The sequence below is a fragment of the Gobius niger genome (assembly GCF_951799975.1).
Source record: "Gobius niger genome assembly, chromosome: 10".
NCBI classification, from domain to species: domain Eukaryota; kingdom Metazoa; phylum Chordata; class Actinopteri; order Gobiiformes; family Gobiidae; genus Gobius; species Gobius niger.
Genome location: NC_136861.1, coordinates 24097141 through 24169229, shown reverse-complemented (window position 1 = coordinate 24169229; position 72089 = coordinate 24097141). Strand labels below are relative to the sequence as shown.

At 43.0% G+C, this 72089-nt stretch overlaps 3 protein-coding genes and 1 long non-coding RNA gene across 7 annotated transcripts in view; 3 read left to right on the top strand and 1 right to left on the bottom strand.

Moving 5' to 3' along the window:
- The window catches only part of LOC306969575 (voltage-dependent T-type calcium channel subunit alpha-1I-like), a gene marked incomplete at both ends in the record, with an annotated part of 17922 nt that extends 14030 nt beyond the window's left edge, over nt 1-3892 (top strand). Inside the window, 4 exons of the mRNA XM_079565238.1 lie at nt 848-1003; nt 1257-1277; nt 2895-2972; nt 3839-3892. Coding sequence (XP_079421364.1) covers nt 848-1003; nt 1257-1277; nt 2895-2972; nt 3839-3892 — 309 coding nt within the window. The remainder of the gene's footprint in view (nt 1-847; nt 1004-1256; nt 1278-2894; nt 2973-3838) is intronic.
- Nucleotides 3893-4721: 829 nt separating this feature from the next.
- Nucleotides 4722-7878, top strand: LOC306969416. Its single transcript, XR_013793321.1, has 4 exons — nt 4722-4764; nt 6788-6911; nt 6993-7061; nt 7742-7878. It is a non-coding gene; the product is annotated as an uncharacterized lncRNA (long non-coding RNA).
- A 92-nt stretch (nt 7879-7970) lies between these two features.
- LOC306969574 (voltage-dependent T-type calcium channel subunit alpha-1I-like) lies at nt 7971-10330 on the top strand (the record flags this gene model as incomplete). The annotated part of the gene is made up of 6 exons (XM_079565237.1): nt 7971-7974; nt 8306-8327; nt 8387-8513; nt 9519-9653; nt 9947-10036; nt 10118-10330. The coding sequence occupies 6 exons, from the start codon at nt 7971-7973 to the stop codon at nt 10328-10330; spliced, it is 591 nt and encodes a 196-aa protein (XP_079421363.1).
- A 13822-nt stretch (nt 10331-24152) lies between these two features.
- Nucleotides 24153-65501, bottom strand: LOC306968691 (trinucleotide repeat-containing gene 6C protein-like). 4 transcript variants are annotated; one of them, XM_079564162.1, is made up of 20 exons: nt 65135-65501; nt 60531-60607; nt 59901-59922; nt 37158-39545; nt 35706-35897; nt 35385-35551; nt 35231-35308; nt 34910-35128; nt 34699-34827; nt 34499-34618; nt 34336-34419; nt 33616-33853; nt 33374-33538; nt 32830-33006; nt 32605-32754; nt 32188-32292; nt 31685-31903; nt 30498-30571; nt 30262-30401; nt 24153-30176 (listed from the first exon to the last, which is right to left on the bottom strand). In XM_079564162.1, the coding sequence occupies exons 1-20, from the start codon at nt 65385-65387 to the stop codon at nt 29801-29803; spliced, it is 5373 nt and encodes a 1790-aa protein (XP_079420288.1). In that variant the 5' UTR covers nt 65388-65501; the 3' UTR covers nt 24153-29800. The 4 variants fall into 4 exon arrangements, with proteins under 4 accessions (XP_079420288.1, XP_079420287.1, XP_079420289.1 ...); XM_079564161.1 differs by having other exon boundaries at nt 34699-34833; nt 65135-65500; XM_079564163.1 differs by lacking the exon at nt 32188-32292 and having other exon boundaries at nt 34699-34833; nt 65135-65492.
- Nucleotides 65502-72089: the final 6588 nt, after the last annotated feature.

Genomic DNA, 72089 nt, shown 5'->3' with positions numbered 1-72089 from the left:
CACAAATGTAACAAAAAATTGATGAAAAAATGACAAAAAATTGATTTAAAAAAATGACAAAAATGTGACGAAAAAATGGATTAAAAATGTGACAAAAAAAATTACAAAAATGTGATAAAAAAAATGACAAAACAGTTACAAAAATTTGTTGAATACCCAACAAAAAAATGTTGGGAAAAAAAATCTGATGACGTGAGGAAAAAGATCCTCTCGGTTCAGGCGGGAGTTAAGAGGTTAACCATTTCCCTGGCCCTAACCTTAATTTGTGTCATGATATCTCACGTTTTCACAGCAGACTGTCCCTCCGGAGCATACGATCTAGCACTAACCAACCTACAGGTGCTATATATATTTTAAATTATGTTACATCCATTTAGAATGTACAAATATCAATATTGTTGCATTGTAGGAATAGAAAATATAATTACGCCATATAGTTATTCTCTTTCATACTTTTTAAATGGATGAAAAAAAAGACAGCATTCATGTCTGGTCATTCTGGTCAAAATACGTTTTGAATCGATGTTGTCCTTATTTATACTTTATTATGCTGGTCAAAAACTTTCCAAACTCCAACTCGCACGGGACTAGAATTACCTTGGGAACTCGGAGTTTGTCAGTAATATTTCATCATTCTAATCCTGTGCGAATAGGGCACAAAATGCTAGTAGTAGATTAAGGATAGTTTTTGAGTATCCGCAGTATTCTTCTTAATGAATGCTGTCTGGTAAACATTTTTAATCGTCTGTTTGGATAGTTACAATGATCTTTCATTGTGCCGGGAAACTATGGCAGAATTCTACCAGTGCACAAAGTAAACAGTATGTGTGATCTTATGCCTGCGCAGATCCAGACCCTGAGCGACTGGAACCTTGTGATGTACACGGGCATGGAGGCCACCAACGCCTGGGCAGCACTGTTCTTCATCACGGTCATCGTGCTCTGCAAATACCTGCTGCTCAACGTGTTGGTCAGCATCGTCGTGGAGACGTTCCACGAGCAGGTACGTGTGCACTTTCACACCAGAGAAGTGAACGCTCCTGTAGATCACACTGAAATATTGCACTGCACTGTCTGGAGCACCGTTCCCTGGAGCGAACAGAGGCCTGGGCTTTGATTTGACAAATTCTCAAATATCCGCAGAGATCTTCACATTTTCGGATTAAACTGAGCCGTTAGAGAAATAAAAGTATTTATGAGCTATTTATCCATGTGCATTTCACTGATACGGATATATGTCCCTGTTTTTCTTGCAGATGGAACCGGACGGCGACGAGGTGAGTTTATTTACACTATTTTGCCTTCAAAGCACATGACTCAAACATTAATTAGACCCTGTAAGGTAACACTTTAGTGTAAGTGTGTAAGTGCAGGTAAATACACATTAAAGTGTAAGGTTAAATAACTGTGTGTACGTGTAACAAAGGCCTACAAGGTGTAACAAAGGTGGACATAGCGTCTCACTTTAGACTACAGCCCGCGGGGCATTAAAAAGCATTAAAAGTGATTAAATTGTGCCAAAATCAAGGCCTTAAATGTCATCAAGAATTCAATTGGATTCAAACTGGCATTAGATCAAACTTTATCTGAAAATGCTGATGTTACTCAACACTTTTTGCAGTATAAGTTCATCGAAAATACGAAAACTATGGACTAAAACATATTCAGCTGCAGTTTGGACTGAAATTGACTTTTGTTGTTCAAAAGTTTCTCGTTTTGTCCAATTCTCTTTCCTCTGTTTGATTAAAAGTTTGCAAATCTTAAGAAATTTGAAAGCTACAAACTGATATTAATGGTTCTTTTTCCTTGCATTGTTGCCATGTTGTCGTCACTTTGCACTCGGTTAAAGTGGGGGTTAAGAGGTTAAGAATGACATTACAAAGCTGTGTACACCTTTGTTACACCATGTTTACAATTAATAATGCATTGGTTTTACATAGCGCTTTTCTGGACACTCAAAGACGCTTTACATTGCATTATTCATTCACTCCATACTCGGTGGTGGTAAGCTTCTATTGTAGCCACAGCTGCCCTGGGGTAGACTGACGGAAGAGAGGCAACCAGTCTGCACCCCTCCGACCACCACCAACCACTCACTACATTCGCTAGGCTTCCTGGTGGTAACCAAACGGTCTCCCATCCAAGTACCGACCAGGCCCTTCCCTGCTTAGCTTCCAAGGTCTGACAGGATTGGGCAGAGCAAAGGCGGTGTGGCCAATTGTGACACTTTGAACTCATGGGCTGTCATCTGAAGTGTTGCTAATTGGAATGCTTAAAGCCACAGTGTGGAGCATTCCTGAGCAACATATTGCTGGGAATGTGGGGGTTGTATCATCACGCAATGGCTCTACATTCAAGTTGGAATTCTTTTAAAAGGCTGCCATGTATTGTTAGTTGTTACTTGCCGAATTTTGTCAGTTCAAGCCATTTCTCGCTTCCCTTAATGCTCGGCTTGCTAGTTTCTTTTTTTACCAGGCTATGCAATTTCTGCGGTGTAAATGCTCAAAATATTTCATCTTCTTTCCCCTAGGACGTTGCCAACAGCGCGGCAGCTTGTCAGCCAGAGGCAGCGGTGAGTTTGTTTTCGTGCATGTTTTCCAGTAATCCTGCTGCATATTCAGTCCCTATCTCCCTCTTCCACACCCCACACTCCCATATACGTCACACAGAGTCCTCCGTGGAGTTTTAACATCCGGGAAACCTTCACCAAACTTGTTCTGTTCGTGTCCGAATGGTCAAACTCCTGGTTAGCCTGTTTGCGCGTCGCTTTCGTGGAGGATGATTTAGGGCACATTCACAACCCCGTCTTGATCCGAATAGAATAATATCGTACTTTCAGAGTGGAAAGTCAGATCCGAGAGTCTCAAGAATGAAACGTTTCCTTTATCCCGTAGAACCTCGAGGTGGCCAACCCAGACAACATCGTTTTGGACCCAGAGAACCCCGCGGCAGCTCGGCCTCCAGCGGCAGCGGTGAGTTTGCCGTGTCACGGGACTTATGCTCCGTCCACACCAAACTCGATTTGGGCGTCAAAAACGCGCGTCACGCCCGTTGTTGGACGCCTGTGCTCATTCAAGTCAGACGCTCGTAACCAAGCGTCAAGACGCTCTCGACGCGCGTCAAGAGCGTCGTCGTGGAGCGCGTTGGGAGCCGTTGTCAGTTATCAGTTATCAACATGGATGACATAGAGAGAGTGGCTTGGCTTTTATTGCTTCATAAAGCCAGATAACGTCGTCTACGGGCTCGTCGGCGCCGTGTCTGGATTCATGAGATCGTCCGAAGGCGTTCTCAGTTTTGCGAGTTTCACCATTTGCTCCAGGAGCTGCGCTCGGACGAGAGTCGCTTTCAACGGTACTTCCGCCGCTTTTAATCCTGGTGTTTAGATAAAGAAGCACTGATGTGTCTTTCTAAAAAAAAAAAAGTCCCAGAGCGGCTGTAGCTCCGGTTCACAAAGAAGCTACGTCCGTGACTTGCGACTTGTTGACATCTGTGGGGCTGGCGTAGAATCTGCCCCGGTGGCTTAGCTACAACGTACGTCACTATGGGGAGAAAGCTCCTGATTGGTCGACGCTCGCGAATTTCGCCAAAAAGTTCAACATTTCCCAACTCGAGCGTCGGCCGCGCTCGACGCCCTGGAGGCGCGTCAAACGCTCACCAAGCGCGAAAAACCTCAAAACGCGCCGCGGAGGAGGCGCGTGACGCGCTGCGGGACATCTTGACGCCCCCCGGAGGCGCGTCCTCCATGTATTTTAAATGTAAACCTGACGCTTTGGAGGCGCCAAAACGAGTTTGGTGTGGACGGAGCATTATTTATGCATTGACTTTTCCATGTTTGCAGACTCTGTTCGTAGGATCTGATTGGCTGAGCGGCGTTGAGGCAGACGTTCTTTAAGCTTTCAGTCATTTTTTCATGTTTCGTGCACTTGACAAACAGGAAGCAGCTGTGACTTGTGCACCTGCAGGGCCAGACAAACTCTCCTCTCGTCCGGCAGCAGATTCACTGTCCGAAATAAAATAAAAAATTCCCTGTAGGACCCTGTGAGCGGCAAACCTGATGATATTGTTCCTTGCCCTGATGACAGCGCGTTTTTCCATGTCATGTGACTTTTTCCATTGTTTTTGCAGATCCTGTTCATAGACCAGTTCAGTTTTATTTACAATTTTCCCACTTAAGTTCAATTTCTGCCTTGTTTTGGTGAATATAATGTGTTGAAATAATAAGTATAATATTGTTATTGCAATATTACAGGACAGTTATTGATTGTACCAAATATTTCTCATATAATGCATAATTCTAATTCTTGAAAAAGCTACACTTACACTGAATTGATCACAGACCTGTACCATACTTGTATCACCTTGAAACTTCTCAGCTTTTCCCCTCAAACAGTGTTTTTGAAAAAAATGCTGTTATCACTGGGAGATTTTTTCAACCACATTCAAACGATCCTCTAACAGTTGAAGACTTGAAAATTATGCTGACTCTCATTTTAGTTGACAATGTAGAAAATCAGAGAAAAATGTCATTTGCATAATAATTTGGAACATGGTCTAAAGGTAAATAAACAGAAAGAGACAAAAGACTTCTGACGCCTTCCTCATGCTACTGTTCTCTGTTCTGTGTGTTTAGGTGGCGACTGAGGAGGAGCCCGGCTATAGAGGTGTGGCTTTGCGCTACATCAAGTCAGTCGGCAGAAAATACGCCCCTTCCTGGTGGAAGAAGCGAAAGCACTGGTCCTTATTCCTCCTGTCTCCGAACAACAGGTAGGCCTATCTTATAGGTGCAGATGCAGACATTTATCAGTCTCACATGCGCTCAGGGGTAAAGGGCCTCATTCACGGCACAATAAAGCCATTTTGGCAGGTGGTAGGTCGTACAGTGAGACAGGGACAACATAGAAACTGAAACTGCTAAGATAACACTTTGGTCGTAGCTATGGTTGTCTCTTTGAAGCATCGCACAGTGGAGGCGAGTGCAGCTTACGATTTTACAATCCCCATGTCGTGCGCTGTGACATCTAAAAATCACAGTTTACAGCCTTTACGCACAAAAATACATTCTTTGCTGAAAAAGTTCTTCCGGGAGAACAAATTCAATGGATCCCTATGCACAAATAAAATGTTCAGACAACAGCTAGAAGGTCATGATGCTCCAGTTTCCCCTACCACTAAAAACATGTGCAATTCTTCATCTCAGTGGGACTTTCCTGGTTAAAGAAGTACTAAGTAACTTGTTTACCTTAATAAATCCTTTCTGTAGTCCGTCCGGGGACCGTATTTTCAGGACTCTAAGTCGCTCCGGAGTATAAGACACACCAGCCAAAATACGCGTAATGAAGACGAAAAAAACATATATCCCCTTGACGCCTGAATGTATTTACAATTTTAGAAAAAAAAAATATTATCAGTATTTTTGCTTTCATGCTTGTGCTAAATTAAGTGGAGACCTGCAGGAAGTGGTATGTCGTGAATTAGCGACACATGGCGTTAAGTCGCTCCAGTCCGGAGTATAAGACACACTAGCCAAAATATGCCTCATGAAGAAAAAACAACAGGCTGGATAGGCGTACGGTATGCTAACGCAACACATCGATGGTTAGCTACATGAAGCATAAACAGCAGCTGAAATAGGTCTGTCTGGTATGTTAACATCACATGAACAGTTCAGATAACTGTAGCATAAAGAACATACCAAACTCTCCATCTCACTCCAAATCACTAAATCCATTGAAATCTTCTTCCTCTGTGTCACTCCTGACAATCACCTTGGCAACTACCAGGGCACGGAGGCATAACTGCACCGTTGACAAGCCTCTCCCGGTAACATGTTTTTCAAGCTCTCATTTGCAAACTAGCTCCTCTGGCTGTTACTCCAAACTTTTTTTCTGCTGCTCGATTAGCCTGCAGTGTCCTCTAGTGGCATGTGAAATTATATATTTCAATTAAAAAAAAAAAGATCACATTAGTCACTCCGGTGTAAAAAAAACTATGAAAAAAAGTGCGACTTATAGTCCGGAAAATAGGGTACAAGTGTTAATGGGATGATTGGGGGGGGGTCTTTCATCTCCCCCTGGTGTCTCTGTCCAGAAAACCACAATTGCAACTTTGCTGCCACCATGTCTGAGGCACAATACACACTAATGGAATCACTTAGAAGAAGCTAACAGACTAACGGGCAAAGCTAGCTTCAGACTAGCGGCACTTAAAGCCAAGTTTGAGCGAAAAAAATGATCTCCATTGTGTATTTTGATGTACAATGTCCCTCTGTCCCTTTGTCTTTTCTGTCAGCGTAGTGTTTACTCTCACAGACAATTAAGGAGGGGACATGAGTTACTTAGCACTGCTTTAAACAAAGGTTAAATATAAAACAAAGTCTAAAAAAAAAAATACCCTGGACTGATCTATTCAATTTTCAATGGTTTCCAATTGAAAACAGAAAACCATACAAAAAAAAGGTCAAACTTTAAAATGGCGTCACCTCTGGAATAATCATCAAATCTGCTTGACTCGACCTGCAGCTGAAAGCAGAGGAACATGTGATATGAGGAATAAGAGCTCACACAAGATTAAATAGTTTATGCACTGCTCTGCTAACATAAGGCTTTCTGTGCAATACAAATGTGTTACATCAAAAATGTGCTAAATTTGACAATGTAGGTTCAGACCATTAAGACCACCTAAGCTCCTAAACCCCACCTTAACCAAGCACATTTTCTCCAGACGTCCAAAAGTCTGGTGCGTGTCGAGCTGGAATCGAGATATAACCCGTGCCTTCTTGTGTGCCCAGATTCCGTCAGCTTCTTCAGAAGATAACGTCCCAACGGAGCTTTGACATCATCATCCTCGTCTTCATCTTGGCGAGCTGCGTCTCCGTGGCCGTGGAAAACCCCAACATCGCCAGGGGCACCACAGTAAGATAACACAGCCCTCCGTCGGGGAAGTGCGCAGATATGTGAACGCTGCTTTGTAACTAATCGCGGACCGTCTTCTAGATGCGGTTCGTCTTGGACGTCTTGGACTACACGTTTTCGGCGATCTTCATGTTGGAGATGACCCTCAAGGTGAGAAACACACAGGAGGGTCATGTGTTCGAACCCCTCTGCTCATTCCCCTGTTACTACGCTGAAGATTCACTCAGAGAATGTTCAAATGGAAAGGATTCTTTTGTCTTTCATGCATTGTCATTGAATGAATTGTGCCACCATTAAGGCCTTATAATGTTACTAAATTGGATTCAAACTGGCATTAAATTTAGATTAAATAATGATATTGCTCAACTATTTATCGTATAGTAAATTCTGATCGTGATCCCACTCCGCTGCCGCTCTGAATGAGATCAGACACCATTTTACGCTCAACAGTCGCTTGTCGTCTCCAGTTTTATTTCGAATATTAGAACTACCCCTCTCTGTTTGATTGAGTGTTTACAAAACCTTAACCTTTTTTCATTCGCAGCATTGAAAATGTCGTATTTGGGCTTTAAAGCCACACTACATTTTAATCAATAGGATTATCTTATTTTATCTTATAAATAGAAACAAATAAGAACATTTATCTATTACAGATATTTCTATTACCCATTGTGCAATTGTGTTTAATTTAGTTATTTGTTTATTTTACTTTCTTCTAAAACATTCAGGGCTTTTTTCCTATAAATAGTGTCAAAACAAATCTTACAAATGGACTAAATCAGAGCGAAATCAGGAAAGCCACATTATCAGGTTATCGTGCTTATTTGCAGGTGCTGGCTAACGGCTTGGTTTTCGGGAAAGGCGCATACCTCCGCAATGCGTGGAACGCCCTGGACGCTGCGCTCGTGCTGATCAGCGGCATCAACATCACCGTGGCCCTGGCCAGCTCTGGCAAAAGCAGACTCCTGGGGCTGCTCAAAGTGCTGCGGCTGCTCCGGACTCTCCGCCCGCTCCGGTACGTCGCCATAGATACTCGACGGTGTTGTATTTGCTGTAAGGATGGGTGATACCGCTGATTTTCTGATTGATCTGGGCTTACGATCCAATATCGATTCCATTGAGGGAGTTGCTCACCTTTAAAATGATCTTACAAATAGTTGGAAAGGCAGTTCTTGTACTATCATCGGTATCAAGATCTTGGTGTTCTAATCTAACAACATGCTTTCCCATAATTGACGCCGTGCATAAGTTCAAATCATAACAACGTTGCTCCTGTTTCGATTCAGCACACCAAAATAAAAGCACCATCTTATTCATTAGTTCACTTTCTTTCTGCAGACAAAACACTTCAAATGTGTGTATTTATTATATCTATCTATTGACCGTCTTCAAAGTGAGTCAGTGTTTGGTTTCATGGTATAGAATTATTGGCTGTTTCTTTTTTGGCTTCTGAACCCTGCTGCTTTGTGCGACAGGGTACTGAAGCGGGCCCGCCGACTGAAGCTGGCCGTGCGGGCGGTGATCGCGTCCCTGAAACCGCTGCTGAACGTGTTCCTGCTAAGCTGCGTGTTTTTCATCTTTTACGGCCTTCTGGGTGTGCAGGTGAGATCACACCCAGTCAGAGACAACGTTAAGGCCAGGGCACTCCAGAGCGCAGTGCTCTCCTAGAAAATAACATAACCCTTACTGTGGGCTCAGAAAGCTTGTATAACTCTGCAACAGATAGTAGTTATTTCTATTTTATTACATATTTTATGGAAGGTTTCTGTGGTGCAGAGTCATTTCAGTAATCGCGCCCACATTTAAAGCACTGAATTGGATTCCAACTGGCATTGAATACATTTCTTGAAAAATAATGACATTGCTTGATTATTTTTTACTGTGTATGTTTGTTGAAAATACAAAACAATGATGGGTGAAATTGTACACACTATTTAGCTTTTTTTAAATTAAATTTAGCTCTTTTGAATTAAGTATTTCCCTTCCCCTACATGTTCCAGCCATGTCCTAATGCGTAGAATGAGCTCAGACCTATTCACCACAACTGCCTCTAAAATCTTGCACCGTCCCTCAAAATGGTGTTAACTCGGGTCCAAAGAACTGTCATGCACGAGCTTAAAGAGACTAGATGCAAATTGGTAATTTTATGCTCACTACTGATATCCCAGGTCTTACGTGTAACTGTAGCTTCTATATTAAGCTTGTGCATGACGGCACCTCGGGCCCGAAGTAACACCTTTTTGAGTGACAGTGCAGGATTTTAGAGGCAGTTGTAACAGGTTTGGGCTACACATTAGGACATTATTGGAACATGTAGGGGGAGGAAAATACTTACTTTTAACATTTTTAAACCCCGTATAGTCCCTTTAATATAGAAGCTGCAGTTACACACAAGACCTGAGGTGGCAGTAGTGAGCATAAAATGACCAACTTGCATCTAGTCCCTTTAAGCATTGCTACTCATTCAAATATGTGGCAAAACTATGGTCAAACTCAAAGACTTTTTGGGTCTTATATAAACACTAGAAGCACATTTGGTATTGCAGGTATTTTGTTTCTCAGTTGCAGTTTGTTTTCATGAAATCAAAATATCCCGTTTTCTTTCAGCTGTTCCGAGGGAAGTTCTACAACTGCAAGGACAAATACATGAAGGATTACAGGAACGTCACCACCAAAGCCGAGTGCCTGGCGCTCAACTACACCTGGACACGCCGCCAGTTCAACTTTGACAACCTGCCTCAGGTTTAGTTGATTCAGATGAACTTTTCGTTTGGAGTAAAAGTTTTCAAGCTGTCATCTGTCCTGGGATATTTAGCGCTGAAAGCAGTTTGTTTCTCACTTCAAGAGGTTTCGACAGTATGTTCCAAAAAGCTGCTCTGTTTTGTCACAGTGTTGTTGTGTTGTGCATCCGCCATTTCGTTGCTATATGGACGCTGTTTTTTCAAGAAGCTTTTAGATTTGGGTAATGCCAAACTGGAGAGAGAATGTGCTCTATTGGTGACCCCCCCCCCCCCCCCGTGTTTGTCTGTGTCCAGGCGCTCATGTCCCTGTTCATCATGTACTCCCAGGACGGCTGGACCAACATCATGTACGACGGCATAGACGCGGTGGCGGTGGACGTGCAGGTAACGCAGTCGAGGCGCGGGTGTAACGCTCCAGCTGTGTGTGTGAAGAACCTTAACCGCGCTCTCGTCTTGTCTCGTCAGCCGGTCGTCAACTACAACAGGGGCATGATTCTCTATTTCGTGTCCTTCATGGTGATGAGTTTCTTCCTGCTGGACATGTTCATCAGCACCATGGTGCAGACGTATCACGAGGAGCAGAAGAAACAGCGGCAGACGGGAGAAGACCCACTGGAACCGGACGAGAGTGAGTTCCTGTCTTTCCTAACATATTTGCAGCATCCAAATTCTTCATAGGGACTGTGTTTTTTCCACAAATGTCTGAATTTACAATAATACTAAAGGAGGAGGTTAGAAGCTGCAAAATATTTAATTAAAGCCGGAACTTTCCAGGTTATTACAGTATTACTCAAATAAATAAACATAAAAGCCCCCAAACAAAGCCAGTTAAAGATTATGTTTTTTAAAGCAGTACAAAGGAACTCATGCCCCTAGAGGCCATAAGCGCCACTGCAGGTGTCAGAGCATCTAACTTTTTTTTTACTCATTAAAGGGACTATACAAAATATATAAAATGTTAAAATTAAGTATTGTCCTCCCCCTACGTGTTCCAACAATGTTCTAATTTGTAGAATGAGCCCAGACTTATTCACCACAAATGCCTCTAAAATCCTGCACTGTCACTAAAAACGGTGTTGCTTCGGCCCGAAGTGCCGTCATGCACGGGCTTAATATAGAAGGTGCAGTTACACATATGACCTGAGGTGGCAGTAGTGAGTGTAAAATGGCTAACTTGTGTCTAGCCCCTTTAATTGTCCGTGAGAGCAAATACTACGCTGACATAAAAGACAAAAGGAGAGAGGGATATTGTACATCCAATTACACAATTCACCTTATTCCGGAGGCTCGCGTGGGCGCCGCCATGAATTGTGCCCGCCCCTTTTCTCCTATGTGTTAACATGGGACCGGAGAAGTCCAGATAAAATCAGTCACTACACGAAAACAAAGCCGTTTTCAGGCCGCACAGAGAAACGGTGCAGTGTTGACGTGTTGGTGCAAATGAACATTGGACATTTTAAACAAATCAATCAACTAAACAACAGATTTGAGCGGAGAATATTTTCCCTCGTTCTCCGTTAAAATGAACGGGCTTCGCGCTCGACCGGAAGTGTCAGGACAACGCAAAAAGTGGCAAAAGTGGGCGGGGCGGAATAAGGTGAATAGAAACTCACTCAAACTTGGCTGTAAATACTGTTTAAGTGGCGCTAGCCCGCAGTTAGCTTTGCCCATTAGCCTGTTAGCTTCTTCATGATTCCCTTAGTGTGTATTGGTGACTCCGACCCGGTGCACTGAAGATGCAATTGTGTGTTTTTTTGGCCAGGGGGAGATGAAAGACCCCCCAAGCATCCCTTTAACACTTGTATTACCCCCAGAGGGACTACGAAAAGGGTTTGTTATGGTAAACAAGTTACATAGTGCTGCTTTAAATTTAGTGGATGAAATCGTAGGACCACTTCATGAAGTTTCTCCTGTTCCATTGACACTGAATTTAAATGATCGGTAGTTATTTCACCTTTAATTAACATTTTATTGGTTGAAAAAAGATGTCTGGATTTTTTTCTTTTCAATTCCACGTTTTAGAAACTATTTTCAATTCAGTTTCAGTCAACAAAATATGACTTTGACAAAATATGGATGGATTTTGCTCCATTTAATCCTCTAGCAAGGCGATTCTGACCATTAGCCTGGCTGGACATGTGGAGAGGGGTCTCCGAGTGCAAAGTATTTCAGTGGAGTTTTGCTTTGTCCCATTTCAGCGCCTGTGGACGACAGCTTCCACCTGCTGTACTCTTCGTGGCGGCGCACGGTCTACCAAATCAGCGTCCATCGGTTCACAGACCTCTTCATGACCGTCATCATCATCCTCAGCGTAGTCGTGATGACGTTTGAATATTACAACATGCCAGGGGTAAAAACTCCCTCATCTTCCAGATTCAATCGCGATCAATCAATATGCCCACATTTTAGTTTTCACTCTTTCATACTTTTTAAACTCATTTTAATTTGTGTGTTTGTCCGTCAGTGGCTGGAGGAGCTCATCGAGTACTCCTTCTACGTGTTCACCGCCATCTTGGTTGGAGAAATCCTCATGAAGCTGGTGGCCTTTGGACTGAAGAGATTCTTCGCAAGCAGGTGAGAGTTTTGTCATGTTGGAAGACTAGGTTATGTTCACAAGACCAGAGCCTCCTGCGGCACGTTATACCTCAACAGTAGATTGGTTTTAAATGCGCTTCTCCCTTAACATCGTAGGTGTTTCCTCAGAGTATTAAAAAAAACATGCATTCATTCACAAATATTGACATGTTTTATATCCACAAAGAACTCGAGATGACGCTAAAATCCAAATATGGTCATTTCCTTTCGAGGAGACACCCGCTACAAGCGGAGAAATATGCGCCCATGTTACAAAACTTATACTCAGTATAAGTACAATGTGAATTGATGTAATTAGAAATAAACTTAAAAGCGTCTCCTGTTGTTTCATATGAAGAAAACTGCTCAGAGTCCAGCCCATTTATACTGTATTTAGATTAATTACACAATTGTTTAAAATGGTCTTAAATATGCCTCATCTGCTCTTAAAGGTAAAACAAAAGCCATGCAGTTTTCAAAGGCGTCCTTTTATCTTCCTCATGCCTCCAGCTCTGCCGTCTCTATGGAGACCCACAGAAAGGGGAAAGGGGGTGGAGTTAAGCATAATGCTGTAGTTGATCTCTGTTTTCTTCAACTAAAACTTTGTTTGGCGGAAGAAAACACCGTCTCCTAAAACACAGCACGCGGCCTTTCTAAAGCAGCAGAGATCGTCAGTCGCTGGATTCTCCTCTGGTGTTATCTTTGCTACGGAGCGTCTGAAATGTGTCCTCTGAGCGAAATGCTAACGCATATTGAAATATTGAAATTGTCGGCACATGAGAAGGACGTGGAGTGACAAACCTTTTACGATTTACGATTCAGCCATTTCCCACATTGTCTGTCTGTCAGAAGCATAAATTAAAGCAGTACTAAATAACTCATGCCCCTAGAGGCCATAAGTGCCACTGCAGATGTCGTAGCATGTTGCGTTTTTTTACTCATTAATTGCTGTGAGAGTAAATACTACTGTTATTAGGCCCAAAACTAAAACAACGACTTTAAATGTAAATGATGGCTACACGACAGCTCTGGCCTGCTCTCTCTGGTTTACCTGTTTCCAGAGCATAATTTCTTGGCAAATGTCATTTGTGGGATTAAAAATATAGGGCCAGATCTTGTGGCGGCGCAGGCTCTTGGCGAATTATTAGTGGCGGCGCTATATGTGCCATTCGCCTCCGCCACCTGTGAGGGGGCGTCACAAGAGGAGGTGACTGCACTGATGGAAACACGGCTGACATTCACTTCCTCGTTTACATTGCGCTGTCTTGTGTTCTTTCTTAAGCCTTAGGCTCTCACAGGTCAAACTAAAAACTTTATTTACTCCATCGTGAGCTAAACCATGTTCACGTCTCGACAGAAAAAGAGCTACAGCGTCCGCTCTGGCGCGGATCGGCCGCGCTTGGCGTGAACGCGAAGCAAAACAAAAGCACATGTTCACCCCACACAACCACACAACCACTCTCCTGGACGCGGAGTCGATCTGGTTGGAGGAAAATGTGTGTCTCCACCCACCTAAATGCACTAAGTCTGGAGTGGCAAGATCATAAAGTGCTCCTACTGAGCGCAAAATGTCACGCTATCGTCTGCGTTTTGAGACACAAGGTCGGGCCCACAGTCTTCAGGCGTTATCTTTTGAAATGACCATCCGTCTGCGTTGTCGACATCATATCCTATAGGACCTTGTGAACGCAGCCTATTTCCTGTATGTGTGCACGTGTGTCTAACCCCCCCCTGCATGCCGTTTTAGATGGAACATTCTGGATTTAGTGGTGGTCTTGGTGTCGCTGATAAGCATCTTGTTCAGTGAGCTGAAGGTCACATACGAAATCCCCATCAACCCCAGCATTCTCCGGGTGCTCCGGGCGCTCAGGCTCGCCCACGGTACAAACGCACACACACACGCACACGCCTCTGCTCAGTATGTGCACTGTGACACGTGGAGCGGCCTTTACTTATGTGCGTTTGCTGTTGCTACAGTACTCAAGACCAAGAAACTTCGAGTCCTGGTGATGACGGTGGTGAAGACGCTCCTGCAGGTGAAATTTACACTCACGTCTCCAACATCATGCTTTTACATCAGTGGTTCCCAAAGTGGGGGGTCACGGGACACTGAACAATACCAGTATGGTATCGGAAAAAATGTTTACCGCCTATTTTTAAAAAGTCAAAAATTGCCTAATGTTTGCCACGTTTTTTTCAATTTTCTTCTTATTTTTGCCTCAAGTTGTTCTCGTTTTCCCAATTTTTCCCCTCATTTTTGCTCATTTTTTAAAGCAAAGTTGACTAAATCAGAGAAGAAATGCACTATATCTTGACGAAAACATCTTGACATTTGCGTCATTAGATGTGTGAACGCTTTAATTGATTTTTTTTTCCTTATAGGTGGGAAATTTGATCTGGCTTTTTGCGTTCTTCTTCTACATCTACGCTATTTTGGGTGTGGAGCTGCTCGGACACATCGGTGAGTGCATTACTTTCCTCTCTACAAACGTCCAAATGTATCAGGTTTACTTCACTGCAGTGTCTCGCGTCACAGGATTCCTTCTGAAAGCCTGTTTTCATTTTGCCTAGAATGCACCCGGCTGCACCCGTGCATTGGGATCCATCGCCACTCCAACTTTGAAAACTTCGGCCAGGCCCTGATGTCCCTCTACAAGATCTGCACGGGCGACAACTGGAACGGGATGCTAAGGGTAAAGCTAAGACCTACAACACTCATCTTAACTTTTTCATTGCCTTGTCGCTGCATTTTTTTGTTGTTGCTTTTTTGTTATTTTTATCGTTATTTTTGTTGCTTTTTTGTCACATTTTTTGTCATGTTTCTTCCCTTTTTTGTCATGTCCTTGCTTTTTTTTGCCGCGTTTCTGTCACTTTTATGACTTGTTGTTTTTAGTCACGGTTTCTGTTCAGAGCCTACAGGCCTCATTTGAAAGCTAAGACCTTCCACTTTCTGAAAATATGTGTAAGATCTAGGGATGTCACGGTAACCGGTGTAGCGGTAAACCCCGGTAAAAATTTTGACGGTGAAAATTACCGTCTTGTTTTGTGTTTTTATTATTATCTCGGTGAATAACCGCACCCGCGGTGTAGGCACGGTGAGCCTCACCAGCCACCGTCTCATCTGCTGCAGTTTCCGCGGCTATTGTCAAATATAAAGCTACAGGCATCACAAAACTTAGATCAGTTTGGTGCTCAGTAAAAGTTCACTTGTCGTAATATATAGCGGTATAACTTTCACCTCAGCGTCAGCGCGATGTCTCATGTGGTTCATCGCCCTCAGTGGTGCGTCTGTTAGAGCGGGGTTAGTTTAATATAATAGATCCATGGGTTAGCGAGTAGACGAGCCTACAGTCAGCCGGCGGATGCGGGCGGCTGTAGCGCTGCTCAGGTGAAGTGAGGGGGCGAGAGGGCGAGCGTGGGGCAGCGGGGCTCACTCAGCCTGGAGCTGGAGGCTCCTACGGCTGAAGCCACGGGGAAATGGCATAATTGTATGTTATAGCAAGTAAGTTAGCGTTTTAGCTGAAATGCTGATGTGGGACTTTGGGTTGAAGGAGAATGTAACGAGTCGCCTCATAGTGCGGCTGCAGCGCCACCGCCAGTACATAAACATGTCGCGGACACCTCCGCACGATGGCACAATGCGTTACGGGGCTCCCGGTGGCAGATTGCAATAGATTCACTCTCGCCGCAGTTTTATGAATTTAATAATGATGGTATTTTCCCAAATCTGCAAAGCGAAAGCTCACTGGAAGGACAACAACAATTTTCCTGATATAGACGGTTTATCTTCGTTTCTGACGCTATAAATAGTACATGTAATACCCTCGAAACATCAACAACACATCGTTTTAGTTCCTTTGCTTTGATGTGAAAAGGCTTTGTCTGTATTTTTTTATGTAACAAGCACTGTTAAACTTTTTTGAAACAATTTCAGTTTGTGTAGGACTATCAATGCTTTCTGAACATATTAACACACATTTAAAAAAAATACCGCGATAATACCGAAAACCGTGATAATTTTGGTCACAATAACCGTGAGGTAAAATTTTCATACCGTGACAGCCCTAGATCTGTGTGAGTAAAACACAATTTACAGGTGGTTGAACAGCAGGAGACTGGTTAACCAGGGAGCCCCCCCTGAGATAAATCACTTTTCCTCTTTATGTTGAAATGAATGCAATACCAGATAGCGATCAGATGACAAATACGAGGAATATATATTTATATATAATACATATTTGGGAACCATCCTTGACTTGTGCCTAATCTTAACATGTGTGACTGAGTGATCCGTTTTCTCGCTGCGTGCAGGACATGCTCCGGGAGTGTCGCCCCGACGACCACAGCTGCGTGGGCTACCTCTCCTGGGTGGCTCCGCTGGTCATCATCACCTTCGTCGTCATGGCGCAGTTTATGCTGGTGAACCTGGTGGTAGCTTCCATCATGCAGGCCCTGGAGGACAGCTCGGAGGTACGGCCCATGTCCCGGTTGAGGATTTTTTTTTAGACGATGTCCCGTTTCCTTGTAATATAATCTAAAAACATTTTTGTCACATTTTCATTGTTTTTTTGTGTCACATTTTCATTGCATTTTTTAGTGGCGTTATTGACGTACTTTTTGTCCGGTTTTCAATTATTATTTTTCTCGCATTTTCCTCCCACGTATTTTTTGTGTAATTAACTGTGATCAAGACACAAAAATGTGACCAAAACCTGTCAAAAAAGCAACAAAAAACATGAAAATGAAAAACGGTACCCAGCCCTAGTCGGAAGTCCAGAATCATCTGCATCGTCATAATCACATCAATGCAGCCCAACCTTTATAGGAATCAGTTAGGAGCAGAGGACCTTGGCTGTCTTTGCAAAGAGTTTGTCACTTTCCCATCAAGGCTAAACCAGATAAGCTCCGTGGCTCCATTGACTTTCAAAGATAGTAAACAACCGCACACACATAAGGAGCATTGAGTTGCCTTGTGTACCAAACGTGCTGTATGAATAAACATGCCTTGCCTTACCTTACCAAGTCCAATTGGAAATCATCTTAGGAAACTAACTGAACTTTTGTTGATTTTCGCAGAGAGCCGACCATGAGGCTCAGGAGCTCTTGTTCACTCCAGCAACTCCACCAACTTCACCAAACCCCCAGCCGGACTCTCCTGAATACGCTCCTGAATACTCTCCTGAATACTCTCCTGAATGCTCTCCTCCACCAGAATATCCGCCGGATTTTTCACCGTGTACCACTCCTGGGGACACGCCTCCAGAATACCCACCGGGATTCCCCTCGGACATTGGCGATTCTCCGAACACCGTGCACGACTCTTCCCCACCAGAATTCCCACCAGAATACTCACCGTGCAGCAGTCCTGGAGACTCGCCTCCATATTATCCACCCGGATACAGACCGGGCAGAAGTCCTGGAATCACGCCTCCCGATTTCCCACCAGGATTCTCATCGTGCAGCAGTCCTGAAGCCACGCCTCCAGATTTCCCACCAGGATTCTCACCGTGCAGCAGGCCTGGAGCCACGCCCCCAGATTTCCCACCAGGATTCTCACCGTGCAGCAGGCCTGGAGCCCCGCCCCCAGATTTCCCACCAGGATTCTCACCGTGCAGCAGGCCTGGAGCCCCGCCCCCAGATTTCCCACCAGGATTCTCACCGTGCAGCAGGCCTGGAGCCACGCCCCCAGATTTCCCACCAGGATTCTCACCGTGCAGCAGGCCTGGAGCCACGCCCCCAGATTTCCCACCAGGATTCTCACCGTGCAGCAGGCCTGGAGCCCCGCCCCCAGATTTCCCACCAGGATTCTCACCGTGCAGCAGGCCTGGAGCCCCGCCCCCAGATTTCCCACCAGGATTCTCACCGTGCAGCAGGCCTGGAGCCACGCCCCCAGATTTCCCACCGGACATTGACGATTATTTATGATTGAGCAACCAGTGACATTGAGCGGCATAATGATTGAGCCTTTAAATATTTGCCAAAAATTTCATCAATGAAAAACGAACGTCTTGATAGTGATTGTTTATTTAAATCAAGAGATCTTTTTCACGTGCATATTTTGTGTTCTTCTTGTTTTGAGCGGCATAATGATTGAGCCTTTAAATGTTTGCCAAAAATTTCATCAATGAAAAACGAACGTCTTGATAGTGATTGTTTATTTAAATCAAGAGATCTTTTTCATGTGCATATTTTGTGTTTTTGTGTTCTTCTTGTTTTGAGCGGCATAATGATTGAGCCTTTAAATGTTTGCCAAAAATTTCATCAATGAAAAACGAACGTCTTGATAGTGATTGTTTATTTAAATCAAGAGATCTTTTTCATGTGCATATTTTGTGTTCTTCTTGTTTTGAGCGGCATAATGATTGAGCCTTTAAATGTTTGCCAAAAATGTCATCAATGAAAAACAAACGTCTTGATAGTGATTGTTTATTTAAATCAAGAGATCCTTTTCATGTGCGTATTTTGTGTGTTCTTGTTCTTACTCTACAAAAACAAAAATTGAGATATCCCAGCTTTAATTTACAGTTTGCACAGTTTGACAAACCAGACCAAACAAACCAAAGTGAAGAAGGTCGTACAAACTGTTCAATTTGCTTTGTATATTTTGTGTGCACGGAAATAAACATTTTATTCATTCATTGTTTTGTGTTTGGTTTTAACTTGGCTCCTTCTGCATGTAACGGCACATTTTTATTCCCCCTTAATGTACCCACACTTTTCACAGGCAACTTCACAAAGGGCCCTTTTCTTTTCTCGATGAATTGACACTTAGCTCCATGGCTGTCTCCCATTTGCCAGGATCCTCGGCGTCTCGTCCACTTCAGACGGAACGTCGTCACAGCGCCGCCAAGTGGTGTTCCAATTCACCTGGACCACTCACAGCTCGACTCCTCCGTTTGGCTCATTTACGAAGGATGCATCTGTGGATCCTCCGCTGCCTCGGAGAGCTGATATTACCCATAATGCACCGCTATCTTATTTTTCTATTCCTTTTTCTCCTAAACCTTTTTGTCTGTACTTACTATAAAAAGTTTTGTTCCATGTTTGTGCTAAAAAGAAAAAGGGAATAATAAAATCATTAGTTTAAGTGTTGATGTAAAAATGAGGTTTATATAAAGTAATAAGCTGCGCACAAAGCAATGAAATTTAAGGTTAAAGGCACTATATGTGTCATAATGAGCAGTAGTAAGGGGCCTTTTAGTTAATGTGTTAGCAGTGAATTGGCTTGCTAACCAATGTAGACCCTTACATTGTTGTAATGCCACACATGATTGGTGGGCAGAGGGAACCCAAGAATTAACTTATCCCTACACATTTAAGTCACACAGGTTTGTTTGTGGAAAGGGACAGGGACATAAAAAATAACTAGAAATTTTTGCAATTGCTGCGCAATTGCGATTGACTGCGGAATAGTGTTGCTGCAAAAGTTAGGTGAAAAATCCTTGAAAACTCCTGAAACCTTGAAACACCCGAAACCGTGAAACTGTTAAAATTGTTGAAAGTCCTGAAACCTTGAAACACCCGAAACGTTGAAACTCTTAAAATCCTTCAAACCCCTTCAAACTCCTGAAACCTTGAAACACCAGAAACATTTGTCCTAAAAGTTCTAAAATCATTGGAATTTCTGACACCTTGATACTCCTTAAATCCTTGAAATTCCTGAAATCCTTGAAACTCTAGAAATCATTTGAACTGGTTAAATTCTTGAAACAGTTGAAATCCTTGAAACGCCTGAAATTTAAATTGTCCTTGAACCTGTTGAAATTCCCCACACCGCTGAAATTATCTGGTTCTGGTAAATAGGGCAACCTGGTCTAGACTTGGCCCGTTTCTGTGGTTTGCCTGGATCTGATTTTGGTTCTGGTTACTATGGCAACCTGGTCTGGACTTGGCCTGGTTTCTGTGGTTTACCTGGGTGTGTTTTTAATTCCGGTAACTGGTTGTTTAGTCCGGACTTGGCCTGGTTTCTGCAGTTTACCTGGTTGTGGTTTTTATTCCGGTAACTATGGTAACTTGGTCTGGACTTGGCCTGGTTTCAATGGATTTCCTGGTTATGGTTTTAATTCCGGTAACTATGGCAACCTGGTCTGGACTTGCCCTGGTTTCAATGGATTTCCTGGTTATGGTTTTAATTCCGGTAACTATGGCAACCTGGTCTGGACTTGGCCTTACTTCTGTGGTTTACCTGGTTATGGATTGAATTCAGGTTACTATGGTAACTTGGTCTGGACTTGCCCTGGTTTCAATGGATTTCCTGGTTATGGTTTTAATTCAGGTTACTATGGTGACTTGGTCTGGACTTGGCCTGGCTTCTGTGGTTTACCTGGTTATGGTTTTAATTCTGGTAACTATGGCAACCTGGTCTGGACTTGCCCTGGCTTCTGTGGTTTTCCTGGTTATGGTTTTAATTCCGGTAACTATGGTAACCTGGTCTGGACTTGCCCTGGTTTCAATGGATTTCCTGGTTATGGTTTTAATTCCGGTATCTATGGCAACCTGGTCTGGACTTGGCATTACTTCTGTGGTTTACCTGGTTATGGTTTTAATTCAGGTTACTATGGTAACTTGGTCTGGACTTGGCCTGGCTTCTGTGGTTTACCTGGTTATGGATTGAATTCTGGTAACTATGGCAACCTGGTCTGGACTTGGTCTTGGTCCAGGTCTTGGGTCGGATCTATGTCTGGGTCTTGGTTTGGGTCTTGGTTTGAATCTTGGTCTGGGTTTTGGTTCGGGTCTGGGTCTGGGTCTGGCTTTTGGCTCCAGTCTTGGTCTTGGTTCGGGTCTTGGTCTGGGTCTTGGTCTGGGTCTTGGTTCGAGTCTTTGTTCTGGTCTTGGTTCGGGTCTTGGTTCGGGTCTTGGTCTGGGTCTTGGGTCCGCAGCCCCTGCCTCCTTTTTTCTCATCACCAAGATCTACTTAAATCTGCAGAAATGCTTCATATTTGACAGAAAGTGCCAGTGTGTTCAACATATGGCCTACATTTTAAATATTCATACGTTTATTATTCTAATCCTAAACTGTAAGAGGAGAGTCTGTTTTTTTTGCTGTAGTGATGGGTCTGTCTGGTGAGTGGGAGAAGCAGAAATGTGTTCACAAACTTTTGCAATAGTTTTATTCCCAAACTCTTTCTAACAAACGCGAGACGCTGCGTGACCTGAGGCTCCTCCTCTGTTCTCGGGGCTGAGATGTGTCTGACTTGATTAGAGGCGCCTTTCTCCGCCCTCTGACGCCACCGCCTGGTCTCGTCTGGAATCGAGGCGAGGCGCATTTCATCTAGTAAGCGCTGTCATAGCTTTTGCGCTCACTTCCACATTTTCACCGCTCACTTTAGTGCACGCGCCCTCGATGCGCGCGTTGATGTTGTATTTGCGCCCTCCACTTAAAGGAGCTATACCTGATTTTACTTCTAGAAATGGAATGACATTTATTTTGTCCTCAAACTTTGTGGGGAAAACATGCATCAAATTATAAAACATTTGTATCAATTTAATTAACTTTCAGGCCATTTTTCCAGCATTTTTGTGAAAGTGACCCTGGAAAGTGACCCTGCAAGTTGTGAAATGTGCCTATAAACTTGTCCCTGGACCACAAATAGCATTTTAATTTAGTGGCTTCCCCTTTCATTGTTTGCAATTAAAAAAAATCAGGTATGGGGCCTTTAAAGATAGTTATCTGACGCCATAGAAAAACTGCAATACAACAGCAGAACACACTGAATAGCGTATGGTAATACAGTGCCTCTCGAAAGTATTCATACACCTTGAGCTTATGCACATTTTGTCATGTTTACAACCCTAAACATAAAGTTTTTATTTAGATTTTTTAACTGAACGTTCACACACAAGCAACAGACAACTGTGAAGTGAAAGCAAAATGATACATGATTCTGTTATTTTTCAAAAAATAGAAAAGTGAAAAGTGGGGCGTGCATAAGTATTCATACAGTATTTTCTGAGTGCATTAAATTGCCTTTATAACATTCCTAATGACTCCAGAATGTTCACTCCTTGGCCTAACGGTTAAATAGAGGCCACCTGTGTGTAATCTACTCTCAGTATAATTACAGCTGTTCTTTCAGGCCCTCAGAGCTGTGGTCGGAGTGTATTGGTCACTAAATAACATCATGAGGGCCAAGGACCTCCCCAGAGAGGTCAGGGATAAAGTTATGGAGAAATTTAAAGGAGCATTAAGTTACACAAGATTTAAACATTTCCCGGAGCACTGTTCAATCCATCATTCAGGAATGGAAAGTGTAAAGCACCACTGCCAACTTACCAAGACACGGTCGCCCATCTAAAATATAAGATCAAACAAGGAGGACACTGGTAAGATATACAACCAAGTGCCCCAAGATAACTCTGGAGGAACTGTGAAGTCCTGCCGCTGAGCTGGGGGAATCTGTACATGGGACAACTATAAGTCGTATCTACACAAATCTGGCCTTCATGGACGAGTGGAAGAAGAAAGCCATTATTGAAAGGAGGCCTTAAGAAATCCCGTTTGAAGTTTGCTAGAAGTCATATGGAGGACACAGCTCCATGTGGACGAAGGAGCTTTGGTCAGATACAAAAAATGTAACTTTTTGGCCAAAATGCAAAACGTTATGTATGGAGCAAACCTAACACTGCTCATTGTCCTGAGTGCACCATCCCCAGGGTCAAATATGGTGGGGGGAGCATTATGCTGTGGGGCTGCTTTTCCTCAGTGGGGACTGGGAAGATTGTGAGAATAGTTGGGAACATAGATGGAGCCAAATACAGAGACATTTTGGAGGAAAACCTGCTGGAGTCAGCAAGAGAACTGAGGCTGGGGCGGAGTTTCACCTTCAGCAGGACAATGACCCTAAACACAAAGATAAATCTACGATGGAATAAAAACATATTAATGTGTAATAGAATGGCCCAGTCAAAGTCCTGACCTAAATCCTATTGAAAATCTGTGGAATAATCTGAAAACTGCTGTTCACAAACGTTCTCCTTCTTATTTGACTGAGCTTGGATTGTTTTGTAAAGAGGAATGGGCTAAAATGTCAGTCTCTACATGTGCAAATCTTGTAGAGTCAGAACCCAAGACTTGCTGCTGTTATTGCAGCAAAAGGGGGTTCCACAAAGTATTCATTCATGTTGTATGAATACATATGCAAGCCCCACTTTTCACTTTTCTATTTTTTGAAAAATAACAGAATCATGTATCATTTTGCTTTCACTTCACAGTTGTCGGTTACTTGTGTGTGAACGTTCAGTAAAAAAATAAAAATAAAAACTTTATGTTTAGGGTTGTAAACATGACAAAATGTGCAAAAGTTCAAGGTGTATGAATACTTTCGAGAGGCACTGTACATTTGTCGGCAATGTCTACTCAATATGTCATTAATAACTTTCATAAGTTTAATACTAATAATAGATAATTATTAAATTCATTGTGTGCATGTGTGTGTGTGTGTGTGTGTGTGTGTGTGCGTGCGTGGCGGGTCCTTAGACTGAACGTAGCATTCATTTATAATCTTAAAGTCTATTTATTTAAATGTAATTAAAAATATATGTATAATATTTCCCCTCCTGGAACCGCTACCATAACGTGGTGGAGGGGTTTGAGCGCCCAAATGATCCTGGGAGCTCTGTTGTCGGGGGCTTCGTGCCCCTGGTAGGGTCTCCCATGGCAAACAGGTCCTAAGTGGCGGGTCAGACAAAGAGCGGTTCAGAAGCCCCTCATGAGAGACCAACAGGCCTGGTTAGAACCATGAGGCCGTCCTTCCGTGGACCCACCACCTGCAGGAGGAGCCATAAGGGGCTGGTGCAATGTGATTTCCCATGACCCGGCAACGGACAAGTGGAAGAAGATGGATGGATGTATAATATTTATTGTTTTAATATTGAATTTACTGCACACAGGGCATTATCTGTTGAAAAGTAAGACTCAACAAAGTAATAGCCAAGAAAATGCTATTTTATTAATATTTGAAAGAAGCTCCATAGTTCATGAAAACATTTGTTTCGGTGCATGTCGTAACAATCACATTCTATGAGGAGAAAGATATACAGAGAAAAATAAAACATTACAAGCCACTGACTTTTCATTAAATCTCAGTACAGACATTTTACTTATTTCAAAAACAAAAAGGCAAAAAGCAGCCCTAGTCCCATACAGCCCACCCTCTAATACCCCACAAAAACAACTGAGAAAGTTACCCTTGAGGGCGACAGGCTAGAATCCCACAGTGCTAGAGTGAGATGCTCATTGGTTTAGGAATACACAGCATGGTGATGTAGCGCTAGGTCAATCTGGATCAGAGAGAGGAGTCCCCCCTCCCCCATCCCTCAGCCTTTCATAGAAAACCCTTACCCCTGCAAAAGGTGACCACCTGAAGGCAGCCCCAAAGTAATTCCCCTGACCTGTCCCCTACACTTGTGCATAGTTCATGATCCTTTACAACCAGCTCAGTGTGAACAATGTCCCACTAAATGTCCGCTTCATTCATTCTGAAGTTGTTATAATACACGCTGTGGAAGAGAAAGAGGAAAGAGAGAGTAATGCACAATACTCCTGATTCAGTCAGGACGGGACCTCAGTAAAACACAAGAAAGGTTCAAACAGCATTTTCCATGTTATTCACGTCTTTTTTTCACAATCAAAATTATTTACTTTTAAACCTAAAGCAGTTTTTAATATATATAGATTTATATATAAAGCACATTTTTATTCAGAGTCCAGTATTTGGTTATTACTTAACTGCTACGGATTTAGAAACAAAAAAAAAGTTTGCTCTTCTTCAGAAATCCATAACTTTCAGTGCTTAAATTTAAAATCATCCTTTTTAAAACTAATCATAAAAATGTACATTAAAATGGCGTGGAGTTGGTACTCTGGAACCCTGGCCTTCCTGAGACAAGATCCACTTTTTGTGTGTGCAAGGTAGTGAGCTTTTTTTTTTTTCTTTTCTTTTTTGTCTTCTTTTTTTTTGTTTGTTTTCTTAATAGTATAATGGAAAATATATTTATAATCAACATAAAACATACAGGCTTTCAGAAATCAATCAACACAGAACAAAGTTGTAACAGAACAAGACAACACTGTTCAATCCCAGAGTTTTGAAGAGTAACACGACGAGCTTCATTTTGTTACACTTTTTTTTCTTCTTTTTTTTTTTATGGAAGCATTTGTCCTTTTTACTTTTACAACAATCCCACTGTTCGACTTTGTTTTGTGTTTCATTTCCAGGAAAAAAAAAAAAAAACAATAAAAAAAAATAATAATAATGTAAACGGTCAGTGGCCTTTCAGCAAAAACAAAGGACATGAGTCAAAAGTGACAGAACAAAAGCTATAACAAACCTAACGGTAGGCACCTATGAAACAGCCCAGGCTCAGTCTCGTGTCGGGCCTCTCTCTCCGCTGCTCAGATTTGGGAGAGATGAAGTCCTTCTATCTTTACTATGGCCACAGGTCTGCAAAACACTTTTTTTTTCTTCTTTTTTTTTGCTGCATTTTTACATAGTACGTGTTTTTTTTTTTTTTTTTTTTTCTCGTTTTGTTTTTACTCTGAAAATGGTGCAGTACTCAAATATGATCCACACTTTCTTGGATTATTCCACAATGAAAGCCACTGAGGCAGATAAATGTACATTTGTAAAACACACTTATTTTAGTCCTTGAGTAAACAAATACACACGAACTGTCCCCCCACCTCCCCCCCCAAAGTACTAGTATCATGTTGTTCGTTTAGCCAAATAAGGGGCAAGGCTGACACTCAGTGCAACGCTAGAGGCTAGTAACATGTAACATTAGAATATACATTTGACAAGCAAGAAGTAAAACAAAACACAAAAAATATACTGTATTGAAACTAAACGCGCGGCGGAAACACCCTCCGCAGTTACGCACACACAGATCATTGACATTCATTCGACATACAGTACAGTCTTGTGCAAACACTCATGAAAAATTGACTTTTTCGATCTTTGTTGTTTTTTTTTAGTAACACTCGCATTTCAAATTGGATTCACGCTTAACTGATGCTAACAAAAATCTCAGAAGTTTATGAGACAAAAACTACTACAAAAGTGTTCACATTACATTATTGGCGCTTCTTTTGATTCAAGTATTTCTCTCATTATTTTGTATTACTCTGATATGTTCATGAAGTACTTTCTGGGGAATATAATATTGGGAGAAACAGTTTGAGAACTGCGGGGGGCTGGCATAGGCTAAGTGGAAACAGAGCCATACGCAGACATCCATCACATGCTGTGGCGGTACACTGCGTATGAACTTATATGTGCATATTCAGCCTAGGCCTTTATTTTTAAAGACATTTGCATTTCTATTCTTTCTGGCCTGACCCTTTTCCGATCAGTGATTGATAAGTTTTGCTTGAGTTCCAGACCTTTGAGTCCCAGAGATGTATAAAATAAGAGCAATTAATTTCCAATACTCAAGTCCAGAGTCCTCACACTCTCCATTAACACAATAATGGTTAATTCAATTCAAGTCCAGTGTGGAGTAAATGCAAATGTCATGGACAGACGCACACAACAGGCAATAGTGATTGTTTAGTTGAGTCTGACGACTCTGGAAGAGGGACAGTCCCCAAAGGTTTAAGACTTGGTATCAAACTTGGTGAGTCCTTGATTCTGCTGATACATTGCTTAGGTCTGACCCCAAAGCCAGATGTGTTGAAATGATTCAGTGATGACCTTCCAATCACAGGCCTCAATTCCCTCCAAAGAGCATGCTTTAAGCCCCGAGGTGGAGAGCTTAGAGGAAACACTTCAGCTTTAAGTGCACAGAAAAATTATTTAATTTTTTTCAGTTTTTGCACATTTTGATGATAAAGAAAAATCATGTTTTTGGTTTTTAGAAAGATGTACCCGATGTGATCACTAAACAGTGCACAGACACATAGAGGGACCAGCTGTCCCCAACTTCTGCAGTTTGTATCTCCACTTAAGTGTCTATCCCCTGACGGTGTGTAACCAGCACCATTGTTGTCCTGCATTACTACGGGAGCTGTGCATGCTCCTGCAGAAGCCTAACACCTCCTCTTTACCAGAACGCTGCCAGGTGAAGTACAGAGAAAAAACCAGTTGGCACAAGATACCGAAGCAACAGCTTGCCAACGAGCAGCGCCACCAGCAGGTCATTAGTGTTGTCTAGTTGCTGTGTCCCCCATATTTGATTCAGGGGCCTTTATGGAAGCTGCCTGGTAGTAAAGGATAAAGTGGACCGTGGTGGATGGGGAACATGGCTGTGAAATTTGGATGGCTATGATTTAACCCCTGGTTTTTGCATAGAACTGGAAGGCTGCCATTAAAGAGAAATGGAGCTCTCCCAGAGTTAAAACAAAGCCTCAGTGAAACATCCACTAAGTGTGGCAGTGGACCATCCATGGTTTAGATGGCATGTGCACACTGTCGCAGAGGCAATTTGTCCTGCACTGCACAATAGTTAAGATACATTTTCTTATTTCTTTTCATAAACAGTGTCTGAATAAGTTGAACATCTTGGTGTGCAGATGAGCTGTACCTCTAAACCACACACTGCTTATGCAGGAAACGCTGACAGGGGCCAAAGAAGCTAAATAATCATATCGAAACAGCATTCATCTGTAAAACTATACCAGACAACGACAATGTTATCAGCCAACTGTATAACAAAACTGTACACAGATAAATGAAATAAGTAATTTAACACATCAAGTGCCTCAGTCTTAGGCTAAAGTGATCAATGCAGAAATGAGAGAGTGGAAGCAGAGAGAGGCGCAGTAGTAGAAAGCTGCTCTTGGCCTAGAGGTCCAGGGAGAAGCCAGTCATTTGACAGAGGCCTGCAGGGAGGGATGAGGGCCGCAGCGGAGCTGTGCACTCTGCAGCAGACAGGCACTCAGTGACCACAAGATTTGCCTCTTTTCAGAACGAAAACAAAAAGGACAAGAAAGAACACCTCCCTGCAGGATCAAGAAGAAAGTTTCCAGACACAAAGGCTAAAGAGTTTGATTAGAGAAAAATGTAACAGTGATATTACTTTGACAAAGAGGATGGCACTCCTTGTCAGATGAGATAGTTCATCCTTTGCATTTCCCTTCACTTTGCTACCATGTTTAACATCCTTCAAGAAGGACTGAAAATCCTTACATCCATGTTGAGTAAAAAAGTATACGGAGAAGCCACTGTGTAGATTGCATTTTAGTCTTTTGTTGCTTCTCCTTTCTTCAATATGTTGGCATTAGGGCGTAATTAGCAGTGATGCTCTTGCTAAGTGCTATGATTGACCACATATTCACAAACCAGTATCTTTGATTACACAGTCAGTCACTGATGCAAATTTGGACAAAAGAAAAAGGTAATCTGGTCTTTAGGTAAATTTGGTTTGACGCCATTTCACACAAACACACACAAAGACACATACCCACAAACACATGTACCCATTCTTCTCCCCAAATCTAGTCACTGGCATGTGAGGCTGGAGAGGAGGCTGGTCCAACAAGTGCTTTGTTTTACCTGTGTTTTAGGCAGAATATGTTTTAAGACCAGCTACTCTCTGAAGCCCACTCACTCATAAGGGCAGAGGGAAGGTGGTAGTGGCAGTTTTAAGGTGGGGTCAGAAACAGTTTGCAGTTTATCATTCCTAGTCTCTCCTCTTTTCGGAGGAGGTCATGAAGCGTTGCATGGACGGTAGTCTGTGGCTTATATTGCACATCACTTGAAATGGTGTTTTTTTGTTGGTGGAGTGAAAAACTACGCACCGTCTTGAGGTTATCCACAATATCAGTGAGAGGGTCATAGACTGAGACCAAACTGCAGGAGTCCTGCAGTGGATTGAGGTGCATCAAGTGTCTTTACAGTTCACTTGTAATAGCAGTGGTTCATTCTGTTGTCCATAATATCCACATCAGGATATTGTATGATGCCACCAAGTAAGATTGAAACACACACACACATTTCTTTCATTGTTTAAGCTTTGTTTGCAATGTTTCCAAAGGAAAGAAATTCTACAAAAAAATAAATGGCTTGAACAAGGCGAACAAAGTTGCATCATTCCCTTTGAGCATCATGTGAGAAATGTGGTGTTTTGGAGTTGGCGTCAGCAGCATTTACTCTCCACTCAGGTTTCACTGGCTCAGAAATAAAAGGGTGTGCACCAGTCTGTGTTTCCTCACCAAGTACAGAGTGAACGAGAACAGGGCAGGAAAAGGTTAAGGCTAATATTAGTGCTGAGAAATTCACATGCTGAGTCCAAACTGCTCTGATTGAAGGGAATGATGCCTTATATGGATCTCTGAGGTGCGGTGACTGCCTCAAAAGGCAGTGAATATGCAAGTTTAGATATTTCTAACGTTGCACTTGCAAAATTCACTTTCTTTGTTTCTCCAAAAATAAAATCCTCAACACTGAATAAAATCTCTCAATGAGAAATGAGGATAAAAAAAACAAACAAACTGCGATATATCAATCCAAACAAACCAGAGGTGCAGAAGCAGAGAAGGTGAGCAGCATGAGCGCAGTGCCTCTCCTCGTCCCTCTGTAACCGTAGACCACTGATTATCTTCACACTGATTTTAAGCTTCCGTTTTGTGTGTGACGGCTATATCGATTCTCCACTGAGCAGGTCCCCAGGAAGCAGTGTATTGATTTGTGTGGGGCTCCCCATCACACGACCCTCCTCTCCACTAGGGGGACCCCACAGGCTGGAATACTGCTGCACACCGCCCCAGAGCAGCTCTCCTCCTGTCTTTGCTCCTCCATTTCCTGCGCCGCTGCTGTTGTTGTTGTTCCAGTGGGGAGAGTGACCAATGGGATGAGTAACTCCGGAGCCAGTCCCGCCCATCCGCGTTTGGTTTGTGCCAGGAGTGGCCTGCCAGCTGCTCGTTCCACCAAGTGACTGGCCCTGTGCAAAGAATCGGTTCACCTCTTCCTCCCCAGCAAACTCCGCCAAGATGGTGGTATTACCAAGCACACACCTGCCAAAAAGATGTGTAAAACAACTCATTTGTATTTTATTTCATTTGATTCAGATGTATAATACTTTTTGTATTCATAACATACATGTGAAGTGACTTCTGGGCTTTGGCAGCTTCCTCCTTGGAGTTGTAGCGAACTACAGCGTTGCCCTGTGTCAGGTTGAGGTGGAATGTGATAAGAGGGCCATGCTGCATGCACAGTGTCCGCAGAGTCGAGCCATCAATCTGTGACACACACAACAATGTATCAGACTAAAGTGTAAGGCATTTTGAAACATCTAAAAACAGGTTAATATACAGTAATGTACAGTATCATCTTACCTGTGGAGTCAGATTCCTAAGAACCAACCAGCTACTGGTCCTGGAGGAGCTGTCTGTGCTCCATGTGGTGCCTGCTGTCATTAAAGACAAAACATTTATTTTAAGTTTTTTTGTTTCTGCTCAAAAAGGTGCGTTCACATTAGGGCTGCATTAGGCGGCTATTTTTGCGATTAATCAAGCAATTGTTTTAAAAAGTTACTACAGCTGAACTTGGTTTGCTCAGAGTTGTACATGAACACAGGTTTCTGTGAACAGGGCATTCTTCCAGATTTTAGCCACTGAGCTTTAACGGCTGGAGGCTACACTGACACTGATTGGGACTTTATGGGGCACAGGAGCTGGGATTTAGGAAGTGACAGAGAGTCCTTCTATGTTTATTTCCAAACTAGTTTAAACTATAGGTCCTGGCAATAACAATAGTGGAGCTAATCCTGTTTTCTGATTGGATAATTGTCCTGAGAAACGGATAATATTTATGAAAATCACAAAGTACAAAACACTCTACATACGCTAACTTTAAAAACAAAAATACAAAATTGTCATGTCAAGTTAGCTTTTTTAAATTTAGTCTCCATTCACAAGAACACAATCGGTGACTAAAATAGTCGTCAACAATTTCAATAATCGATTAATCAGTGATTGATTAATCAATTAGTTGTGTCAGCCCTAGTTCCAGAGGTGGGTAGAGTAGCCTTAATATTTACTTAAGTTTGAAATATTTTTACTCAAGTACAAGTAAAAAAGTACTTGGAGAAAATGTTACTTGAGTACTGAGTAACTGTTTGAGCGAAAAAGTCTCATTTATTTTCAATGATTTGTCAAAGCAAAGCATTTGCCACTTTACTCACAGTAAGAGTACAGATACAGTAAGTAAAAAGTCTTGAAGTATGAAAACACTACTCTAAGAAGTACAATTTCTTCAAAAAGTTACTCAAATACATGTACTTGAGTAAATGTAACAGTACTACCCGCCTTTGCCTCGTTCACACTAAAAGTCACTTCGGTCTGCTTCAGGAGGAGCTGTTGCATAATTCAGAGAAAACTCGTTTATTTGATTTATCCCATGTAGTATTTGCTGAGCACAGAGTTGGGAATGAAAACAGGTTTCTGGGTTGATTGTCATTGCTTCGGTGGCTGTAGAGTTAACTTTCCTCAATAATTTTACACACAAACACACAGTGTTGTACCTGTGGAAGCAGAGCTGCTCCAGCCCTGAGGCAGCCCCATGGTGGTGCCGGTCCATGTGGAGGAGGATTTGTTGTTGGTGAGACCGGGCGGAGGGCGACTGGGGGCTGTACTGCTGCTCCTTGGTCCAGCTGGGACCTTCCATAGTTCATGGGACAGAGACACCTGGCTGTGAGCTATGGGGCCTGGTGACCAGGTTGATTTCATCTCTGACAGTTTACCTACACACACAAAGGAAATACTACTACTCAATACTATTCATGATTACAGATTTATACAATACACTAATAGTACAAGAATATATAAGTACAAAAGGAAACAATGCTTATTAGTTGAAAGATTCTTCAAGTGGTTGGCCGATTTATTCAGGTCAGACAGTGAAATGAAAGCACATGAGAGAAAACACAACTGCTAAAATGTTGAGTTTCTTCAATAGGAAAGGATAATACTCTACTTTTGAAAACACTGTGTGGGCGGCACACAGTGTTATACGTAAACTGTGTACCTGCATCGTCCGTGTCCGGGGACGACAGACTGAACGAGCTAGTGCAAGCATTGACTGGCCAATCAGTGGAGGAAGGTAGAGTCTGAGATGAGGTGGGAGAGGAGCCTAAGGTGATACCAGCAACATAAAAATAGACAGACAAAAATAAGGAATAATTGCAGAGAGAAATGAAGAAGTAAATAAAATACACACAAACAAATTCAAAGATAATTAGAAAAAGATAAATAGTAGCAGAAACAAAAATGATATGAAAATTACACATTTAAAGCTGTTCAAAGAAGGAAAAATGAACATGAAGCAAGCAGAAGAGTAGAAGCAGCAGCATGTCTGTGCAAATGAAAAAGTCCCAGGCTCTAATGCCTCCAGAGCCGACATACTGGGATTCGGAGCAACCCCCCCTTGCTTCCTAATACTCACCTCCGCTCCGGTCCCGCAGCAGGTAGCGGTTAACATCCTGGATGTTGGTGTTGATGGTGGGCCCACTGGGTACGCTTCCTGGAGTCATATTTGGGTCCGTCTCAGGATCAATGTTTTGGAGGCCTTTCCAGGGGACACCAGGGCAGAACTCTGGACATATCAATGATACTTTAATACTCTGTCTTCATGCAGTTCAGTGAAAGTTACAGGGAAATGACGGCTTACCTGGTGGCCAGTTAATATTGGTCCCGTTGGCCATCTTGTCACTGCTGCCCTTAGACTGTCCCCAGTTGTCTGGAGGGACCATTGGGCTTGTGGGAGATTCTGAGTTGGACATAAGATTGTAAGGGCTGAAAGAATCTTCCATCTGCGGGGATTTACCAAGGCCCCCAAGATTGGCACCTATAATGATACACAAAACAATACATTTCAAGTTATAGAGCAAGAAGTTAAGATGACGTGTTGGTGAAAGGAGGCATTAAAGTGATTGCCGAAAGTTTTCAAAAGGAGAAGAAGTAAATAATAATAAATAACGTGATTGACAAGCTGTTTCACAGGAAAGCTCGTCTCATTGGCCAAATTCATAGCAACGGGGATTGTGATTAGTGTTGAGATCAGCAAAAAAAGACTTTAGAAAAAAAAAAATATATATAAAGAAAATATATATATAAAGAAATAGATTCATATTAATTACTACAAATTGCAGGCCCAGTCGTCAATTATACACAGCCTATTAAATTACTACTACACTTATATATCACTCGCTCACCATGCTTTCCCAGGCTGGTCTCTAAAGGTGAGGATGTCTCCGAGATACTGTCAATAGAGTTGGCGTGTGTCCACTGTGAAAGGCGTGATTGAGGTTGGGGAGATTCCTTCATAGACAAACCTCCCACCTCTAAACAGTTTACATTCATGTTTGAATTCAATCCAGCTGCAGAAAAAGAAACAACAAATGAAAATGACTTTTCTAAGTGACTGATAAAAATGAGCACGTCAGGTTTAACTTACAAAGGGAGTAGGGGCTGTAGGTATTCGCAGATAACTGTGGATCTTTGGTCTGTAGGTCTGAAAGCCCCGGAGCCTGGGGGTGACCCGGGAAAGAGTCCAGACTGGATTTGTTCCCACCAGGATGCATGACTGAGTGGGCCGGAGGAGGCTGCTGCTGCTGCTTCATTAACAGGGCCTGTGCCAGCTGCCGCTGGTGCTGCTGAATCTGCTGCTGCATGTTGTTGATTGTACGGGCAACCTGAAAATCATTCAGTATAAACTTACAAAGACACCACAGCCAGTCTTATTGCACAAATAAATCATTTTACAAGTAGCAGAACGTCAATTGTCATTTTAATGCCTTTGCTATATTTCTGATGCCACAAATGCAAACACTGAGCATTTCTAATTTCTTAAGAATTGCAAACATTCCAGGAACGAGGGAAAATGTTGACTTTTAAAAGCAAATTGAACACAACAGGCAGGTTTTGAGGGAAATAATGTGCACAATATCAACAAACTGCAGTTGAATATTTTTAGACCATATTTTTTTTATTTTCAAAGAAATTCAGCAGTAAAAACAGCTATGTCAAGCTAGAAATTTAGATTTAATGCCTGTTTTAACCCAATTGATTTGTCTTATTTTTTTTTATTTGAATGACATTTGAGGCACAATATTTAAATATGGCACAATTCATTTCAAGACTTTTAATGCTTAATAATACTGTAGTGGAAACTTACTTGCTGCTCTTGTTGTCGAATTGGGCCAGAAACATTGCGTTGAGCTTGCAACATCTGTTGCTGAATTTGTAAACGCTGGTATGCCTGTGTCAGGTAGAAAATGTAAAGCTTGTAATGCCCTGTTTTCGTTAAAATGCTTGAGGTAGAAAGAGTCTAAACTGACCAGTTGCAGCTGGTAAAGTTGATTCAGAAGAGTCATATGTTGAGGGTTTATTGGTGAAGTTAAAAGTGCAGGATTCAGACCAATGTTTTTTGCTGCAAACTGTAAGAGCTGTGCTTGAACCTGTAGAAAGCACTGCTGTTAGTTTAATCTTTCAATAACCATTAGTACATTTATCCTCGTACTAGAGTAGGACTAAATACCTGAGGGGACAGAAAGGGAGGCACTTGAGCACGTAGATTAGGCTGAGAGGAGCTCAGAGGTGGCACAGGAGGCTGAAGAGGGGGCTGCATGGCACGGGCTTGTGCACTACCACCACCAAACATCCCACTCTGCATCTGCCAGACACAACAGGATTAATGACTTCTCCTTTAACTCAGAAAGCCAAAAGGACATTTGCAAATGCTCGGACACCTTATCCATGAAAGGTAGGCGGGGGTCTGCCATCGGGTCTTTGGACAGAAGCTGAGGCCGAGGGCAGTTCATGGGCTTATTGAGGAGCCCGTTGTTGTAATCATGGCCGGTCATGCCCATTCCTCGTTTATCCAGCTCTATCTTCTTCTCCAGCAGAGCACTCATGGCCTGGTCCAGGTTCAGGTTGTTGCTCTTGAGTGCCTCCTCAGCTGGATCTCTCTTTACATGAAACCATAATTTATTAATATCAGAGTCATATTATACTTTAGTATGACATTTAAAAATGTTATATATCTATTTTACAGTACGGTAATTACTCACCGGAAACCCCATGTCTGTCAGCTGTTTGATAAGACGATTCATTATCCAGGTGTCCTCTTGCTTCCCTGGTGCTTTAACCTTAAACAAAACATTTCTTCTATGAATACGCTTTTAACTGCATGGATTCACACTAAAGCGGATATGTTCTACTGACTTTTGGAGGAGCCTTTTTGGGTACATTGCCCCAAGAGTTACAGGAAGAATTGCTCTCCTGAGAGGCAGCACTGTTCCACATATCGCCATCTTCTGTGTCCCACTGTCCTCCGGACAGGCCCAGCTCTTCTCCTCCACCTCCCCAACTGTCTTGCATAGGTTTAGGAGCTGAATAATAGAAGCACAAACACAACATTGAAAAAACGACCACAGGACCAATATACAGGATACAATATTCCCCCTGTCCACAAGAGGTCAGTCTCAACATGCTGCAAAGCTCTCGAGTGGAAAGTAATCTAAAATAAAGGAAAATAAAAGTTACCAGTTTTGCAAGATGCCGATGTCATATTTGGATTGCCCCTGCCATATTCTGGGCTATTGTCTCCCCAACCACCACAGACTGGTTTGCCCCAGGACGAGGTGCCATTGTCCACACTGACTGGAGAAGGTGCATGTTCCCCCCAAGAACTCTCGGATTTTGCGTGGGAACTAGGTCTCTCCAACTCTCCCCAACCTGAACGACAAATACATATATAGAATATAGAAAACATACTGAATTGTAATTTTTCAGTATTGCTATTGCAATTAGATTTGCGATATTAGCTCGATTAGTAAGATAGAGTTGCCTGGGAGAGAAAGTGAAAGGCTCGCGACCCACTAAAAACAGTTTCGCAACCCACTTTTGGGTCCCGACCCATCAGTTGAGAACCACTGGTCTAAACTACACAATTAGCAGGTTTTTCCACTAATAACACCCCACTGAAGTAGGATTAGCTCTGGTTGGAAAGGATTTTTACTGCCTAAATATTGAAAGTTTTCTCATTTGCTGATTGCAACCAGTCAAACTGAGATTTCGATTTGATTTGGTGAGGGTTTGTTCATTTCTAAGGAGGAGACACCCTCTGATGTTTTGGCACTCATGTGTTTGGCTAGTGTTACTGCTGCAGCGCCAGACTCTGAATAGGCTGCACTCTGGGAAGGTCGAATCCTCGGGATGTGCCAAAATATTTGTCATTGTCAACATATTCAAAGTAACCAGCCATTCTCCCAGAGGCACATAGTACAATGTTCTGAGTAAAACAATTGGAGGACATTATTGTCTGCAGTCCGATGTGTGAACGGTAGCGCAGTGGTTAGTGCTCGTGCTTCACAGCTAGAAGGTCCAAAATTCTGTGTGGAATTTGCCTGTTCTCCCCGTGTCTGCGAAGGCTTCTTCCGGGTACTCCGGTTTCCCTTACCAATAAGTTGTGACAGCCCTTCGGTCAGTCTACCCCAGGAGAAACTGAAACTACACACCTTACCACCACCGTGTGAGGAGAGAATGATGAACAAATCTCCGACACTATGTGAAGCGCTTTGGGTGACTTGTATCATGTGAAAAACCGGGGCATCTCTCTTTATTGGCTTGCTTTACCTTCTGACAGATGGTGCCGTACAGTATATTCTCACATTAACTCCAGCAGCCAGTGGCCAATCTATTACTTTCCCCTTAAGGTTTTACCTCTGGTACCAGGACAACAGCACACATGCTTTGGGTGTGAAGATACAAAGAGGCGCTCTGTGGGGCTAGCACTGTTGAGCTAATTTTGATACACATAGATGTAAATCCCAAGAGAAAACTAGGTCAACATTTTTCTTTAAGTGGATCTTGAGGCTTAACAGGTCACCGGGCTCAGAACCTAATCAGCTTTCATGTTTGACACTTTTAGTTTGTGCAGACAATAGGATGTTGTATTAACATACAGCATAACTAATAAAGAAGAGATACATTTACCTTGAGCTAAGGGAGGGCCTCTGCTGTGAGGTAGTCCTGGTTGTGGAGCAGCAGGCTCCATGGTGTTCTGGGGGTTCTGGCAGTGGCTCTGTAGAGGTGGCGGAGGGCCGTGATAGGGGACACTGTGAGGCTGGGAGTGGTTGGTGTTGGGCCCTGGTGTATTACTTCCCATAGTTTTAGTTTTAGCCTGTGACATTCCAGGATTGTTCCTGTCCCAGAGGTTGACACTTTTGTTGTGGGAACCAGGATCACCCCAGGCAGAGGTCCCATCATCAATCTCCATTTTGCGTCTGATTGAAGGAGGAGAGGGCTCCTCCCAGCCTGTGGGCTGAGTGTGCTCCTGCTTACCACCCGTCCAGCCTCCAGCAGGCTTCAAAGGGCCAGGGCCAGGGCCAGGTCCAGATCCACCCCAGGACCCCACAGCCCCTCCTCCGCTAGGGCCATCATGGGATTTGCCTCCCCATCCTTGAGCTGGTCCATTTGGGCGCTGACAAGCTGCTTCACCCCAGTTTCCATTTCCTCCGGCTGCAGAATTCCCAGAGCCGGATGCTGATGATCCCCAGCCTCGAGGATTTTCTTTCCAGCCTCCTGGCTCTCCATCCCAGGCCGCATTTGTCGGACTTTTTTTGCTCTCGCTGGATTCTCCCCAATCTCCAGTGTTATTGCTCCTCCCACTGTTGGCCCAGCCATGGGATGGCTTGGGTTGATCGCTCCAACCTTGTGGTGTGGGTTTGGCATGAGACTCCCAACTTGTAGATTTCTCCTCCACCCAAGATGGAGCTCCATTTTTGGGCATATTAGTGTTCTGGCCTCCTGTTGTAGGGCTGCCCCAGCCACTTGCTCCAACAGGTGTTTTGTTGCTGTTGGCTCCATCTCCCCAGCCTGGACTGCTTTGGTTTGTAGTTGGGGCACTTCCACTCCAACCTGGAGCAGCATGAGGAGCAGGTGCCTCACTTCTACTGCCAGAGTCAGGCCTCTGAGCCGGGGCCATGTTTGTGGGGTGCCCCTGAGGTTCATTTGAGGCAGCTGGACCAGTTCCCCATGAATCCGGGCCCATGTTTTTACGTTTGGCGTCCTCCATGTCCCAGGAGGTGTGTTGGCGGACCGGGGTCTGTCCCCAGCCGGTGTTACACAAGACACGGGGGTCCAGGTCCTGGGAGGGGACAAGTGGAGGTGGATCATCTCTGGACGAGGGGTCTCTTCGCCGGGGGTGTCCCTCCATGCTGTCACTGCTGCCCTCACTGGCAGCAGCTGTGCTCAGCGGTCGACCCCAGGGACTTGACTGTTGATCCTGGGGGGGAGATGTGGGAGCATCCCATCCTCCTTGGGGTTCATCACTGTTTGGCTTTCCCCAGTCCCCCCTGGACTGCTCCCCCCAGCCCCCCGAGGCTCCTGCTGCACTTCCTCCATGGCCCCAGCCAGAGTCCCAGCCATCTTTAGATGAAGGTGCATTTGAGTCCCCACTTTTAATCCACTTTGAGCTGGCATCTTCTCCATTCACCTGTGTGCTGTCTTGGTGACCTCCTGCATTACCCCAACCAGACACACTGTGAATGGGACTCGGGGGCTCCAGTTTAGAGAGATTTGGTCCATCAGTTTTAAGGTTCTGAGGTTCTGAACTGAAAGACACATTCGTGGAGGGAGTGGTTTTTGGCTCTGAGCTCCCGCCCCAGGCGCTGCTGCCCCCCGCAGAGTGACTGACTGTGTTGGCTCCAGTGCAGGTGCTGGTCTGAGTGGATGGGCCCGCTGGGTTACAGAGGCTGGGTGGAGGTTGGGGGGGAGACGCAGAGCGGGCTCCCCCTGAGCTGCCTGTCCCACTGCCAGCTGCATCATGACCCAACACAGGCCAGGCTGATGGGTTGGCATTAGGGTTTAAGTTCAAGTTAAAGTTTGTGGTGGTGGAAGAGGAGGCACCCCAGCCCCTGCTGCTAGTGACTGGACTGTCACTCTTTCCCTCAGCCACCACTGAAGACTGAGGGGGGCAGTGAGAAGGGCCAGACCCCCAACTGCGATTGGCTGCCCCCTGGGTGGAGAGCATGCTGGTTCCAGGGCTCGGTCCACTGTTGGTCTTGCTGCTCAGGTGGTTGGTAGAGAAATGGCCAGCTTGGCTGTTTGCCCCTGTGGCCATGCTTGCTTTACTACAAATACTACTGGTGTCACTGGTCCAGTGACCACTATCAGTGTCCAAAGCACATCCTTCTTGCAAGGCGGTGCTCTGACGATAGGTTTTTGAGGGCCACGCCTCAGAGTCCTCCTGGTCAATGATCAGTTGATCCCAGCAAGTGAAATAGTTCGACGTTGCATCACTTGTGGCACTCCTGTTGTTTGGCAGAGGGCCCCAGAGGGCATGATCACACTGTGCTCCGGGCCCAGTCAGTAAGGGCAGTTCTGCAAAAAAGAAGAAACAACGACCTGTCAACACCTCCATATGAGCCAAGGAAGACCCACTGCATTTAGTAGTAACATTTGAATATACACTTTATCCAAGCTAAGTGCATGTTGTGTATTGGTCATTCTCAACTTTAAACTATGAAAGGAAACATTTTTAGGAACATTTAAGACTAAATGTTCTGTACTAAGCGCTCTCTGCGGGCAATGATGGGAAGGGAGGGAACATAAATAGGCTACTTAACACTGCCAACATTAGCTGTCTGTTTCCTAATGAAAGCAATTTGAGCACTGACCGGGTAAGTTCTTCATCAGAAAGTGCACTTTTTGATGATGAAGAAACAATATGACAACAGGGCGTAAAGCTTAAAAAAGGCCAGTTTATTGTGAGTGTGCATTACTGAACAATGTGCTTTAAAATCTCAGACAGTTGCTATTCAGACCACCGTAGCAACAAAAAGCATGCGAGAGGAGGCAGTAAGAGAGAGCAGGGAAAAGGACAAACACTGCACTGTAGCTCTGAAGCGTCACTCAGCTTACAAGTGCTGGACCGCCATTTTCTCAATCCTGTACCGAAGCCAAAAGGATCTGAGCAGAGAGTTTAAGCTGAAAGTCTCCCTTGTTGTTTTGCATCGACGTGTCAATCCGCAACATAGAAAATGTTGGAGCACAGTCCGAGCCAGCAGTATAGTCCTGATGAAATCTACTGCAGTAGGTGGTATGAAATATGAGCGCAAAGTCAAACGTAAGGAGTCACAGCTGTAAGATACCTGAAGAAAGATGCCTCCCAACCATCCTGTGCAGAGTTAGGTTTTGTACGGGCCGATCATTCCTCTCAGTAAATGTCTGCTCGACACACTAAGCTTCTGAAACGCAGCCAAAAAGTTGCACTGCTCTTGCACAGCCTGTCTCTCCTCCTTCCTCAGCCCTCACGGTTGGTCCCTCCCACCAACACAGCGGCTGCCTCCCCCCCAGCTTTATTTATATCTCGCACTGACGGAGGACGTTCACTCTCACTGGAAAAAAAGCACTGAAACACACAGTCTGGGGGAGGGGGTGTCACACGGAAACAGGGCCATATCGGCTTTGGAAGGGTGTTGTTTAACAGCAAGATGCCAAAACTCAAAGACACAATAAAACTATAAAGGGTTAGAGTACTCCTGCTCACTTCAATGCTTTAAAACAGTGTTTCTCAACTGGTAAGTCGGGACCCTAAAGTGGGTCATGGAACCATTTTCAGTGGAATAGCAAGCTTTTCTCAGGGGACAAATATTCTTCTACTGTAAAGGAATGAACACACTACCTGAGTCTGTTAACCGAGTTGTTTAGATAATGATTTCAGCTTTAAGTGCTTTATTTAATACTCACTTAACAATAATATGCAGTAAAATTCAGTCATTTATTTCCTACAGTATATTAACAATTCCATTCCGTTTTGGGTCATAGCTGGACATCCTAGCGTGATGGTGGGTCCCAATGCCATATCACTTAGATCAGGGAAGTACTGTGGCCAACAACAACAGCTTAGACTTATTGCACGCGATCAGCCTGTGTCACACGTTTCTCAAAGTGCTTCATTATAGTCATAATTAATTCACTCCACACTTGACCATTTGCCACATGGCTATAATGTGTAGTTTATATCCTGATCTCTCATTATGTCAGTGCCCTCTGCTGGACACGTGTGGAATTATTTCCTTTTTTAAATTTAAGCTGCCCCCTAGTGGCTGAAGTGAGCATTCTGCCAATTTCTTTTCAAAATCATAACTCAGCACAGGAATGGGTTAAAGAATTACTTTTTTTAATTTTTTTTTACAAACGACAAAATTAATGAAATTCCAATGCTCCACATTGAATCTTCCCTCGGGCCGTATGTGGCACGTGGGCCTTGTGTTGGACACATTGGACACATGACACATTAGATCATTGGAAAGTTCTTAAAGAGGGGGTATTATGCTTTTTTCAGCCACATAGCACCAGTCTATGGCACACTACAATGATGACGAAACCTTCTGTTGGTCTGTAAATGCAGTAAATTAGAATAACTGCCTTGTATAAAATTGCTCTTTCAAAATGGCGGTAGCGAAAGACTTGAAATAGGCCCCTGTCTCTTTAAGAACCTCTGACCCTTTCCGACACGCCCCCTACACACGCTGTCTGTGGCATCACAACACTGCGCTCGTTGTCTCAACTGTATTGAAACTACGATCGGTGCATTTTAATTTTTATTGTTGGAAAGGAGCTACTGTTTATCACTTTGTGAACAATGGCCACACAGGATATTATTTGGAGACAAACCTTCCACACCGGACGCTTGGAAGGGGCTCTTGCCTGAAAAATAACTGCTGTTTGGAGGCTATCTCTTTGCATCTGCCATGCCCTATGGATCTCTAACTATACCCCCATGGACGACACCAGGATCTGCAGGAGCCCATACGATTCAAAGACGGACATTATCTGTGCAGGTGGACAGTGGTTTTTCGAGGTTACCCGTTAGCTTGTTATAATCGACTACAGCTCATTGTTGATGAAAAGTCTGCAATAAACCACAAATGTGTAAAGCCAGGCTCATTGTGTGATCATCGTAAAGGCTGCTTCAAGTAGTTGCCTGCTTTATTGACGTTATTTGTGCATAATATGCTGCCTGTTTTCAATGAATGTTGTGAAGGTGAAGGTTGTTAGCTTGTCGTGGCTAATAGTGCCTTAGCTCCGGGAGAAAACCACTCGGCTACGACTCACTGTAGATGAAATGTGAGCAATAAACTACACAATCAACAAGCCAGGCTCCGTGTGTGATCATCATAAAGGCTGCTTCAAGCAGTTGCCTGTTTTAGTGACGTTTTCAATGCATAATATGCTGCTTGTATTCAGTGAATTTTCCCGTTAGCTTGTCGCGGCTAGCTTGTTAGCTCCGGGAGAAAGCCACTCGTCTATGACCCATTGTAGATGAAATGTGAGCAATAAACTTCCAAATCAACAAGCCTGGCTCCGTGTGTGATCATTGTTAAACGGTTCTTTATGTGTGTGGTGGTTTTATTGACTTTATGTGTGCATATTTCTCGTTTTCACGTGATGACTCGAGGTTTAGCTTAGCATTAGCTTTCTCCGGAGGCTCTGTGCATTATCAAGGCCCAGCGCAGAACCAGACACTGAAATAAGCGTTCTTGTCACCGGTTTTAATCCTGGGTGTTTCGGTAACAGAAACACTGATGTGTGTCTTTGTAAAAGTCTGCTCTGGCTCCAGTTCACAACACATGAAGCTAATCCTCCATGATGACTGTTTACGTCCTAGGGCTAGACACTGCGGGGATGGGGTTCTGCTGAGGGGCAGTGGTTGGTTACTCGGCTGGTGACGAAAGGTTGGAGGCGTATCCTGGAGGTCGGAGGCGTTTCCTGAAGGAATCAGGCGTTTTATCCCTAAAATGGCTGCCATCGGAGTTTTTACAGATTACTCGAAAATACGTGAATGTGCCAAGGCAACACTTCAGGCATGTTTTTAATGAGGGAATGACTTAATAACATGATGTAAAGCTTGAAAAAGTCGATTTTGCATAATACCCCCCCTTTAACCAACACTGGCTACTATAGAGTTGCATAGCACTTTCGACAAGTATTCATTTTGTGTACAGGATTTGCATATTTTATAGTCAACATTAAATTCATGGAGCGCATCCTGCACAGAATGTATAACAGCCCAAATAGGGAGTAGAAAAACAAGTAATATGGCTTTTACTATTAAGAACAACAAAGGAAGACTTTTTAAAATAAATCTCAACTTTGATAAATGTATAAATACCTTTCAATCCAGTACCAAATAACTCAAAAAGTTTACATTTAGTTTCTCCAAACATTCTGTCACGGCCACAGGTTTGGCTGACAGTGAATAACTGCGGTCCATTCACAACTCAAACTTCTTACTTTACTGTAGTGTGTTTGTGTCATCATATAGTTGCCTTCGCCAAATATCTACGTATTAGGGGTGTAACGGTACGCTAAAATTGTATTCGGTTCGGTTCACGGTTTTGGAGGGCTCGGTTCGGTTAATTTTCGGTACAAATAAATAAGAACTAACAAATTTTTTCTTTTGAAAAGCTGCCAATACACAATAGAATTCTTGCATAAAATAAATAAAAGCGACCCCCTGTGTGAGGACCACTAACCACTAAACCACTGTGAGACTGGGATTTAGGACTACTACTAGTCTATTTCCCTTTTTAAAATAGTAAATGGCAAATGGTCCCATTCTCTCACCTCTGATCCCTGACCCACAGATTGGGAACCGCTGATTTAAAACTAACTGAAACCTGCTCCTGACTGTTGTCTCTGTCTTACCTGTAGTAATAGGCTGGGTAGGAACCTTTGTATGCCCTGTATGTTCCTGGGGGGAGGAGAATAAAATGTTCCGCTTTTGGACTTGGACCTGCCTATGTCTCGTCTCTATCTCAAAGGTTTTCTATGTACCTATAAAACATTAGAACATGGTGTCAGAAGTGGTGCCCGACCGTTTCGCAAAGAGGAGACAACTGAACGAGAGTAAGTCGCCAACAAGAAAAGACTAAAGATAAAAATAACTTCAGTCCGCGGCAGCTAGCACGGCTAGGCGGGAGCTAACGCTAAAGGAGCTAACCCGTAAACCAGCCGGCTCGTAAAAATGGCGCAATATCAAGTGAAGCCACCAGAAAAGTTTACATTCAAGGCAGAAGACTGGACCAAATGGATAAAACGCTTTGAGAGGTTTCGGATCGCGTCAGGTCTGGAAACTCAAGCTGACGAAAATCAAGTAAATGCACTAATCTACAGCATGGGAGAAGAAGCTGAGGACATTTTAGTCTCTCTACATCTCACCCCAGAACAAACGAGTGAGTACGATACAGTCAAACAGAGGCTAGATGCTCATTTCGTAGCTCGGAGAAATATAATATTTGAAAGAGCTAAGTTCAATCAGCGGCAGCAAGAGATGGGCGAGTCGGCTGACGGCTTTATCACCGCGCTGCACTGTTTAGCCGAACACTGTGGATACGGACAGCTACACGACGAGATGGTCAGAGACAGGCTTGTAGTTGGACTCCGAGACAAGCGCTTATCAGAACAGTTGCAAATGGATCCAGAGCTGACACTTGAAAGAGCGGTTACAAAAGCAAAGCAAAGTGAAATGGTCAAGAAACAACAAGAAATGCTGAAAACTAACTTCAAAGGAGAGGTCGTCAACACTCAACTTGACAGTGTGCGCGCTAAACCACAAGGGGGCGCCAGACCCAAACAAAACAAAATGCAGCCCAGACAAGGATTTTTCAAAACCAAACCATGCACAAGATGTGGAGACACAAAAGGTCACGCATATCAGCTATGTCCGGCTAAAGACGTCACATGCAACAATTGCAAAAAGAAAGGACATTTTGCTAGAGTGTGCAGGTCCAAGAAAATGCATGAGGTCAATGTAGAAATAATGACAGATGATTCTTCGTCAGAGGACATTTCATTTTTGGGCTCACTGTCTAGTGATTCGTCAGATCCGTGGATGACTGAAATACAAATGAACAAGTTCAATGCTGTGTTTAAAATTGACACAGGCGCCGATGTGACAGCAGTCCCAACTGACATGTATGTAAAAGGACAGTTCAATGAATTAAAACAAACCAGAAAAGTGCTGATGGGGCCAGGCCGGTCGCCGTTAAAAATCAAAGGCAAGTTTACTGCGACTCTCGAAAGAAAAGACAAAAGCATAATGGAAGACATTTATGTTGTTGAAGGACTAAGTACAGCTTTACTGAGCAGGCAAGCAGCCACTGCACTACAGCTTGTAGCTAGGCTTGATACAGCTACTTTGGACACTAAAGAAACAGTCAAGCAGGAATTTCCGGAGCTGTTCACAGGACTCGGAACTATGAAAGGAGAATACAATATTGTACTTAAACCGGGAGCTCAACCATTCTCCATTTCAACTCCAAGGCGCATTTCTCTCCCTCTACTGCCAAAGGTTAAAGAGGAACTGTGCCGCATGGAGCAACAAGGAGTCATCTCCAAGGTGGAGCAGCCTACAGAATGGTGCTCGCCTATGGTCGTGGTTCCCAAACCGGCACGAGAACGAGTGAGAATATGCTCTGACTTGACTCAACTCAACAAATCTGTGTTAAGAGAGAGGCACCAGCTACCTTCAGTAGAAAACACACTGGGACAGCTCTCAGGCGCCAAGGTATTTTCAAAGCTAGATGCCAATGCAGGTTTCTGGCAGATTCCTCTTTCAAAAGATTCATCGCTGCTCACCACCTTTATAACTCCCTTCGGTCGCTTTTGCTACAATCGACTGTGCTTTGGACTCTCTTCAGCGCCAGAACACTTCCAGAAACGCATGCAGCAAATCCTGGAAAGCTTGGAGGGAGTCGTGTGTCAAATGGATGACGTCCTCATCTGGGGAGTGGATCAAAAAGAGCACGACGAAAGGCTAAGGAAAGTTCTCACACGTCTGCGGGACGCAGGTGTGACACTGAATGACAAGTGTGAATTTTCAAAGACTAAAATCAAGTTCCTAGGTCAGATCATTCAGGCATCTGGAGTCAGCCCCGACCCAGATAAATTGAATGCAGTAACGGCCATGAAGGAGCCAACCAACATTTCCGAGGTGAGACGGTTCCTGGGAATGGCAAACCACCTGGGAAAGTTTTTGCCACACTTGGCAGAGAAGACACGTCCACTTAGAGATCTGTTGAGAAAAACAAACTTGTGGTCTTGGGGACCGCAACAGATACAGGCTTTTGAAAGCATAAAAAAGGACTTGACAACACCCCCTGGACTAGCACTGTATGATCCCTCTGCAGACACGCTAGTCTCAGCGGATTCATCTTCTTATGGACTTGGTGCTGTTCTGTTACAGAAAACTAGCAGTTCAGATTGGAAACCAGTGGCATATGCATCACGAGCGTTGAGTACCACAGAGCAGCGCTATGCACAAATCGAGAAAGAAGCGCTAGCCACTACATGGGCTTGTGAAAGATTTGCAGAGTTTTTGATCGGAAATAACTTTCACATCCAAACCGACCACAAACCTCTAGTTCCACTGCTAGGCGCAAGAAATCTGGATGAACTGCCTCCACGTATACAACGTCTGAAAATGCGTCTGATGAGATTTTCATTCACCATATCGCACGTGGCTGGCAAAGAGATCGCAACAGCTGATGTTCTGTCGAGAGCACCAGTGGCATGTTCAGAGGAGCGACTACGCGAGGAGGAGATCAACCTCTATGCCGACACCGTCGTAGCCAGCCTCCCTGCAACTGAGAAAAGACTCAAGGAGATACAGACTCACCAGGACAAAGATGACATTCTGCAACAGCTCAAAAGGTTTTGCGTAAGTGGTTGGCCGGACAAGTTTTCAATTGAAAAGACTTTTCTGCCATACTTACCTTTTGCAGGTGAACTGACTGTTCAGAATGGTTTGTTGTTGCTAGGCTGTAGGCTTGTCATACCGAAAACACTCAGGGGTGACATACTAAACAAACTACACGAGGGCCACTTAGGAATAACAAAGTGCAGAGAACGTGCTAAACAATCCGTATGGTGGCCAGGTCTTAGCAAGGATCTAACACAGCTCATTGAGAACTGTGACACATGTGCCCGTGAGCGAGTTAACAACAAAGAGACTATGTTAGGAACTGAATTTCCTTCCAGACCATGGTGTACAGTAGGCGTAGATCTGTTTCAGTTTGGTAAAAACCAGTATCTCGCTATTGTAGATTATTTCTCAAGGTTTTTTGAGGTAGCCAAACTTTCTTGTACAACTTCGGAAGCTGTTATTACCCACTGTAAGTCTATCTTTGCTAGACATGGTATACCTGAGGTTGTGCGCTCAGACAATGGTCCACAATTTGCATCTGAAGCGTTCCGAAAGTTTGCACAAATGTGGGGTTTTTCACATGTCACATCCAGTCCGCACTTCCCACAGAGTAATGGGGAGGTGGAGCGGGCGATACGGACTATCAAAAGTCTACTAAAGAAATCCAGTGATCCCTACTTAGCTTTAATGGCTTACCGTGCCTCACCCTTAGCCAATGGTTATAGTCCGACTGAACTGCTCATGGGGCGTAAGATACGTACTACTGTTCCTGTCATTCCTTCTCAGCTCAATCCAAAAGGAGCTGATTTGGGAAAAGTGAAGAAGAAAGAACAGAGTTACAGACAAAAACAAAAACTGAACTTTGACAAAAGACACAGAGCTCACAACATGCCCAGCTTAAATCCTGGAGACCACGTGTGGGTAAAGGACATGCAACAGAGAGGAACTGTAGTGTCTTCTACAGACACACCAAGATCCTACATCATTGAAACGTCAGGCGGCAACCTCCGGAGAAACAGGTATCATCTCTCACGCACACCTGTAGCTCCTGAGCCACACATCACCGTCCCAGATACGGCGGAAAGCAACCCTTCAGAGACTGTGCATAGACCGGTCTCACCTGAGGTACTCCGTGAATATAACCAGCAAACACCCGAGTCGGAGAGACGCTATCCTTCTCGCATCAGAAAGACACCGGAGTATCTTAAAGACTATGCAACATGAGTTGAAATTTTTTGGGCAGAATAATCCCCATATTCAACTCTAGGGTTTGGGCAGTCTACCCCATTCCCTCGTTCAGCCTAATGCGTTCATAAAAAGATGTCAATTGTTTAAGTGAACATCTGTTAAAAAAAAAAAAAAAAAAAAAAAAAAAAAAAAAAGATACATAGTTTAAGACACAAAAGAAAATGTCTGAATGTTTCTGAAATGAAAACTAATATTGCTACACCAAGATTAGCTCCTGTAAAGAAAGGGGGATGTAGTAATAGGCTGGGTAGGAACCTTTGTATGCCCTGTATGTTCCTGGGGGGAGGAGAATAAAATGTTCCGCTTTTGGACTTGGACCTGCCTATGTCTCGTCTCTATCTCAAAGGTTTTCTATGTACCTATAAAACATTAGAACATTACCGCTGAGAATTAGTCTGTGAGTCGCCCAATCCGTTTTAGATTGTGCACATTCAGAGAACTAGAGTTACTGTAAGTAACTGCGCTCATGAGAACCATGTGGATTCAACTCAACAAAAAGGGCACGGAGAACGGCTTTACTCTCGTCTACTCGCCAAACTACTGTCAGGATACTCTAGACTCACCAGACACAATAAGATGAGAGTTTAAATGAGAGTGAGGCCCAGAGTCCGCGCAGAGAAAACATGAGAGCTGCGCCCGGGACACAGGTGACATGATGCAGCCGCGGAGGAGCCGCACATGAGGCGAAGCGAGCACCGGGAGACAGACGCCGAGCGGGACACGAGCGGAGAAGCACTCGCGCTTTGGATGAGACAGGGGGAAGGCGGTCGGTCTCTCCTGCTCATTCACTTCACCAGACTACTCCGTTATGGTGTTATATGTAGCGAAGTAGGCGGAGAGTGAGTGCGCGCTGGAAGAGCCTGTCTCCGTAACAATGCGTTGATTAATCAGTGAAACAACACTACGCACCTTGCGTAGTTTGCGTATAGGAAGAAACGGCTCTGAGCGCTGGTATAACTTTTTGGCTGAAGTGCGGACGTGATGGGATATTGTAGCGAGGCTCAAGACTTTTAATCAAATACTTAATGCCAGCGCCTTCAACGACTGCAGTTTCTCCGTTTCTCTCAGCTACTCATGCAGCTTCAATAGCGTCCGTGCGGAAACTCGCGTAGGAACTTTGTTCCGCGGCACTTAATATGACGCTAATAATAAATTTACATTATTTAATGAAAATAATACACCGAAACGGTACGCAAGTGGACCGAACCGAAGAGGCCGAACCGAAACGGTTCAATACATCCCCGTGAACCGTTACACCCCTACTACGTATCATATTGTACCTTAAAATTTGTCAGCAATCAAGTAATTTCTAATACCAGTTTGTTTGTTGTAAAAGCATTAAAGACAGTCTGAAAGAGGGAGTCGTCCTCTGGATCAAGGCATGTATTGTTAACAAATGTTCCCAGCGCCCTCACGACAACACAATAAGTCAATGTTTGTTGGAGAACAGAGTCCCTTTATGGATGAGGCCGAGCTGCTGCGCCTCTCTGTGGCGACTGAGGTCATACGCTACTCCACATTGCGGCTTATTAGGTTTATAAGTGCATTTACTGTCATCTGTAGCAATATTTTTGAGATGTCATTATTTAGAGTGGGCAAAAACTGACCAAATACAGTGTATGACAGAGACGGGACAGGGTGTGCTGTGTGAACATGTGGACTTCAGCTGGACTGCTTAATGAAGTCCCTTCGGGGCAGAGGGACTGGATGGTACCGGGCTGACAATGCTCTCTGCCAGCGAGATGAACGACCACTTCAGCTGCACCAGCTTTTTATACAGTGGGTTCAGGAAATATTCGTACCACTCTATATTTCACAACATTTTTTATGTTATGTTTTACCCTGAAAAAATATGCACTCAGGCTTAAAGAGGCTGTACCTTTCAGCATCCTGCAATATATTTAGAATTAATAGAATTAACCACAGACCTAAACTTTTAGATGGTCCGAATACGTATGTCACTTTAAGTGTTAAGTTATACCCTTGTCTATGTTCATGTATTATTGTACGGTAATCAGCAAATACTGTTTTACCTATGGAAAATAAATGTATACACTTTTAGTATTACAGACTTCTACTAAAATAGTAGTAATTAAAAGAAGAACTTCATATAGAATAATGTGTTGTTTTTGGGATACCAGCGAATGCAACACAAAGCCCGGTTAATGAAGTTCTTGTTATAGTAAACAGGACCAAAGTTGATCATTTGGAAAATGAATGAATGATAATGATAGTATAATGTCATTTATTTCATTTTTTTTTTTTTTAAATCTGGACTTTGGGTTTCCCAAATACTCTCTGAAAGGATAAACCAGGTCAAGGACTTCCTCCAAAATGCCTCTCTTAAAATAGCTGCCCTCTCATGCCTTCTCCTCTTGAAAGGGCCTCAGTACAGGTCTGTCACACACAAGGCGACATTATGAGACTGTGGTGCTACAAAATGTGCTCATCTTAAACTGGACTGAGCTTTCGTACAACTTTACTTTTTTGGTGACGGGAATGAGAAAATATATCGTAACTAAGAAAATGGCTCCCACATGGCACAAAGCAAAGCCATATGGCAAAAAGTGACCTTTGGTTGGAAGAAAGCTGAGGTTTTAAAAACCCTTTCACATCTATTACAAGCTTTTAGCCCAACGCTCTGTATTGACTTATCAAGCAAAAAAAAACAAGTCAAAATATTAAGCTCATGCCTTTGTTGTGGAGGAAATGCCTACTATGAAACATTTGCAGCGTGTGCAGTTAGATCTGCTCGGTTTTCGAGTTGTCTGAAAATAGCTCTGTCAAGAGACCGGGAAAGTAAATATTGCGGGCTGTGGCGGAAAAGACTGTTTTTGTTTACATGCCAAACAGAAATAGGCTAATGTGTTTACAACAATTACAAGCAGGAGTGACATTTGTAATGCATTTTGGTGAATTTGGTGGTTTGAAACAACCGCAAATAAACAGTAAAGACAGAAATAGATTTATTATTCTAATAATAGACTAAAATGGTATCTAATCTCTGCCTGTGTGCTTCAGTCTATCATCACAGATTTGACACAGGCGCAGAGAGGCTGCCGAGTTCTGCCAGAGAGAGGCGGAGAGAACAGCAGCTTTTACCGTAAGTCATGAGTCACTTCAGCCCACACAACTGGACCTCTGCCACACTCGCTCTGTGCTCTTTTTCTTCCATTAGTCCCTTCTTTCTTAAAGTCTTCCTATCCGCACAGGGTCAAGTCTGACATGGCAACCGATACTGCTATCTATCACCAGTGGGCTTCTTCCTTACAGCAGCTCAAGAAAAGCTACAGCAATGATTGGGAACAAGATTTTGTGTAGAAATAAAGAGCGTGGTAGAGGAGCAGGTGGAAGGGGAGTTGTTGAAGGTACTACAGTGGCACAGTCCCAGAGGGCAGAGCATGGCCTGGTTTGACAGCTGTGTGAGACGTGAGTGTGCGCAGTGCTCAGGGGGGAGCACCTGCCATGGCCGCGCTGCTGCTCTGAGGGTGAAGCTGGGACACTGTGGGGGAGTCGGCAGGGGATCAGGGTGTGTGTGCGCGTGTGTGTCTATGATTGAAGTAGATCGAACACTACAATAATTGTAGTTGTCACTTTATGGCCATGAATATTGCAGCTTGGTCCAACTAGAAATGCTAGCAAAAGTTAGGGCTTGTCAAGATTAGGGCTGCAACTAACAATTATTTTGTAATCGATTAATCTATCAATTATTTTTACGATTAATCGATTAGCTGTGAATGGTGTAGGAATTTTATTTTATTTTTTTATTTATATCACAGATAGCTTAAAGGACAACTAAGCACCAAATCAACTTTTCTTAGCTTATAAACTGCATAAATATGTTTCTTATAGTGCTCTCTACACGTCCTGGTCATTTTTTTTACATTTTAGTGCAAATTAGATAAAATCTCCCTTTTGAGCCAAAAAACTTCTGTGTGGCTCTCTCTCTCCATTTTCGGTTGAGCTATTTGAATTTCGTGCCCTGTCTCTCCATTTGCTCTGGCCTCTGTGTGACGTGACTTTGTGCTGTGTGACGTCCGTCGCTCTGGCGCTTGGGGTATAAAACCAGCCGAGTCTCGCACACGCCCCCGTAGCGAGTTGGAGTTGGAATAGCGAGCGAGCATTTTACATCGATTTTCAGGTTAGCAGTATATTAGCATAGTATTTAGTTAGTTCTTTAGCGTTTCTAGTGTAGTTACTTTAGTCAGGTAGTTTCGTAGCGTGGTTAGATTAGTTTGATTTTGTTATTGTGTGTTAGTTTAGATTAACGGAGTGCATTTAGTATAGGCTAGGTGTTAGCATTAGTTGTAGTTAGTGTTATTGTGTGTAATATTAGCGTGTAGTGTTTGTTGTAGTCTTGTTTGTCAGGATGGGGAGAAAGTGTAGTGTTGTGGGCTGTCATAGTACTGTAGGGTTACATTACTTTCCACAGGACTTAGACTTTAGGCGCCAGTGGTTACGCGCAATTGGCCTGGGGGAAAACTGCGAACTCCCGCCTTATGCTGGAGTTTGCAAAGAACATTTTACGCGTGATTCCTTCGCCAACTTGATGGAGTTTGAGCTTGGCTTTGCTAAGAAGCGCCTTTTGAAGAGCGAGGCTGTCCCCACCCTTGGTCTTCCACAACTGAGGATGGAGCTACCAACACTGCTGCCCCGCCAACCCGGAGCTTTCGGGCGCCAAGCTGAGGTGAGTGAACAAAGTCATGACCAAAACAACTAATATTGATGATTTGGCGCTTATAATAGCAATCTTTGTAGCTGCAGTGTCAGACACATAACGTCAAGAGCTGCAGACTTGTCACCTTTTGGCGGAAAACGCCGTGGCGCTGCTTGAGGATGTGTTGATGGAGTAAACTAAAGGGAAATGTTTGTTGGAGGCTCTATTCATGAAATTTACAATGTACAAAACACTACAGACCCTAACTGTAAAAACAAAGTAGGTTTTCATCAAAAAATACTACATTTTTATCTCATTTGTGCTCCGTTTAAATCTGTGTGAACCAGAAAACGATTAATCGATTACTAATATAGTTGTGAACTATTTCAATAATCGATCAGTCGTCAATTAATCGATGATCAAGATGAACAAACTAAGATATTGTAATGTAATCATCATTACAACACTACAGAGTTGTGTGGTAAACTTAAAAACTGCTAACCTGTAATATTTTGGCCTGTGCTCCCATAAAGTCCCAAGCACCACTAAAGAAAACCTCCTGCCAGTGGTGTTATTGTGTCTAATTGTGTTCATCAGCAGTGTGAGGAAAGCACTTCTCTTTGGTCCGTATGGTGGGGAGCTGACATTGCTTTAATACCGCCTCTGGTGGCCAGGAGTGACTCCAAAAGACACTTTTTTACTTGCACTTAGAAGTTTTGTTCGTTTTTTTCCTAAAATATTGCTATGACCCATGTGACAACACTGTCCTGGGTGTCATATTTTTAACCACGCTGTTTTTTGTGCAGCAGAAATAAAAAAAGTGTATGCCTTTGATTGCCAGGCTCTGGAGGCTCAATCAGCGGAGCATCCCGCCTTTTTGCCCTTTTAAAGAACATGCTTTCTAAGAAGAGAATGAGCAGCCATGTTAATTTCACGAACAACAAGGGACCATTACCATGAATGGGGCTGAATGGCTAACGATCGATCTCTGCTATGTTACATCTATGAGTGGGACATGGGAGCTCTGTGCTTTTCATACTGGTTTCCGTTAGCAACAGGGAAACAAGGACAACCACAGATACAATACATTAACCATATAGGGCTGGGACAAATACACGTTTACTTTAATTAGGTTCAAAGTCCCACCATCTGCACCACTTAATAAGATACATGTGCAACAACATGTACAATGAATACTTATTGACTGAGTGGAAAGCCTATAAGTGAGTGTGGAGATGGAATGAGGAAGTACATGCCACTACTAGTACCAAGTTGAGCCACGCCGGGATAACAGTGAGAGGCAGTATGTGACACCGAGCGCACTAATCGCTTGAGCGTTTCATTACGTAACAAAACGATGCTCAACAATCCTTTAATTCAATCAAATCCCACAGGAGAAACTACACATTCAGTCACTTCAGGAGCAGCTGCGTGCATAACAACTTAAAGAACAGCTAAACAGGAATGTCACGACTGTTCAAAACATCTGTGGAATACAAATAAGGTAGAATTCATAGGAATAGAGGTGAGCGATATGGACAAAACTTTATATATGGGTTAATGTCTTAAAAAAGAAATAACAGACTTTAGAGCAGTGGTTCTCAACCTTTTGGAGCCGCGACCCCCATTATAACAGTTCATTAGGATCGTGACCCCCGCCTGGGTCAGACCATGGGAAAAACAGGGACATTAACCTACATAATTCTAAAAAAACAAAGACAAAACAATGGCTACAATAAAATGAATCAAATTTAGAACAAATAATGGCACCCTAGTATAATAGCAACACCATCATAATAATATTAAAATATACATTTTTATCTATATGCTTTGGCGACCCCCCAAATTTGTCTCGCGACCCCCAGGTTGAGAACCCCTGCTTTAGAGTAAGGGAGAGCAGGGTGGGTTGGGTCAAATAAGACAGTTCTTAGCTTCACTACCAAGATACTAAGCATGCACACTCACTAGAACAATTATAAACTTGTAAATAATAATGCTTTAATATTCAATAGAAACAGTAGGGCAGGGCGATATGCCCTAAAATCTCTATCACGATATAAAGAAGAAATATTGCAATAACGATATATTTAACAACGGACAAATGAATTCAAAATTCCAGCCTTACGCCTATTGGGAAGATTAATTCAAAGATATTTCATTATTTTTTTCTTTTTCTTTTTTACACTCTCAGTGTTTATGCTGCTCTGATGGAGCTGAGCATAGTATAGATTATATTGTATCCACAGTGATATAAAAAATGACCACGAAATCAAAAAATTATATCGCGATAACGATATGCCCCAACCCTAAGAAACAGAATCATATTTTTTCCCCTGGTGACCTGGTTGGGTTGGGTTTGTCCAAGGGGAGGGTTGGGTCACTATTCTGAAGGGTAGACAAAAACATTTATTTATGACAGGTTGTTTATTGGTAAAAGTTAAAATACTGAAACTTTAGGTAAGGTAAGGTAACACGAAACAGGTCATTCACATATAAAACTTATATTTTTATTTTGACAAAAAACAGTAAACCATGGTGTCATAACTGAACTTGATAATCTCTGAGATCTACAGGAAACATAATAGATGGAGCAGACCTGTCAATTCATCCTACAGATAAAGGAGTACCTACAGTAGCATGAGAACAACAGTCTCTGAACTAATAAGTAAGTTGTCTTCCTTGTCTGGGTTTGCAAACAAAACAAGAGATCCACAATAAAAGGCCGTCTTGTACGATCACTCACAATCACTCCACAGAGTTGGGTACTTCACCAAAACATGTTCACCAGGTGTCTATTTGTGAAAGGCTTGGGTCATCATTGTCGTCTGTGTGACCCAACCGTCGCCACAAAATCCTCCAGCCAAAAAAACATATGGTATTTATTTAGTCAATGATTAAGACAACTACATTAAATTTTTAGCTACTCCAGTCTTCATAAACCGTAAGTCACATCACATTCTGTGACCATGACCTCCCAGTTTAGCCTGGTCTCTCTTAATAGCTCTAAAGACAGTGTAAGAACCACCACCCTCCTCTACTCTGAAAGTATTTCATTCGATTTTTTTAACTAGCTCTTTGTTTTTCCTATTGGTGATAGACTCAATATTGTCATTTTACCTATTTCTCAAACAACAATATTATTTTTAGACGATATATTGCCCACCTTTTCATAGGCCTGACAGGGACAAATAAAGTCTTTGTGCGAGCCTATGAGAGTTTCAAAGAGCGGTGTTTTGCTGCTGGCTGTGGTCTCCAGTATGCGCAGTGGAGCAGTGAATAACGGGCACACAGGCGTCCGGAACAAAAACAAAGAGTTATGTAACACTGAGGCCCACTCCGGAGTAAGAGAACATACTCACACACACACCAATACACACACATACAGGAGTAAATACACTGATTCTCCTTGCACTTTTCAGGTTACTGATGACGCTCCCATGTGAACGATTTACCATCAGACTAGACCATTTGTGCACCCTGCAGAGAGGCTGTTTGTCGAATGATACAGGTTTAGTTTCACTCGTGTCTGGCCCCGATTCAGGAAAAACACCTCTCACAACTGCGTCACTTGGCTAATCTCTCCCAGTAGATTCTGCCGGTGCGTTATATTAATCACCTCCTCTTTGAAACCGCTCTTTGGAAATCGCAGTGGAGAGGGATGTTTCTGTACAGTGGAGCCCGTGATGTGACGTCGCTTTGGCTCAACGCATTGGGGGAGGGGGGCCACAGACTGCAGCTGCGTCGGCCAATCGGAGCGCCGAGGCGACGTGCAGCAGCCGGGGAGGGGGGCTGGTAATATGGGGCGAAGAGGTGCAGTCTCCTCCCCCACGTGTGTTCCACTGTGCTACGGTCTCAGCAGCACCTCCAGCCAGCGCCGATACAAATCCACTTAATACACTTGCAAATACAATGAACTGGGTGCTCTTACGCGGTCGACGGTGAGTGTAAACAAAAACGCCTACATGTCTTATCACATTCAGCAAACGTATGTTTAAAAAAAAAACAGGTCTACACTTTGCAAAATCAAATCAATTGGTTGATTAATGTACTCATGGCAGGGTAATGTTTGCAAAAGACGTGTACAGCTTGCTACATGTATCTACCTGGATTTTGTATTTTAGGCACAAGCAGGGTTTTTATCTTGACTAAAACTGAAAGTTTGAATTATAAAAAAAACAACACAATGAGAAAGAATATGTAACGGTTGCAGATATAATGATTTGTAAGAAATGGCCGACATACTGTCATCTATTTCGGAAGAGGCAGGGTCCCATGATCGAGCAGCACTGCCCTCGAGATCAACCAACAGTCCACAGTTGACTGGTTATTACTGTTGTTACAGCTAATGATTGATGATATGACACCATTACAAAAACAATGATCGGAAAACTAATATTTGCATTTTTCTTTACTCAAAGCCTGGGTCTAGTTGGAATTGCACACGTTCAACTCCCAAATCCAAACCTACTGTGTGATGGTAATAAAAAAAGATATCAAAACAGATCAGTCACCATCTTTCTTGACGGCCCATTTGAACGCTCCACGTCTTGTGCAAAGCAAGAACGCAAGAGAATTCCCCATTCATCAAAGACGCACATCAAACAGCAGCCTCCGGGGCCCTTTCCCAGTAAACGAACAATTTTCTACTTTAAATGAGCTCCTAATTCTCCAAGAGACAGAGATGAGAAAGTGTCTCACAAGTACTTTCGGACGTCACAGGGAAATTTTGTTCGAGAAAGAGATTGTCGCAGGAGAAGGTGGGGACCAGCGACGAAAAAAAAAAAAAAAACACACAGAAAAACACAGCACACGACCTTGAAGATGAGTATCCTTGTGGAAGTGCACACGCAGCACTCCAGCCCCTGAGGGAAACTCCATTCTTTTACATGATAAGTACAACATTACTGTCTGTGGTGTTCGCTGCCTGTTTCACTTACAGAGGATTGTTATTGATTCATCCAAACAGGCATTGATCAGCAGTGCAATAATACACACTAAATACATAAAAGAGCTGACGGTAATGAATGAATAATGAGCCGTTATTCACAGCTACAAATGGAAAGTGCATTTGTTTTTTCCAACAGTGTATTTCACAATTATCAGACAGAAGACTATTAGATTTATTATAATGACTGAGATTGAAGTCCGATGTCAAGTGGCTGACGGAGACTCGACGTATAATGAGCGACAAGTGTCTCAGCTCTGTCTGCTTCCACCTCCTGTGGGCTTTAAAGTGTGTGCGGCAGAGAGCCTCACCAGAGACACCACTAAAGGCTTAATTACGAGTGAATAACTATGAGACTGTAGTTAAGAGGACAGCCCTGTCGTCATCCGTCACATTCACATAAAAATGTGTTTTGAGAGTCTCACTGAATGAGTCTCAAGGACTAACACAAAAACACAAAGCTACAGACACTGGAGAAATTATGAAGAGGGAGCAAGAATTTACCTGACGTGCTTAATGGACTGGATCATGTCAACATAACAATGTTAGAGTAATCTGCCGCAGCATTTTCAACACCAGAGCGTTACGTTTTCCTCAATTCAAGTTTTATTAAAAGCCCACAATCACCGAGGGGCATTTCCTAAAAAGAGCAGTACATTGCAGTCACTAAACTGAGCGATAACAAATAGGCTACCCTAGACTAAATCCCCAAATCTTGTTTATTATTTTTTCCTTTTTTTATTTTTTTGCAAATCTTCTTATTTATCTTTATTTAACAAGGAAACATTGCTATAAAACCTCAAATTGGGCTCTGAGGATTATGTCAAGAGACATTCACTTCATCAAAATGTTGTTTTATGTGTCTCTTGTGTATATTACAAGTTTAGACTGTGCACAAACAGTAGCTCATTAATACAAAGACTTCCTAAGCACTTGACAAATGCTACGCTGAGACTCGTGCATCCTTGACTTCAAAGAAGCTGTGCTCTAATAACCTTTTTGGCTATATTTACATGCTGCTCACCAGGACTACAAAAGCCACAGTGACTCCATCTCACAATGGTACTGAATCCGAGAGAGAATGAGAGAGAATCCAACAAATGTGCGAAAGGTAGTCCTCCATATCAAAACACAAAGCTCTCAAATATCAGACAGTCATCACATTGTAATTATGTAAAGAAAGGTAATAATAACCACAAGTGAGTAGTAGCAGCACAAATACGGACTGCACAAATAATTACAGTCTTACCCTGATCTTTTATCATTGATTGTAATTATCTTTGCAGTCCTGGTGTAGTAGTAGCCACGTTTGGTACAAATGTCTTAAATATAGCTTTGCACCCCTGAAAATGTAGTTTAGCTTAGGCCCATTTCCTCTACAGTCTCTCTTTACAGTTGGTCCCTTGCTGCAGGTGGGCGCATTAACTGTTTGTTTGTGTCACAGAAATGGGAGCAGAGGTGTCCTACACAGGGCCCCTGAGCTTCACACAGCTCCATCTGTTGCAGCCGCTCCCACAGGCTCTTTATAACACCCCTCAAGTCAAACAGCCCACCTGCTTTCAAATCTACAACATCTCTCTCCTCCTTCTGCCCGCTCCTCAGCGCCTCCCTGGTGGCCCCTGGAGCTACTGCAGTGTTCCCATGGCGAGTCTGAAGTTGGCTGTTTATTCACGCTGGTCCAGTGTTCCTAATTACTTCCCAGTCTACAGTCTGTTAGTCTCACATCTGCCTCACAGTAGTATTCGTCAAAGCCATACACATTGCCTAAGACTCTTCCTCGCAGTGAATGAGGCACTTGCAGTGAAAACAAACTCCAATGCTACAATTTTAAAATATGGCATTCAGAGCAAACCCCCAGCACAACAGCTATCCTATAAAAGCATCCTGCCCCTTTGTCACAACTTGTTTGGAAGAGATGTGTAGCTAATCACTGTGAAGAAAGTGAATCAAACCGCCGATCGAATACAAGACTAATGACTTTTCTTTCTTTCAGTGCTTCAAAAGCTGCTATCAACAGTAGTAATCAGATTTGGTCACCCCCACAGAGACATTAAGGCCTTCTCCCATCTGCCTGCTTATGTCAACCAGGAGCTCTGGGTTTGGGCTAAGTGAGTCCATCACTGTCAGCTCATGCTCAGGCATTAGAGCCACTGAAGACAAGTAAGGAGTACTCACCTTTGGTTATCTGTTCTGTGGCCTGGAAAAAGAAAAGCACATTTTGATGTAAGAATACGCTCAGAAATCAACATCCTCATCTCTCTATAAATGTGTGTGACTATCTAATAATACTTTCAATGACATTTATTTATTTATGAACATTTTATCAGAGGATCAGCCCCAAGAGATGAATCATCTCGTTTTCATGGGGGTCCTAAAAATGTCCAAGAAAAATAGAACAGAAAACAGCAGAGTAGATGCAATCAATCACATTGCATTGATGTGTTGAGAAAATGTAATTTAAACCATAAAGGGGTATTTCAGGGTTTTTGACATTTCCTAGTTATTCAGTGTAGATTTTTTTTTAATTCATGCAGTCTTTATATTTGAAGAGTTTATTGGTGCCAGGCTAGCGCATGTCTATGGCTACTAGTTACCAGTGTTATTAGCAAAAATTTAGAATTCACATCCATCGGGGAAACGGGTCTATGGTCAGTGAGATTATAAGAAAGTGAAATGTCTGGACTTTTCTGGTTGCTTCATAGGGGGGAATATCTTGGAGGGATCCGGTGACTGAATAGCACAACCTTAAGTAACTAACTCCCAGGGACAAGTTTAATACTGTCTGACATCATTAGCTTATAATACCTTTTCAGGGAGAAACTTCTTGATTTTCTTCTCGTCTGTGTCCGACCAACTGGTTCCTCTTGGATTGTTCCTCACTGCTAAAAAAAACACAGGGAAAAGTTACTACTTTGCGAACTGTGGGACCTATTTTGCAGTGTAGAGCGACGGTCCTAAGAGTATGTTTTGTTGACATGAACATGGGCACGAACAAAACACTGTGTAATAGTTGGTCACAGGACAAGCACGTTGTCATTCACACTTCTACAAGACTCCGGAGAGCACGTCTATATCGAACTCTTCAGCCCTCCCGGCGTCCTCACTCAGAACTGAAACTTTGTTTTAATAGATTTTAATATAAGGTCACTAAACAAGCGAGGACCTGATGCAGTAAAAGCAAAAATAGTTCAAAAGACAGTGCACAAAGACTGAAACCTCCATGACTCTCATGCTGCCAAGCCTTGGCTGCTGCAGGCGACTGTGCTGTGTGCCATCGCCTGGCAACAAGCTCCCCGAGGCCCAGCGGCAGGCGAGAGGAGACAGCCTCCAGCGCTACACCAGAGCTCGGCACGGCGACAGACAGCGGTTTGCATGGAGTCGCAACAATGACCACAAAGGATAAACGTGGACAGGCGTCAATGACCCTGCTACAAACCTGAACATTCAATTAAACTATTTCCACAGTGTTTGGACAAGTCACAAGAACCCATGGAAATCTGACTCCATGTATGTGATTTATAAGTGGTAGAAGTGACAATCAAGCTAACTCCACTGAAATAAATCCTTCAAGGAAACAAAAAACTTTATCACTTCACTGAGGAGTGTTAAGAAACATTTTTGTATGCCATGGCTCAAATTTGACAAAAACACAATCAAGTCTCGAGATTTACAACATTGCAGTGGTCCAAAGTAGATCTGCATTTTCCATTAACACAGTCATAAGACATAAGCAGATAAGATCAGTTAATATTGTAGCTACATTACACTCACTCAGCGTTCTGTTCTTCAATCAGGGACTAGTGGCTGCACATCTTTAAACCCGTTCCTGCTTCACTGCATTATATGGCTTGTATTACGGAGGATTGTATTGACACAGAAGCTGGATATGGAGCCAGCTGCTGTGCTAAATATAGCTGCTTCTCTCAGTCAGAGCGTTGAGGCTTGTGTCAGGACGGAGCGCAGAGCGAGAGGAGCTAGGGTTTACGTGAACCACCGATGGCCCCTGACCTTAGTGAGTGACAGCTGAGAGAGTAACACACAGGATACACCTCTGACCCACCACGGCGCTGTGAGAGCGGACAGTTTACTTTCGAACAGGACGGGGAGGGCTGCAGCTCGTGCACCTGTACAACTAGGATTTTTTTATGTTACTCAAATCCGCAGCACATTTTGTAAACATAAGCAGTTTCCAAAGTCAACTGATAGAAGACAAAACAAGATAGTCATCTACATTTTCTTTTGAAAAATGGTCTCCAGCTTTAAGCCAGATTAAGATTTAGTATAGTAGTACATATGCAATTTCTCCATCTGTGAGATCAATAAAGTACCATCTTATCTTATATAGTATATAATATAGCATTTTAGTATTACTGCAATATTCACATGTTATCAAACATCACGCTGATTTTTTTTTTTCATATTGTGCAGCCCTAATGGTACACATAATAATCCTGACATCTGAGGTCCTAATTCAGTGAAAAATGCTTAAAGATACAAGGCCCTTTTGTCCAGCATGTTAATATGATTGTATCTGAGACAGTGTTCAACAGTCACAGGTCTTTTTGTCATTAGCTTATTTAAATATAATGAGTTAACAGAGTACAAATACACTAGCCTCTTGATAGTACTGTTAGTACACAGGGTAGTCGGAATACTTGTCCATTTCTATTAACTATAACAGTGTAATTGTGGCATGCACTGAAACGATTCCCTGCGTACAAATTCCCTCTCTGCAGCGTTCGACGTGGGGAAATACTCTTGTGTGAACACTAGAGACGCAGGTCAATAAGCTCCTCTCTGTAGTAGAATTACAGGCTGCTGTCAGAACAACAGGATTAGAGCCGCAGCCTTGTGTCCCATAAGCCAAACACCACACACAGACTGACCACAACAAAACAAGAGAGCCCGGAGAGATAGCACATGTATGTAAACAAGCCTAGACCTGCTACAATCATATCCACGTTGGTTTACAAATGCATTCCGAAAAGGTTTATAGATTTGCAGAGTTAATGTCTTAAAAAATGGCCTCTGCATCACAATGTGCTCAAGTGACGGGCCTAGACGTACAGTGGCCTATGATGATGTGATGAATCGCGAAGGAGGTGATGGCAGAGTCGGCTGGAGATTAGGTGAGAGGCTTGCTTTGCGAGCGGGGGATAGGGAAGAGGTGCCAGACGACGGCAGTGACTGGGCACCGTGCCAGGAAGCACCACCGCTGCCAGCCAAACAAGAGTACACAGCACAGCGAGCCCTGGGAAGAGTGCGCAAACAGCTACTAGTCTGCAGCCACGAATACCATGCACAATCGCACAAAGGGAGGACACTCTGAAAAGCGTGGACAACGAACAGAAATGTATTTTGTTCAATGTTTATTAGGATCTCCCCATAAGCTGCCCATTTCAGGTCTAGCCTTTTCTTTTGACAATTTGCGATCAGATTTGCCGTGTTATGTTTTCAGTTCATGATTTAGTTCAAGTGCACACCATACAAGTCAAGTCAATCATAATGAGAAGCGATGAAGAGTGTTTTTATATTAGGTTTAAAAAGTGCCAGGTAAGCACTACCAAAGTCCTTGTGCAAAGAGGATTGCACTTGTAATGCACTAGTAATGTACTTGAAGCTATTCTCAGTGCGGTCATGTTAAAGCTTTCTGACCCTCGCTAACGACAAGGAAAAAAAGAAACTAAACGCTGCGCTCCCTGGCACTCGGGACAGGCCCCAAAATAACTTCCGTGGACGCGCTCCAAATGTGCTGCCTCCCGTCCAGCGTCTGTCATCTGCCAACAACAAGAGGACACTTTTACAACAGGAGCGGGGGCCCCTGACCAGTCCGCCGCATCAAACAAATTCACGAACAAATGACTAATTAAACTCCCATCACACAGCGCCGGGTACGTTTGTCTACGTCAGTCAAAGACACAACTGTGAAAGAGTGCAGTTCTCTGGGACCAAATCTTGTCAATTGGTTTTCAGTGTATTCTAAAAGCAGATATTTGTGGAATAATTATAAATATGAGGCACTTTAGTGAGAGTGAACTAGCAGGCTAATAATCATTACCGTGACAGTGAAGCTCCTAGAAACATGCTTATTCATCCTTGATAAGTATTGTAAGTGTGTAATAAAAGTAAGAACCGAGTTTATTGTGATGTAAAAATCTGTGTTTTGAAATGAAAGGATCCCAAAACTCTCATCACAAAGCTGTAAATCCCATCACTAGCGCTCACCAAAACACAAAAACTTTACTGCAAATTCAGATTTTGAGTTGTAGTTGAGTTGTGCAGTGATCCAACTTCTCCAGTGCTGACAGGACACAGCTCAGCCTTTCCACCGCATCTATATGGCTAACACCAAACATCCTGCCAAACCAAATGACACAATCTGATCGCGGAGAGAGCTTGCACCGCGACCGAGCCCATGACCCGAGCTGTATAGTAATCCCAGAATTTAGTGACCTGTTTTTGTTATCGAGCCCCCTTTTTGGCGCCTCCCTGTGAGCACACAATGCCTCTTTCACTGGCTTGGGTGCTGACCGAGGCCCCCCGAACCCGGTAGCGACAGAAAAGACCCCCAACCAGTGCCACAGACTTTTGGAAGCCGCCCCTTCATTGGCTGCCAGCCCTAATTTAGGAACTCCAACATATTAGTTAAACAAGCAGATCTGGGGTTGACGTCACCTTCCTCTCAGCATGCATCTGCTGGTGGCTTTCCCCAAAAGCCTTGCTACAGTGAGCAACTGCATACAGTCCAAGAAGCTGCAACAGACTGTACGGATGGTTGCTCCCTTAGTGATTGGAGGAGGAGGTGTATGACAATGTTTTGGTTTTTAGATCAGCCCTTTTTTTTTTTTTTTTAACTAATAAAAGGTTTGAGTAAGCCATTTGTAATCCGGATTGCTTGTTTATGGACTAAGCTACTGGAGTTTACTGAACTAGCACACATATTTGCACCATTAAAAGCAAATCATTTAAGTTCTGCAAAAAAAATCACAGCCAGTCAAATTGCTCCCACATATTTTAGCTCGTGCATTATTATTATTATTATTATTTTTTACATCTTTAAATGCAACGCTGTAGAGGAGGGTGAGCTGGACCGTACACGTCTCTGCTGTCCTGCACAAATGCAACGCGAAGAACTCAGCCAAACCAAACCAATGGCCGTGACAACTCAAATAAGCAACAACACGGGAGGAGGGATGCCCTTGAATATTTCAGCAGTGAAGCAGCTGGAAGGAGACGATTGCAAAAACAAAGCCGCCATTGATGGGGGGAGAAAATATCCTCTTTGCTTTGGTTGAGCGCATAACCCCGCAACGACGACAGAAAACGAGCAGCCGGGGAAGAAGAAGAAGAAGAAGACAGGACACGCACTGATGTCAAAAAAAAAAAAGTGGGCTGATCTGGAAACGTACGGATTCTTCCTCGCACAGCTGTGACCTTAACCTTCGAAATGGTGCAGGTATTTCCGAGGCAGCAAACCGTGGCGTTGCATTTCTGTCGTGTCGTGCAGCCAAAGCGGGTGAATAATCCTACCATGAAGCGATCAGTAGGTTCTCCTCGGCGGCGAAGCCTCTGCAGCCATTTTGTAGTAACTGACCGGGGCCGAGCTCGAGAGACGGTTGAATCCTTGGTAACGGGGGGAGGGGTGGAGCTTGGCCTTGTCATGTGACCTTCAATAACAAAACAAACGGGGCCCGCTCCACCCCCGCCGTTGCCATGGCTACTGCAGCACCTCCGCTGTCTGCGTCCTGTGCGCACAATTTACTGCGCCTAAATATAAACAACTGTCGGCGGGAGTCCATAAACATGCAGAAGGGGTCTAAACATCAACAACAAAATAAAGTGAAATAAAAAATGAATAAAGAGACGCACAGAAGTGGGCTATCTTCTCTTGCTTGTGTAAATCACATTTTGCTTTTAACCTCTTAACCCCCACCTGAACAGTGTTCATTTTGACAACATATTTTATTTTAGTTATAGTTTTGGTCTTTTGACTAAAATGTAATTTAATTTGAGTAGAGATTTAGTTAAAAAAAAGTCTAGTTTTAGTCGACTAAAATTGCATGTCAATTTAGTCAACTAAATTTAAGACTAATTTAGTCGACTTTGCATTTAACATATTCATTATAAACATATTTAATCTTGTTCCTCTGCTTCATGGAGCTGCTCCACATGAACAAAGCTCAGAGCTGATCCTTTGGCAATGAATTTACATGATCTGAGGCTCTTTCAGACGGTCAATAGAAGTTTGGCTGATTTTAGTCTCTCCTTTTCATTTTTATTTAGTCTTATTTTAGTCGACTAAAATATCTGGACATTTTAGTCATAGTTTTAGTCTCATGAGAAACTTTTAATTTAGTTTTAGTCCAATTTTAGTCATCAAAAATATCACTTTGACTAAAATTAAGACTTAATGTTTTAGTCGACAAAATTAACACTGCACCTGAACCAAGTTTGCTTTGCCCAAATCTAAAACTTCTTGAAAAAGGATCGTCAAGATAGCGACAAAGACAAAGAGAAACAAGGATGAAAACGCAACCAAGAAGAATATATATATATTTTTTTTTTAAAGGCACAAAAGCGCAATAAAAAGCAACAAAAAAGTGACAAAACTTAGATGAAATTAAACAGGAAAAAAAAGTGATGACAACACAGCAACAATGCAAGGAAAAAGATCCATTCAGATCAATTTTGTAGGTCTTAGCTTTCAAATGAGGCGTTACACTGATAATTAGGACAATAACGCCACTATTAAGAGAGGACCCACATGCACGATGAGCCATATTACATTATGATGTACTAGTGCAGAAAATGGCTTTTGACATCAATAATATTAAGCTTGTGTGTTTTGCTGGTTGTCTGAATTTGCCCACGTAATATTGTTGTTGGGACATTAACAATTACCCAATCCTTCCAGAGCTATGGTGAGAGGCTGCTTCTCTAAAATAGTGGTTCACAGGGCACCTGGAATTGCAGGGGAAGCCCAGAGCTGTGTCTGGTCAGAATCTGGTCCTAAATGAGCAAACTGAATGGTTAAAAATCATCAAATATGACTGAAAAGGGCTACAGGTGCAGAAAACACTCACATTTCTGTGTATTTATTAGAAATAAATGTTAATTGCAATTATTTTTTACAATGTTGCACATTTATGGGAGCCGTGGTGGTTTTGGAATTGGCTTTGGAGGAAGAAAAAGAGAACCATCATTTGCTGTTGCATAAAGGTAGGCTGGGTGTAAATCTTTGACATACTGAATTAACAGCTGATGAAGTAAATTATATACATTTACAAGGCATTCTTCGGTGTTGTTCATTGACACCTCTTGAATTCACGACCGTATGTCACCTCTCTCAATGAGCCGGATCTGGTACTGGAAATAAATGATCTAATTACTGTAGGCCACTCTAAATAAGGCTCTGGCAGCAATTGCCAAGGCAAATTAATCTGTAGCATCCTATACAGTGAGAAAAAACTATGAATTTATTACAAAGCATAGCAATGGACTCCATGTGTTGACAATTACAAACCCATCTGGAGTTGGCATCATGGGCATATGGATTACACTTTTGCGCACATCTGGATAATGGCCGAGATATGCATTACTGCGATGGTGGCAAAACGCAATTATTGAGTCTAGGAGATGATGGAGTGTGTGAGGAGAGTTGTGGAGAGCGGAGGAGGGAGACACTAATCATGCTGCATGTGATGAATCTTTGTGTCATGGGAACAGATATAAATAATCCATTGCCCAAGTCATTTTCTAATGCTATAGTGTTGTATGCATGGGCGATTTTCTCATATCAACTCAAACATCTTATTCTACATAAAACATTATTAAGACTTGAGAACATGCAGTGAGTCACAAATGTGCTTCATACAGAAGGGCTTGTCTTTATTTCATGCTGGTCCAGGGTTCTCAATACAACTAATAATGGGGGTAATAGCAGGAATAATGTTTGCAAGGGAAACAATAATAGCATTTAACGATAAGAATAATGTGTTAGTCTTTAATTTTGCACTATTTCCCCCAGATGCTCAAAGTTATTACATGTTTCCATTGCGTTTTTCATTCACTCCATACTCGGTGAACACTTAGCCACAGCTGGCCCATCTGCACCAGCAGCTCCTCTGACTTTACCAACACTCACCCGATCAGCTTGATATTTCCACAAAGTCTTCCATCCTGATGCCATGTTATCATTGTAGTGGGGGGCTTATAACTCAGTAGGAGAGACACCGTTTTGGAAATAAATATCCAAACATAAAATAGACAAATGTTTTTCCTGATTTCCTTTCATCTGACCAACATCAAGCACATAACTTTTAGTATTTCACCACTTTTGGACACCTTTATGAGGCAGTAATTTGACCTTAGTTCATATGTGTTGAAAAAGAAGATGTTGAACTTAGTTTCATGTGGATGTGTCCAGCCACAAGTCTGTAAGTCGAAAATTCAGCTGACAGTCACCATAGTTCCCCACACTATAATATTAGCTGCTCACCACCCTAGATTTAAATTACAGGCTGTATAGAATGCTGTGTAGGAATGCAACCTATTCCCAATGACTATAGCTATGTAGTACCCTAGTATTTCCCATGCCTGATGCTCACACATCTCAGTGTAACTTTTCATAAACCTGACCTTGCTGTCTACACTTCAGTCATTATATTGATCAGTGCGAGTCAATACACTTTGGTAAAATTCAATTATAAGCGTGGCCAGCCGACCTATGGGGCAGGGTGCAAAGTTCACCGGTCAGGTTGTTACCATATCAACTCCCGGTCCGGTGGGAAGTGCAGTCGGGTCAATCAAAGTGCCGTTTCAGGGCACGCACTGGGCTGTGAGCAGTAGAAGGAAGAGCACTCGGATCGATCCCGTTAGATGTTTTAAGTGGATTAGAACTAATGATGGCAAATAAATCAGAGCGAAAACTGTGTTAAGAAACCGGTAGGAGCCTAAAATGCTGCTGATAAGAAGTAAGTATTACACAAATTAACTAAACTTAAATGAATTACACTGAAGACTTACTACTTCACTATTACTATACACTACTGCTTCAAAAACAAAAAGTGACGCCTATATCTTCAAATGAAAATGTGACTTTTTTTCTATTATTTATGTTAAGACACACTCCTTCCCCCCATTTTAATACCATAATCAGGAACCGCTCTCTCACTGTTATTGCTTTTATTGTTCTCACATAGACAAAGACTGCACTAATAGTAATTGACTGATGCATCTCCACAATTGACTCCATATATTGTGTACTAACAGGAAGGGAGAGATAAGCAATGGGGCCCTGCTGCTAATCAGACATGAGCCGAGTGGGTGGGCATTAGCCCCCATCCAAGCCGCTGCGTTGATCAGATTTATGGCATACATAAACATAATTGTGCACATTCATGCGCTGGAATTATTAAAATGGACAATTAGGCTCTTCAAACATGCCTGTGTTGTTTAGATCACGACTGGCCATTTTGTTCATCGCCATTTCATCTTTCTGAGTAGTGTGCATGAATTCAAAGGCATGAATTTAGTTTTGAAGATGATAGGGATGGAGGGGAGATTTCGAGAGCTTTGCCAAAGTCATTTAACCACAGTCTCCAAGGTCGAGCCACAGCGACATGAGCCTCTGAGTGATATGATTGTTTGTGTTTTCATTTGAAGAACGATTAAGTCCTTACGGGCGTGATATCAATCTCCTACAACATAATGAGTCCTTTCATGAGACACTTGGTTTAAAATGGGCTCTGGTCAGTGTGAGTGTGTTTATTTGTGACAAATACAAGAATAAATGTACAATGTGGGCGATCGTCTTCTTTCTTCTAGCAACAGGAGTACATCTGGTTAAAGTTCACTTTAACAACTGAATGCAATGCTTTTCATTTATATTTAGCAAATTACATACATTAATCAGTCAGATATTAAAAATAAAATGCATAACTAAAACGCAACAGGTCAACATGGAGCTAATCTGAACCATTTAAGTGGTGCTTTAGTCCTGCTGTGTGCTATCATACAGTAATATAGACCTCTCACATATTCTCTCTCCCTGCAGCATCCACGTGTCAGCGTGATGAATGCCTCCTTCCCACAGATGACCCCTGAGGTCAGTGTAGCGGGGCAAACACAGCCGGGCCGCCTCATTTCCCCATCTACAGCCTGGGAGCCGACTGGGCATAACTCACCTACACAGGTGCCACAGTCTGGGAAAAATGTAATCAAAACGGGTGACAGATGGATTTTACAGAATGTACATATGGTGGAGCTCCTGATTAGATCTTATTTGATCAAAACATTTGCTCCATACAGGAGCAGTGAGTATTTGTAATAATGGCATAGTTTTTGTCAGTAAGGAGTAAGTTGGAATGTTTCACAAATGTACAGTAATTGTTTGCCAACCCTTAATGCACATCTGTAAATACACTCAAACTGTTGTTCTCTTTATCATAGTTTCAATTTCATCTTCTTACACATGTCCTTATAGTCTTATCGTTTTAAATAATTAAATAATAGTTTATTATTTATCTAAAGATTGATTGAACAGAACAAAAATCCTAGTTGTGAACCTGTTCATAACAATGGCCAATAAAACAATTCTGATTCTGATAATCCTCGACCTGCAATTTGATGTGACATAAGTGACATAAGTATATGATGGTTAAGTCCCTTTCTTTGCTGATCTCAGTAACTGATCAGAATCCCTGTTGCCATAACTTTCCTCATTTTGCAGACTTTTGCCCTATCACTTATACCCTCTGAGTCCACCCAAGAGTAAACCAACAAAAAAAAAATACTATTACGATCAAGGTTTGGCTGAAAGGGATCTGTTTAAGCGTATAGTTTCACTGTCTTTCTGCAACACAAAAGCATTAGAATACTCCTAAAAGCCTGCACTCCCTCATGTGTTTGCCATGGCACATGCCTGTACATTGTCCACACACGTAGGCTATGCTGTAACACAAAGACAGTGCCAGAGCCCTAATGAATACCGCAGCAGCAGCAGCATCCTCTCGCTGGAGAGATCCTATCTGGGCCAAAGCATCAATCTTCCTGTCAGCGCTGCAGAAAAGCCCTATCTGCCCCTTGCTATCATAAACAGATTTATTATTCATGAATTAGCATTATTGTCCACTTAATTATTCAGCAGGTCTTAATTATCCACTGATTATCTATTCCAGGTCATAGGAAATTATATGAGGAGAAGATAACGTTGTTTTAAGAGTTTTGTCGCCTCGGTCACGACGTAGTGCCTTGAGTTATGATGAGTGCTTGGGAATGGGATTTTTTATTATTATTGAAGAAATATGCAACAGTGCAGAAATGGAAACAAATACATAGGCACAAATTACAGAAACTGATGACTATTAAGAAAAGCAACACACATAATATATTTTAGTTCACAATAAGTTTTGAAGCACACTGCATTCCCCCCCAAATCAGTTCAAACAGGAACTAACGCTATGGCAGGTTCACCTCAGCTCGCCCCGTCCCACAACAGAATACCTCATCTTTACTAGTCCGAGCACATACGCGCCACAGAGGGCCAATGAATCATTCAGAGCAGCACACAATGCCCTGGAGAGATGGAAGAGAGAGAGAGAGGGAGAGAGAGAGAGTGAGGGAGAGACGAGCAGTGGTACAAGTGGAGGAGCAGACGAGACAGAGGAGGGTCGTGACGGGCAAAGGCGGCTTCACATACAACATTTACAACATGGTCGGGACAAGTGTTAGATGAATCCAAATCATCTCATTGAGAAGTGGCTCTTAATATTACGATACTAAATCCTCTGGCTAAGATGAATATAAAGCCAATTCAAAAGTGTTGCATGTTTTATCTTGATGATTGAAAAAGAGTGTGCAGTGATTTGTACAATAGCAATCCTCATGTGTTCTATGCAGAAGCCATTGCAAATCACCTTCATTTATCCAGGCATGGGACCATAACAAAACCACATTTTCTCACACTGTTTCTAATGAACTTGGCACATGCATGATCTTAAAATGCCGCTGATGGTTAATGTTGGGAGGAATTTTGGGTTTAGCAGCACATGACAAATAACGTGCAGTAATCCCCCGTGCAGCCCACAGAACAGCCTCTCATTAATGTCGGAAAGTACCTGGAAGTCGCAGGTAAAAAGCTTCCTCGTTCGTAGCCTTTGGGGTAATCATAAGCTGTGGTCATGTGACAGGTGCTTTTCAAAGGCCTCAGACATGAATGGAATCTGGAATTGAAGGTTTTCCAACAACCTGCTGGGCAAAGTGGCCAAAAAAAAAAAAAAAAGTGAGACGCTAAGCTGCTATTACTCGAGCCGCATGGCCCCAGCATGACAAGCCTCGCATTTACATAAGGGAAGGGGCCACGAG

Excerpts from the sequence above, each read along its gene's own strand:
- LOC306968691 (XM_079564161.1), bottom strand. The coding sequence starts at position 65,387 with ATGACAAGGCCAAGCTCCACCCCTCCCCCCGTTACCAAGGATTCAACC. Across the intron at positions 35,129-35,230 it reads TGACAGACATGGGGTTTCCG|AGAGATCCAGCTGAGGAGGC; the intron begins GTGAGTAATTAC and ends TTTCATGTAAAG. Across the intron at positions 33,854-34,335 it reads TTCGACAACAAGAGCAGCAA|GTTGCCCGTACAATCAACAA; the intron begins GTAAGTTTCCAC and ends AATGATTTTCAG.